Source organism: Cornus florida, unplaced genomic scaffold (genome assembly GCF_030987335.1).
Source record: "Cornus florida cultivar Cherokee Brave unplaced genomic scaffold, ASM3098733v1 CherokeeBrave_3.0.0_Hap2_Chr11, whole genome shotgun sequence".
NCBI classification, from domain to species: Eukaryota; Viridiplantae; Streptophyta; class Magnoliopsida; order Cornales; family Cornaceae; genus Cornus; species Cornus florida.
The window spans coordinates 52,511,409-52,580,866 of record NW_026775581.1 but is presented as its reverse complement, the minus strand read 5'-3'; the positions used below and the strand labels follow the sequence as shown (position 1 = coordinate 52,580,866).

General features: G+C 35.4%; 1 protein-coding gene, 2 long non-coding RNA genes and 1 other non-coding gene across 6 annotated transcripts; 2 read left to right on the top strand and 2 right to left on the bottom strand.

The window, feature by feature from the left end:
* Positions 1-21,975: 21,975 nt before the first annotated feature.
* Positions 21,976-22,082, top strand: LOC132287315 (small nucleolar RNA R71). The gene has a single exon (XR_009472993.1). It is a non-coding gene; the product is annotated as a small nucleolar RNA R71 (small nucleolar RNA).
* Positions 22,083-22,632: 550 nt separating this feature from the next.
* On the bottom strand, positions 22,633-25,436 carry LOC132280926 (uncharacterized). Its single transcript, XR_009471706.1, has 3 exons — positions 25,207-25,436; positions 24,344-24,435; positions 22,633-22,727 (listed from the first exon to the last, which is right to left on the bottom strand). It is a non-coding gene; the product is annotated as an uncharacterized LOC132280926 (long non-coding RNA).
* An 18,516-nt stretch (positions 25,437-43,952) lies between these two features.
* LOC132281072 (receptor kinase-like protein Xa21) lies at positions 43,953-46,733 on the top strand. The gene has a single exon (XM_059782810.1). The coding sequence runs from the start codon at positions 43,953-43,955 to the stop codon at positions 46,731-46,733; it is 2,781 nt and encodes a 926-aa protein (XP_059638793.1).
* Positions 46,734-47,664: 931 nt separating this feature from the next.
* On the bottom strand, positions 47,665-65,656 carry LOC132280732 (uncharacterized). 3 transcript variants are annotated; one of them, XR_009471684.1, is made up of 4 exons: positions 60,004-65,656; positions 58,803-58,882; positions 55,704-55,806; positions 47,665-47,950 (listed from the first exon to the last, which is right to left on the bottom strand). It is a non-coding gene; the product is annotated as an uncharacterized LOC132280732 (long non-coding RNA). The 3 variants fall into 3 exon arrangements; XR_009471682.1 differs by lacking the exon at positions 47,665-47,950 and adding an exon at positions 49,182-50,546 and having other exon boundaries at positions 60,004-65,493; XR_009471683.1 differs by lacking the exons at positions 47,665-47,950; positions 55,704-55,806 and adding an exon at positions 49,182-50,546 and having other exon boundaries at positions 60,004-65,470.
* Between the last annotated feature and the right edge of the window lie 3,802 nt (positions 65,657-69,458).

Sequence of the window (69,458 nt, the reverse complement as noted above, 5' to 3'; positions counted from 1 at the left end):
TATGACCCATAATTTAACAATATTATCATTATCATCAATACAACTAAAGAACAAGTATCCACCTCAACCCCCCAAAGTCATGTAATGATATCCCGACTAAATAAACTATTTTCAAACACTGTGTACAGAACTACACCAAAATGCAACAAACTTGTGACGAAAAAGCAATGCATCCTTTGTTAAGCATGCAAACAGCTTCATAAACCACAATAACATTTAAAGAACATTGGTTCGAAGATCACAGGGAAGTTTAACAAGGCTTGGGATGCAAATCTTTGCTCCACGTGAAAACAATGCCAAGATCTCATTAATTTGTGTTAAGAGTACTTCACTGCTGCTATTTGAATAAGCTAAAATTCTCACTTCCCAAATTATTTTTTCATATACTTGGTACAAGAAAGCTATAGAAAGTTTGGTCTAGGACTCCTGGACTAGGTAATCCTTCATGACCCATAATTCAATCATATCATCATCATTAATACAACTGTAGAACAAGCATCCATCCGAAACCCCCAAATCAATGTAATTACCTGAGATGTTTGGTGGTAGTTGAACTACCCGATAGTTTTCATCCACGAGATCAAAAGCAACAATAAATCTATCCACATGTGATTCGAGCTGGCGAGTAGCTACCCAATGCAAAGCACCATTTAAAAACACACCATAAAGTGTAAAGATACGAGGGAAATTGCAAATAATCATTTTCCAAATATTCGATCTCAAACTATAAACTATTATTTCATTGTGGAAGGGGAAAAGTTGATCATCCAAATATCTAGCAATCCTTACAATCTTGTAATCGTCATTCACAGGATCATTCCCAAATCCATAAAATTCTTGGAAACGACGGTATTTGAAAGAAGGTTGTCGCACTGGAGGTAGAAGTTGGTATTTCTTGGTGCAAGGGTTTAACAAAATGGGGGTTGCATACGTAAAAAGATACAAACAGATCAAGCCATTGCAACAACCTATTATGTTAAAGGAATTTAATTTCAGAGAGTGGAATTCTGGTGGAAGAAGATTACCATGTTTCAGGATATCTTCGAGAGAGTATCGCTACGGAAAAGATTGCACTTAGTTTTTCAAAAATCACAGTTAGGTTAGTGCTGGTACTGAGTGATTGATTGAGTTGCAAATTGATGAATTTAGGGGAGTCGATTAGGGCACACCATTGTTTAGAAACCAGTGTCGGCCCTGAGATTGAAAAATTCTTGAGAGGCCTAGGCAAACTTTAAATGTGAGGCCCCTATACATAAGTTTCACACGTGCAAATTTTTTCTATTTTATGAAAGTGCGAAATTTTCATTAAAGTAAATGTGATCGTTTTACATTTTGAGCTGCAAAATTATCAATCAAATCAACTTTCTCCAACATATCTTTTTCAATAGACAAGATAGCCAATCTATTCAATCTCAATAATACTTGCCTCGAATGTGTTTTTTTTTTTTTTTTTTTCATAATTGGTTTTTGTATAAAAAGAAAAAAGGAATATATACAGGCGCACAGAGGGCATACCCTCAGAATTTTACTGGAAAGAACAACATCTTAGAGAAGAACCAATCCCAGTAAAAAGAAAAAAAACAAAGTATGATAGCTATATAATGTCTCTAAGTGATACATTATAAACATCAAAAACCTTCAAACATAGTATGATTGCCTCCAATGTTCTCTATCTTTGTTGATTTTTTCTTCCACACTTTTATCGATTGTTGCATTTTTTTGTAATCTATTTCTAATTCAATCCAATTCCCCATGTTAACAATGCGTTCACAACTAGTCTCGTGACTTTTAAGTTTATCCCAAAGATTTTTCCAGTCATTCACTCCTTCATTTGCCAAATGAGTTTTTTGTTCATCACATTTAAACAACTTATAGCAAAAGCATTTTACCTAAAAAAAAAAAAAAACTTATAACAAAAGCAATAGAGTCTGTTTAAAGAACTCGAATAGATTAGCCATCTCCTATCATGTTTTTCACCGTTTGACAAGTGTCGAATGTAATATGTAGAAGAGAAATGTCTATTTTTTGAATTTTTAGGAAAATTTTCAAGTTTAGCATCTCTTGGAGGACCTCTTTCAACTAATAAATCTCTCATTTTTTTTATTTATCAATATTGATCTTTCCAATTTCCTGGATGATTAATGTTCAAAAGAAGATTATCATTCTCATTCATATTTTCTTCATTTGCCAGATCTTAAAGTTCATTCACATGTTCTTCATTTTGATTCTCTTTCCTATCTTCATTCATTAAATCTCCATGTTCATTAAGATTTTCTTCATTCCTATGTTCTTCCCTCACCAAATCATCAAGACTTCAACTAAACTCTCAGTTTGTGCATTGTTCCTAAAAAACTTATGCATAGCGCCATTTTGAGATTCAATAAATTCTTCTTCCTTTTTTTTTTCATACCCAGATTTAAATTTTCTTGTAAACATAATTGTTAAAAATCTTGCAATCTTAGAAATCTAAATAACAGGAAACACAATCAACATAAAACTAAACTTTAAAAAAAAAAAAAAAAATACTTTGCTGAAAGAAAATATAGATTGCCTCAATGTCAATGGCTCAATATGCAATCATATGATTTACAGAAAAATAAAAATAGCTCATGAGAAGTCTAAATGATAAGTCCTCAACTCCCTGTATTACAACAAATTCATTTGTCAAACAATAATTCCACTATTTCCATAAGAACAATTGATATAGATTTAAGTTCATCAAAATAATTTATTGGTTTAAGATTTAATTTAAGTTCATCAAAATAACTACTTGAAGACTTGAATTAGAGTTAGAACTTAGATGTAGAAAATAAAACTTACAGTGTTGTTGCCATTAATTGAGTGTGTTGATAGGGATCGATGATGCAGATGCAAAATTACGAACCCAGAAAAAAAGGAATAAAGAGAGACTGAGAGAGAGCTTAGGCTTAAGAGAGACTGAAAAAGCTTCTGCCTTCTGATTGTTACCGTTGGTTGCAGAGCAGAGAAAGAGAGAGGGAGTAAGCTTGAGACTTGAGAGGCGAGGTTAATTAATAATTGTTCTAAATTTGCCCTAAATCTGATTGTTGTTGCATTTGCCCTATTTTATTTTATTTTATTTTTCAATGGCCCATCATTCTTGCTGCATTTGGAGGTTGGCCCATCATTCTTGCTCCATTTTGATGGCCCTAAATTTGGAGGCGAGTTTCAATTGATACGGTTTGGTTATAATTTTTTTGTTTTTTTTTTTTTTTTGGTAAAGTACAGTCACAGGTTTAGCAAAATGACACTTAGAGGAAACTTACCTGTTTTTTGGATAAAAATACCCCCTGAAGGTTCAAAAATGAACAAAGACACCCCTTTACATGAGAAATTGACCAAATTACCCTTTGACAGTTTACGAGACCTTTTTAACTTTACAATTTAATAAATTGGACCAATCTACCCTCATGAACAATTTATGCATAAAAAAAAAAAAAAACTTTATATTGTTCACTTTTTTTATTTTTTATATATAAATGTCCCAACTTCTAAAAAATGTAAATGTCTAAAATGATTTTTTGATCCTATACATATATTTCAAATAAATTATATTTTGTTATTACTTCTTTTCTTTTTCTTTTTTATTTTTAAATTAAGATGCTTAATTCTTTTATCTAAAAAAATTAAACCAATCTCTTTTCCTTAAAAATAAAAAATATGATACCAGTATAACTTTATGCATCTTAAATTATATATCAAATATTATGCATTTCCCAACATAAAGGAAAATAGGTACTGACGAGGCCGCTTGATATACGCCAAAAAAATGCAGTGAATGTGCGGTTCAAGAAAAGCCTTTTGGGTCAAGTTTAAATTTATAAAAACCACTACTACTAATGTAGCAAGAGTGAGTAGGGATCGTCCCAAGAGATTATACGTATTGGAATTTAACTTTGACTCTAATGTATCACAAGATTGCAAAGAGATAGATTGGTTTGATTAAAGTAAGGTACAATAAAATTAAAATGCAAGTAAAGTAAACTAGTTAGAGATAGGGATTTAAGAGATATGAAGAGAGGACTTAGGGTGTTGGAATCACCACTAAGCTCATGTAATTAACCACTTGCTTTCCATTAATGGGGAATACATTGTTGTGAACAAAATGCGACTACCAATTGCAATATTAAGCATGAACCATCAAATTTATGTATGAATTGTCTACCTAACCAACAAATAAACTAAGTGTAAAACAACCCATCAAATCTAAGCATGACCAATCAAACTAGTCACAATTGTAGCATACATCAATCTAGAGAATCATGGAATTTGTAATAATAAGTCATGGAATATCAAACCAAGTATAAATTGTTTACCTACCTACAAGCATGAATTAAATTGTAGAACAACCCATCAAACATAAGAATAATCCATCAAATTAATCTACAAACCCATTCAATGAAAACCCATACTTAACCATCACTAAATCCTTAATTAATCACACATAGAAATGCAACCAACATAGAGAATCTAGTGTAGAGATTAATTCCCAAATAATCACACATAAGACAACATGTAATCAAATAGAGAATCAATAGAAAGAATTAATCCATATGAATCATGTAAGAAATAATTCCTAATTTAATCACACATAGACATGTAAATAAACTAGAGAATTAATAGGAAGAATTAAACCATAGAAATCATAGAAATATACCAAGATTCATTAAATTCACAAGGTTAGAATACTAATCACTACAATATATATAAATCCCCAAAAATAGAAATACAAGGGTTTAGATTACACAAGACTTAGGGCTCATCCAAGCCCTAAGTATAGATCTAGCCAATCATGGAAGAGGTAGATGTGGTCATAAAACCCTCAAAGGTGAGCTCCAAACATGGCTCCATCTTCTTCTTCCTCTTCTTTGAAGGTCTAGAGATAGAGAGACAGTGGATCTAGAGATGGGTTCTTGAGATGTGCCTCCACTTCCCTCTTTTCTTCTAACTCCAATCTCTAACTTTTCTAGAGAGAAAATTAAAATTACAATGTAAAAGTAAAATAATAAAAAGCTCCTTTTACAAAATGGGTCACTTCCATTTATATAGAAGGTTATTTTCTTAGCCATTAAGTCAGAAATATAGCCCCAAAAATATCTAATCCCGCAACTATGTGGTAGGTAGAAATCGGCGCGCTTGGGAATTAGACAGCTCACTGCCAACACATTTTCGATCGATCAGACTTTTCTTCGATCGATCAGAGTTTGTTCGATCGATCCAACTTTTGATCGATCTGGGTTCGATCGATCCAACTCTGATCGATCTCACTTTTCTCAGATCTATCCAACTTTTCTCAGATCTATCCAACTTGGTAGTTTTTCAGCATTAGCCTCATTTTGCTCCAAATCAACCTCCATTTGCTCCAAATTCTCACAAAGACTTAGTTTGACTCCAAAAAGGCCTTAAAAAGCCATTTTTAGCTCGTTTTAACTTTATTGACCTAAAATGAGAAATAACACGAAATTAATCTAAAACGGAAAAATAAGATAGATAAAGTTACTAGAATACTTAAGCTTAAGGGGTTTAAATGCGCACTTTTCAGCGCTCATCACACCCCCAAACTTAAATATTGCTAGTCCCTAGCAATGAACTACGAAGTAAAGGAATGAAATGAACAACTATACAATTATGAAACTAGAAAGCAATAAATGGATAACGCCACTTTCGTAGGGAACACGATTGCATTTAGTACATGCAACAAGCCTTTTAAATCCCTAGGTTACTCCTAGTGGACGAGTGAAGTCTCGTGAGGGTTTCTAGAAATGCTACCCACAAACATTAAGCTTATTCTCACAAAAACGACACCAATATTGCAAACAAGCATTGGGAGAAAACTACCTTAAGTATGCAATTTTTTAACCATTTTCATGCAATCTTCCAAAATTTCAACACTAAGCAAGCAAGTATGGTCCTCCGCACATCAAGAAAATAATCATGCAAATCAAAACAACTCTAGAATTTTTTTTGAGTGGACCTGCATCAAATATATTGCTATCTAAGCCAACTAAAGAAATGATCACATCCTTATCCTCAAACTAGCACACAAATCTAGTACCGATCATCAAAACAAAGAGTGGACTTTTTATTAAAACTTTATTATTCTAGGTGCGCTTATTCTTTTCACTCAATTTTTTTTTTTTTTTTAATTCCTAAGGATCAAAGATGGAAGCATAGTGGAATGTGTTGATCTATTAAGCTTTCTAGCGATCCATGAGGTCGAGTGTTAGGTCAATGACTCCCAAACCAGACGGCTTTAGGGCATTAGGTGTTCAAACACCCCTAAGGACTTACAAGCTTAAACCAAATAGGCTACAAATCAAAATAACCTCCATCTAATCATTTCTCACTTCTCACCTTTTGGGAGAAGTCCTCACTTTTTTATTATTTTTGCAACTTTTTTTTTTTTTTTTTTTTTAAACATTCAATTATTAATCTAGAGTTTGGGGCCTCCATCTTTCGGCGCGAGAAATTCAGTGCTTGATGAGGCTAGAATCCTGGCTACTCAATGAAAAGGATTTGTTATCCACCTTTATCAATAATGAAAGTTTTCAATGCACCACTAGCTCAATTGGGATATAACCAGTTCAATAATCAACAAAACCTGTACCCTACAAATGAATGCTAGTGTGCGCCTGTGCTAGTGTAAAATCTTAAAGTGAATCTCAAAACAATCACAAAATCAGGATGATGTGGATCACAAATGCAAGCAAGATATCAATTTTTTGAAAAATTTACTCCTAAATGGCATCCATAAGGCATACAAAGAGTATTGGACTCTCAAGTCAAGCAATTTTTAAATTTTAAGCAATATAGTCCTAAAAAGATTAAAATCATCGCTAGCATAGATCCCCAATCTCAATCATACATTTAAAGTTCAACTTTAAGTAGAATGCAACATGACACCTTACCCCCAAACTTAAACCGCACATTATCCTTAATGTGCAATGAGAACAATGAAAAAGATGGAAAGAGTATACCGTGGTGGCGAAAACATGAAGCCCGGCAATGATCCAATATTAAAAGGGTTTCCCCCAAACTTGGAATCAACAACCTATTTGAATAACCACACTAGCGAACTCACATCAAATATCAAATGGGATAAGAATAATCGAATCATGCATTCTAAAGCAATATAGCACAAGATGAAAGAGAGATATGAGGTCAAGCCCTAACTAAAGCATAAATCATGTATAACTACACATAAGGGCACAATGGTGAAAAGTTTTTATATATATTTTTTAATGAAAGCAAGTATATACAAAATGAAAGAAAAACAAAGAATAAAATGTATGAACAAAATACAAAAAGAAAAATAAAGAAAGCAAAATGCAATAAAAGAATATGTACAATGCAATAAATGAAAAACAAAAAGTAAGAAAGGATACAAGAACAAAATAATGAAAAATGAAAATAAAAACTTTTTTTTTTTTCAATTTTTTTTTATCACATAACAAGTATGTACACATACACAATAAAATGCAAAGAAATAAAAATGCAATAAATGAAAATGCAATGAAATAAAGAAATCAATTTTTAAAAATGAAATAAAATATATGCAATGAAACAAAATGCAAGAAAAATAAAGAAATAAAAATGAACATGAACATGTATGATACAAGAGATAAAAGACACAATGTGTCATGTGGGTGCTAAGTTTAACGTCTCTAACAAGACGGAATACTTCTTTAAAAAATCATTTTTTTTTTTTTTTTAGACAATACAAATATGTACACAAACAAACATAAAAAGACAAGTAAATAAAAATGCAAGAAAATAAAGAATGCAAAGAAATTTTTTATTTTTTTTATTTTTCGAAATTAAAAATTAAAAATTCAGAAAAATTAAAATTAAAGTTAAACAAAATATTTTTGGATTTTCAGAAATAAGATAAAAGGAAATAAAATAAAATAAAAGAAAAATATTTTTGGGATTCTTTTTTTTTTTTTTTTTAAAAAAATGTTTTTTTGAAATAAAAATAAATCTTGAAAATAAAAGTAAAAATGAAAATAAAATAAAATAAAATAAAATAAAAATCTTTTTGGAGTTTTCGAAAATAAAATAAAATAAAATAAACAAAAATATTTTTGTATTTTTAACAAATTTGAAAACTTTTTTTTTAATTTTTATTTTATTATTATTTTATTGAATTTGAAATTCAAAATTTAAAACAAAGTCAAAGTCAAAGTCAACAATGAACAAAAGAGTATAGATCGATCAATCTAAGATCGATCTCAGAAAGGCTCAGATCGATCGAGCATGCAAAAACCTGCATACATGTTCGAACGATGGGACAGAAAGGTCTTTTTCAGAGGGTTCAAAATTTTTCTAAGTGTTGAAAATGCAGATCGATCCAAGAATAAGTTGGATCGATCGAGGAACTTAAGATCGATCTAGGAATGAGTTCGCATGATAGGACAGAGAGCTGAAATATACAGGTTTCCTTCGCACGATTGGGCAGAGAGGTGATTTGGATGCAGGAATGAAGTTCGATCGATCGAACAGACACAAAATGCCTATTTTCAACATGAAAGTGCATGCAGTCCTAAATCACAGTTCCTAGCAGTATGAATGAACCCAAAACAAATATCTAGACTTCGCAAGAAATGAAATGTAAAACATAAATGAAGGAGGAATAGGGTTGTAAAACCCTACGAATATTAGTGTTTAACGTCTCTAACAAGACGTTAGTTCAACTCACTAATCAAAAGAATCAAAAACCGGATATGAAACATCCTTGTTGGCTCTCTTTTCCATTTTCTCATTTGATGCCTCACTTATAATAATGAAATCATCCTCCAAAATAATAACTTGAAAGGAAATGAAAGAGATGATATTGTTCCTTTCATCCACGGTCTTGAAAACAAAATCAATCATGGTTGGGCTTGCCTCTTTGTTGTGTTCTTGAAATATATTCAAATGATCATTCACTTTGGTAATTGGTAAGGCATTGTCTTTCAAAGACTCATTTGGAATATCAAGAAACATCTTCTCTTCATCCCTCTTCTCTTCCTCAAAAATAACCATCTCCTCACCTTCCAAGTTAGCTAAGGAGTCCATTAGAGAGTTTATTTCATTTTTTGAGCTTTCAAGGTCAAAACCACAATTTTTATACATTACAAAAAGGCAAGTCTCAAGAGGATCATTGGAGATAATAGAAGGAAGGCCCTCTTCAACAAGTTCCTCCTCCTTCTCTCCTACCTCAAGTGTGGTCAACATCTCCTCACTCTCTAGAGTAGCAATGTCCGAGATAAAATCATAATCAAAACAAGGAAAGTTCTCATTAATCATGTTATGCTCTATTGGATTAGCCACTAACTCACTTGCCACTTCCTCCTCTATACAAGATAGAGTGCTAGGTATTAGCTCACTTGCTACTTCTTCCTCTTTATTCTCATCATCCTTATCTATATACATTGAAGTTCTTGTCATTTTTTCATTTGCCTCTTCCTCCTCTTCTTGACGAGAAAGAGTACTTGCAATTTGATCAACTTGAGCTTCAAGCTTGGCTAAAATTTGAGAATGAGAATTAATAAGTGAAGTGTGTGAAATATGCGCATCAAGTAAAGCTAACATTTTATCTTCAAATCCGGGTGAGTACCTAGAAGATGGTGGAGTTGGTTCATTATAAAATGGTGGGGGGGGGGGGTAATAATCATAAGAATGATTAAATGAATGATTAAGTCCATAATAAGATGATGCATGTTGAAATGAAGTGGACTCAACCTCATAAGGATCAAAATATGGTGGAGGGACATAAGGCAAAGGGATATAATTCCCTCCAAAACTTGGATCAAACAATTCTTCCATTCACAATTAAAATCCAAATGCAAGAAAATATTGGCCTCAACAAGGGCCCATGCTTGGACTTAAAATAAAGCAATGAAATAAGCCTCAACAAGGGCTATCACAAGCATGTAAAGAAGTGCACAATTGAAATACAAGAGTTCCAAGAATTGCTCACAACGGTCCTTAAGCAACTTCAAATTTTAATGTTAGCTTTAAGCTCCAATGATTACTTCAAGTTCCAATGTTTGCCTTCCTTGTAGTCAAGTACCTAATTAAACAAATAATAATGAGAACAAGAGAAAAGAATATACAATGAAAAATAAAATAAAAATAGAAGCAATCAAATGAACACTATTGTCTAGTTTAATTCCAACAAAACCGTCAATCCCCGGCAACGGCACCAAAAACTTGACGAGGCCGCTCGATATACGCCAAAAAAATGTAGTGAATGTGCGGTTCAAGAAAAGCCTTTTGGGTCAAGTTTAAATTTATAAAAACCACTACCACCACTACTACTAACATAACAAGAGTGAGTAAGGATAGTCCCAAGGGGGGATTATACGTGTTGGAATTTAACTTTGACTCTAATGTATCACAAGATTGCAAAGGGAGAGATTGGTTTAATTAAACTAAGGTGCAATGAAATTAAAATGCAAGTAAAGTAAACTAGTTAGAGATAGGGATTTAAGAGATATAAAGAGAGGACTTAGGGTGTTGGAATCACCATTAAGCTCATGTAATTAACCACTTGCTTTCCATTAATGGGGAATACATTGTTGTGAATAAAATGCGACTACCAATTGCAATATTAAGCATGAACCATTAAATTCATGTATAAATTGTCTATTTAACCAACAAATAAACTAAGTATAGAACAACCCATCAAATTTAAGCATGACCCATCAAACTAGTCACAATTGTAGTACACATCAATCTAGAGAATCATGGAATTTGCAATAATAAGTCATGGAATATCAAACCAAGTATAGATTATCTACCTACCTACAAGCATGAATTAAATTGTAGAACAACCCATTAAACATAAGAATAATCCATCAAATTAATCTACAAACCCATTAAATGAAAACCCATGTTTAGCCATCACTAAATCCTTAATTAATCACACATAGACATGCAACAAACATTAAGAATCTAGTGTAGAGATCAATTATCAAATAATCACACATAAGACAACATGTAATCAAATAGAGAATTAATAGAAATAATTAATCCATATGAATCACGTAAGAAATAATTTCTAATTTAATCACACATAGACATGTAAATAAACTAGAGAATTAATAGGAAGAATTAAACCATAGAAATCATATAAATATACCAAGATTCATTAAATTCACAAGGCTAGAATACTAATTACAACAATATATATAAATCCCCAAAAATAAAAATACAAGGATTTAGATTATACAAGACTTAGGGCTCATCTAAGCCCTAAGTATAGATCTAGCCAATCAAGGAGGAGGTAGATGTGGTCATGAAACCCTCAAAGGTGAGCTCCAAACATGGCTCCATCTTCTTCTTCTTTGAAACTCTAGAGATAGAGAGAGAGTGGATTTAGAGATGGGTTCTTGAGATATGCCTCCACTTCCCTCTTTTTTTTTTAACCATAATCTCTAACTTTTCTAGAGAGAAAATTAAAATTACAATATAAAAGTAAAATAATAAAAAGCACTTTTTACAAAATGGGTCACTTCCCTTTATATAGAAGGTCATTTTCTTAGTCATTAAGTAAAAAATATAGCCAAAAAAATATCTAATCCCGTAACTATGTGGTAGGTAGAAATCGGTGCTCTTGGGAATTAGACAGCTCACTGCCAGCACATTTTCGATCGATTAGACTTTTGTTCGATTGATCAGAGTTTGTTTGATCGATCCAACTTTTGATCGATCTGGGTTTGATCGATCCAACTCTGATCGATCTCACTTTTCTCAGATCTATCAGACTTTTCTTAGATCTATCCAACTTTTGTCAGATCTATCCAACTTGGCAGTTTTTCAGCATTAGCCTCATTTTGCTCCAAATCAGCCTCCTTTTGCTCTAAATCTTACAAAGATTTAGTTTGACTCCAAAAATGCCTTAAAAAGCCATTTTTAGCTCGTTTTAACTTTATTGATTTAAAAAGAGAAATAACACGAAATTAGTCTAAAACGGGAAAATAAGATAGATAAAGGTCTTAGAATACCTAAGCTTAAGGAGTTTAAATGCGCACTTTTCAGCGCTCATCAGGTACCAATATAACTTTATGCATGCCTTTGTTTTTTTTTTTTTTCTCCCCTTTGTTTTATTATTATTTTTTTCCTTTTGTTTTATTATTATTATTTTCTCCTTTTATGTTGGGAAATGCATAATATTTGATATACTCTGTATAATTTAAGATGCTTAAAGTTATACTGGTACCATATTTTTTATTTTTAAGGAAAAGAGATTGGTTCAATTTTTTTAGATGAAAGAATTAAGCATCTTAATTTAAAAATAAAAAAGAATAAGAAAAGAAGTAATAACAAAATATAATTTATTTAAAATATATGTATTGGATCAAAAAATCACTTTAGACGTCTATATTTTTAAGAAGTTGGGACATTTATAAAGTAAATAACAAAAAAAAAAAAAAAAGTGAACAATATAAAGTTTTTTTTTTTTTTTTTTTTTTTTTTTTTTTTTTTTTTTTATGCATAAATTGTTCATGAGGGTAGATTGGTCTAATTTATTAAATTATAAAGTTAAAAAAGTCTCCTAAATGGTCAAAGAGTAATTTAGTCAATTTTTCATGTAAATGGGTGTCTTTGTCCATTTTTTAACTTTTAGAGGGAGTCTTTGTCTAAAAAATAGGTAAGTTTTCTCTGAGTGTACTTTTGTCAAATCTCAGGGGGTGTGACTGTACTTTACCCTTTTTTTTTAGTGGCCTATCATTCTTGAGGTCCCTTATTTGTTGCATTTTGGTTGTAAATTGTTGTTTTGGTTGCCCAACATGCCTCTAAAATTTAAGGCCCCTTAAATGATTTGATGCATTTAGTTACAAATTTTATTTTATTTTATTTTTTATTTTCTTTTGTAGCCCATCATACACGGGCCTATAAAATTTGAGGCCCCCAAAATTCTGAGGCCTGAGGCGACAGCCTTGGTCGCTTTAGGCCAGGGCCGGTTTTGTTAGAAACACACCTGAACCATAACAAACTCTCCACTGGAAGTCGGGAGAGAACGTCGGCAATCAAATCCTTCGGGATGTCCAATGGTGGTTCGTCGTCAACAACCCAAAGTTTGTGTAAAAGAGAGTGGTGTTGGACTATGGTGAGTGTGGCCAAGTTTTACATTTATAATATGCCACTACTACCATTCACTAAAAATATAGTTAGGGCAAGTAGGGATCGTCCCAAGGTATTGGTGGGTCGCATTAGGTTGTGGAATCGAGATTAGGGTTAGTAAGTCGAGTGATCAAAAGATTGGTTGGTGATTGAATTATACTAAGATGCAATTTAAACTGAACTAAACAATTAAATGTAATGGAGAGAAAATAAGAAAGAGAGATCTTGGGATTTAGAGATCACCACTAAGCATAGCTTTTTTACACCCTTAATGAATGATTAATGAGGGGGAAAACATGTATTACAACATTAGTGTGTGTGTGTGGTTGTTTCAACAAGCATGGATGATCAATTAAGTATATATTGTCTAAGTAACATGATGGATAGCACAATATATCAAACTAAGCTATTAATCATTTCTTTAAGCTCACAATCCAAACACATCACAAGGTTAGAGACATATGCTACTTATTTTCATAAGTATGGAATATCAAATAAAAAACATGGATTGTCCTCCCATTTAACATCTAAACTACAACTACACTACAATTTAAGCTAATGACATGAAATTAAACTAATTAAACTAAGGGAGAGGCACAATCCATCAAGAAATGAGTATGAACCATCAAATAAACCACAAGAGCATTCTATTAAGCATTATGTCTTGACAATCTCTAGATCTATAGTATCAACACACATAGACATGCATCAATAACACAAAATCTAGAAACAAACACATGAACATCTATTCTAGCATACATAGACATATGAATAGAATGAAATGATCAATTGGAAGCATTGAACGACACAAATCATTGAATAAACAAGATCTATGTATATAAATATGTCAAAACATATATCACAATACAAATCCTTTCAAAAATACATAAATCAAGATGTAGAAAGCATGCTTAGGGCTAACTCTAGCCCCAAGAGGATGTCTAGCTACTCATGGATGGTGTCCTCCAACCCTCAAGGGCTAACTCCATGGTAGAGATTGCTCTTCTTCTTGGTTGATGGAAGAACTCTAAGCTTGTGTCTCTAGCCTTCTCTCTTCTTTTCTTCCTCACTAAAAATATGGAAAATTTTGTGTCTCTAGTGTATCTCTCTATCTTATGTTAAGAATGACTCATATTCCTTATATAGGTAGGTTAAATGTCACCCCCAATAAGCTGGGCTCGTACACCAATATTCCCTCCAATGGATATGAGATAACTTTTAATGAGCTGGATATTGGATTTTCTCGAGCTTAAGGAAGTTCGACCGATCGAACTTGTGGTGAGATGATCGAACATGGCTGAGACCTATCAAATTTAAGCCGGATCGATACTCTATGGCGGCGCCTTTTTGGATAAAGACAAATCTGAGATATTTGGAAGATATTTTTGGGAAAGAGATAAGTATGGTAGGTAGGGTGGTATAACTAGATAAAATGGAATCTTTTCGATCGATCAGAAGAAAGTTGGATCAATCGAACTTTGTGGGATCTTTGGATAAGGACAAAAGAGCTTGGATCCATCTTGAAATGCTGAGATCGATGAACTTTTGATCGATCGAATATTTTCTAAGATCGATCGAACTTGCTGAATTTCCACCACTTGCTTCCTTTTGCTCCCACTTTACTCATTTTTTTGATTCATCTCAAGATTGCTTCAATTATGCTCTTATTTAGCTGAGTTAGCTTATTTTGGGGATAAGTATATGAAAATAGAAATAATACAAAATCAATCTAAAGTGGGAAAATAAGATAGATAAAGGTTCTAGAATACCTAAGCTTAAGGGGTTTAAATGGACACTTTTCAGTGCTCATCACACCCCCAAACTTAAATATTGTTAGTCTCTAGCAATGAACTAGAAAGTAAAGGAATGAAATAAATAACTATACAAGTATGAACTAGAAAGCAATAAATGGATAACGCCACTTTCGTAGGGAACACAAGTACATTTAGCATATGCAACAAGCCTTTTAAACCCCTAGGTTACCCCTAGTGGACGAGCGAAGTCTCGTGAGGGTTTCCAAAAATGATACCCACAAACATTAAGCTCATTCTCACAAAAGAGGCACCAATATTGTAAACATGTATTGGGAGAAAATTACCTCAAGTATGCAATTTTTCAAACATTTCCAAGTAATCTTCCAAAATTTCAACATCAAGCAAACAAGTATGGTCCTCCACATATCAAGAAAATGATCATGCAAATCAAAACAACTCTAGAATCCTTTTTGAGTGGACCGGCATCAAGTGTATTGCTATCTAAGCCAACTAAAGAAATGATCATATCCTTACCCTCAAACTAGCACACAAATCTAGTACCGATCATCAAAACAAAGAGTGGACCTTTTATTAAAACTTTATTCATCTTGGTGCATTTATTCTTTTCACTCGAATTTTCTTCTTTTTTTTATTTTTTTATTTTTATTTTTATTTTTTTAGGATCAAAGATGGAAGCATAGTACAATGTGTTGATCTATTAAACTTTCTAGCCAACCATGATGTCGAGCGTTAGGTCAATGACTCCCAAACCAGACGGCTTTAGGGCACTAGGCGTTCAAACACCCCTAAGGACTTACAAGCTCAAATCAACTAGGTTACAAATTAAAACAACCTCCATTTAATTATTTCCTACTTCTCACTTTTTTTTTATTGCTTTTTCAACTTCTTCTTCTTTTTTTTTTTTTTTTTTTTTTTTTTTTTACACATGTTCAATTATTAACCTAGAGTTTGGGACCTTCACCTTTCGGCGCGAGAAATTCAACGCTTGATGAGGCTAGAATCCTGGCTACTTAGTGAAAAGGGGTTATTATCCACCTTTATCAAAATGAAAACTTTTAATGCACTAGTAGCCCAATTGGGATATAACCAACTCAATAATCAACAAAGCATGTACCCCACAAATGAATGCTAGTGTGCGCCTGTGCTAGTGTAGAATACTAGAGTGAATCTCAAAATAATCAGAAAATCAAGATGATGTGGACCATAAGTGCAAGCAAGATATCAATTTTTCAAAAAATTTACTCCTAAATGGCATCCACAAGGCAAACAAGGAGTATTGGACTCTTAAGTCAAACAATTTTTAAATTTTAAATAATATAGTCCTCAAAAGATCAAAATCATACCTAGTTATAGAGCAATCATAGAAAATTCCTCAAATACACAAGTCATGCTCAAAATTTTGAATTGAAAGCAAATACTATAATTAATACTAGTACCCCCCCAAACTTAAATGGCACAATGTCCTCAATGTGCAAAGAGAACAAATGAAAGAGTATACCAGTGTAGCTAAGCAAAGAATGGCCGGGACACAAGTATCGAAAGTAGGTGGCATAGCCCCCCAACTTGGGATTAACTGTGGTCCTGAAAAGATGGCACTGGATAAAAGTTCATTAAACAACAAAGAGGATAATAACAGGTGCACAGTGGACATGCAAGTGTAAATGGGATAAGAAATTGAAGTACGGAGAGAGGAAAAAGGGTGGTCCTGAAAAATTCGGGCAGTACTCTCTCTCACTGAAGTCACTGGGATGCATCTGATGGAGTCAAGTACAAATAGATATATCAATACGCATATATGACATCCATAAACAAAGTATGCATAAAAGAGAAATAAAGAATAGTACAGTACATCCAGTGTCAAGGCCAACAGACTGGCCGCAAATATATAATAGTAGCAAAAATATGACAGATATCACAGATATATAATAGGAGAAGAAGATATGGAAATCATGAAGAGGAGGTAAGACGAGCAGGTCGTACTCCGCGGATGTCTCTGGATAGATCACGTAATGCAGCTATGACATCCGTACAGAGTGAAGCAATATCAGCCCGGATGGAAACCATGCCGTCCTCTAAAGTCTGAAGACGCTCTCCGAAGCTGGGTATCTGAAGTGGAGCCTCAAGTGCTGTTGGAGCGGGAGAATGATGATCCTGAGCCTGTTCCTCATTGTGAACGGGCGACCCAACTAGAGAGTGATGCTCTGGGTCCTCTACAGGCTGCTCCAAATCAATATCCATATGCATGGCAGTCGGATTGACTGGTACATCGTCCGCTGCCTGCTTTGCTATTACAGCCACTGCCTACTCTAACTCCTCTCTCTCTAGCTCCTCAGCTGCCTTTACAGCGTTATCCTGTAGACTCTTGATACGAGCCTTGTAGCTCTTATCCCAATCCTTCTTCTGAAATGTACAGGCCCCAAACTCAGTATGCTCCCGTGGCTGGAAGGGATAGCGCTGGTCTCTTAGAATCTGTATGATGAGCTGGCCGAATAGTAGATACTTAGCCCTTTTGGGCTTGGCCTTGCTAATGTGATCGACATATAGCTTCATCATAATGCTCCAGATGAATGCATGAATGGATAGCCAGTGCCCTGTATAGAAGGCGTATAAAGCTGTAAGATAGTCGCCGCGCCTCTGTATCTTATGGCCGGCCATAAAAACATTTCGGAATAGCACTGAATCAAAGAACCACAGGTTGTCTGGTAGATAAGTCCGAGTGGCGAAAGTTTCGCCACCTGCATAGTGACCTGTGAGTGCAACGGCCATGTCTGCATATGAGGGCCTCCATAGGGTAGGATATGTATCCTGGAGATCGGGAGGGTAGACGTGTGGACAGCAGTAAGATCTGGAAAGAATGTCCATAGTGATACTGATGGGGTGGCCGTCAATGGTAGTCCGCAGCTCCGCTAGGTTACTCGGGGCAGGTCGGAGGTTCTAGAAGAACATCCAAACCAACCTCGGGTACACTGGGTATGTGACAGGGGCTAGTATGGCTGAGATGGCCCTCCAGTCTATATCATCATATGCTGCTCTGGTAAGAATAGACCGGGAGAAGTAGTTAATATCAAAGACCGACTCATGCGCCACCTGAAAGCATGAGTATCTCGACAATGGCCAGTCTAAGTCCTGGGTTGGCTGAGCTGGTGGTGGTGATGGAAATGGTATGTGCTCATCCTCAGCATCAGCCTGTGAAACAGATGCCTCAGCCGAAGACTGTAATCTACTGTCAGCGGATGGAGACTAAGGTGGAGTAGGCTGTGTTGGCTCTTACTGAATATGAGAGGGCTCTGGCTCGGACTCATGAATGGGGTCCTGGACGTGAGATAGACCTGCCTGGTCGTCTAATCTCCGCCTGGCTATGCGGTGGTAATGTCCACGAGCAACAGTCTTGACCCTAGCTATGGCCTGCAAAATAAAAGGAAAACTTGCAAAAAGGAAGTCAGTGCCGGTATAAAGAATTAAAGAACAGTTTATAGAATCATGTATGTCAAATAAGATAGACAAAACAGATAAGGAACATGAATCTATGCAAATGACAAGGAATAAGTGACATGATGTGAAGCATGCTAGACAGTATAAGTATGGAATGCATCCAATGTAGAAAACACAGGCATTGGGCATATATGAGATAGCATGAAACATTAAAGATGGTGTGTGAAATGTGTGATGCATATCTGTGAAGTTCGATCGATCACAAAAATGTGAGATCGATGCAAGTTTGATCGATCTTGAATGAGTGAGATCGATCTGTTATAGATTGGTCTGAGAAAAAGTTCGATTGATCGAACTGTGAGGTAAAATTCGAAAAGTTACAGATCTGTGACGTGGATGGCACAGGGTCCTCACAAACAAGCTTGTGGGCCCCTTCTACACAATAAATCAACATTTTTGGTCACTTTCCTTAGCTCGTGACCCCCAAAATCAAGATTAAAATAAAAAAAATATAAAACCTATATATACATATATATACACATATATACATAGCTTCAAAGCTTCATCAATGGCAAGATTCATCATTAAAACATCATAGATTTAACATGGAAAGCATAGATTCATGAAAATAAAGCTTGAAATCAAAAGAGGGGTTTCAAATCTTACCTAAAACCGAGAGATGAGATGAAAGGGAGATGAGATCTGAGGTCCGAGATGAGGGAGAGAGATTCGAGATGAGGTAGACTCGCCAGAGGTGGGGAAGTGAGTTGCAGCGGCGAAGGACGATGGTGAGGTTGTTAGATCGATCTGTGGTATCGATCTAATAACCCTAGATTTGATTTTTTTTTAAAAAATCCCGTTACCAGTTCGATCGATCGAACTGTGATCAATCTCTCTTCACTAAAAGACAAAATTGTTGTTGTTTTTTTTTTTTAGATTTGAAATTCAAAACAAAAATCAAACATAAACAGTAAATCAAAGAATAGAGATCGATCTCAGATGAACTCCGATCGATCGAACATGTAAAAACCTGCAAACATGTTCGATCAATGGGACAGAGAGGCCTTTTGATACAGGTTCAAAAATTTTCTAAGTGTTTGGACTGCAAATCGATCCAAGATAAAGTTGGATCGATCGAAGAACTAAAGATCGATCTAGGAACAAGTTTGATTGATGGGACAGAGAGCTGAAATATGTAGGTTTCCTTCGAACGATTGGACAGAGAGGTGATTTGATGCAGGTTCGATCGATCGAACCTCCTTGGAGATCGATTGAACTTATGCAAAATGATCATTTTCAACATGAAAGTACATGCAATCCTAATCACAGTTCCTAGCAATGTATATGAACCTAAACCAAATATCTAGACCTCACAAGAAATTTAAAATAGAAATGAGGGAGGAATAGGGTTGTGACACCCTATGAAATGTACTAGTCTTTAACATCTCTAGCAAGACGTTGGGCTCTTTTAGCCCGGGTCAAACATCTTGTAGTGCATCCCCTCCTTGATGGGGTGATAAGTGCTTTGAACTCCACCCAACAAATGGTTCCCTAGAGAACTTGTTGGATTAGGCTTAAAAGAAATTTTTGGTCCTTGGTCAAAATGATCTTTGGGCTTCTATGCCCTTTCAAAACAAGATTTTGAAACTACTTTCTTGGAATTCAGGGTTGAAGATGAACTTTTTAGAATTTTGATTTCACACAAAGACTCTATTCCTTCACATTCAAGGTCATGATATTTCTCTATAACATTCACTTCTTCATGCTTATCAAATGAATTGGGGGTCGGATTGAAGATATTCAACTTCACCTTCATGTGGCCAAATGAGATCTTTATTATCCCCGTCCTACAATTAATGTTGGCATTCGCGGTTGCCAAGAAAGGACGGCCAAGGATAACGAGAATTTGGCTCTTAGGATTTGGGACCGGTTCCGTGTCAATGACAATGAAATCAACGGGGAAGAAGAATTTATCAATCTTAATCAATACATCCTCAGTGATACCCTTGGGCTTTTTGATGGATCAGTCGGCAAGTTACAAAACCACAGATGTCGGTTTTAAGTCTCCTAAACCTAATTTGACATATACCAAGTGTGGAAGAAGATTAACACTTGCTCCTAAGTCAAGAAGAGCCCGATTAATAATATGATCTCCAATTATGCATGAAGTGGTAGGTGAACCAGGGTCTTTGAACTTTGGAAGAGTGTTATGTTGCAAAATTGAGCTTACTTGCTCGGTTAAGACCACTTTCCTAGGTGCTTGGCTTTTGTTCTTCCTCTTTTGGGTGCATAAGTCTTTCAAAAACTTGGCATAAGCTGAAATTTGCTTGATTGCATCCAAAAGTGGAAGATTGACCTTCACTTGCCTAAACACATCCATAATTTCATTTGTTTTGGCCTTTTGCTTGTTAATTGAAATGGATCATTTTAAGGCATCTGGAAATGGAGCTCTTGGCTCAAAACGTTTTTCAGAAATTTTCTTTGAAGTCTCTTCAACATAAGAAGTTTTGAAATCATTTTGCAAATTTTTCTTTTCAAAATCACCTTTCAAATCACTTTTCAATACATTCTCATTTGAAAGATCAATCATATGCAATGAAGGAGGAATATGATAAGAAACGGGACAATTGTCAACTTTGTGTTGCACCAGTTCACTCTCTTCGTTGGACATGCCTATTTGGTTGTCCACAATCTTCCCACTTCTCAAGGTAGTCACCGCATTGACATGCTATATTGTGTGACCTTCTGATAAGGAATGAGTCTCCACAACACATTGTTACTTGGGTGGGGCATTCAAAGGCATTTTCCCTTTCTTTCTAGCATTTAAAGTACTAGCTATTTGCCCTACTTGGGTTTCTAGCTTAGCAATGAATTGAGAATGAGAATGAAGCAATTGAGTGTTCGCCTCTAGAGTGGAGCGGTCAAAACTTTCTCTTCAAAAGCGGGACTCCTAGAATTTCCTTGAGAATATGATAGTTGATTAGGAAAATGAGAATTAGCAAATTGATTTCCTTGTGATTGAAATGATGATTTAAAACCTTGGGAACCTTGGCTTTGTATCGGAAGTGGAACATACTTCCCTTGGAAACCACCTTGGGGAGGGTTTGAGCCTTCCCCTTGGTTTCTCCAAGAGAAGTTCGGGTGATTCCTCCAACTAGGATTATAATGATTGTCATAAGGATTGTTCCCTTGATTAACAAAAGTTGCATTGACTTGTTCATGATGCTCACTTTGCACATGTCCACGGGGACAATTGGAAGTAAAATGTAAAACACTTGAACAAGTCATACATGTCTCATTGGATGCATGATGGGAATGGCTAGGGATAGAAGATACTTGATTTGCTGAGTTTTGGTTGATCAAGAATTGATCAAACCTTTGAGATAAGGATTTCATCCCAGTGGCTATTTCATTGGTATGGTCAACTTGATGTAAGCCAACACCCTTCCTTCCACATGAATTCCTACCATTCTTAGAAGATAAAGTTCGATGCAAAGAATTTTCACTCATGCTCTCATAAAGACGCCACATGTCATCCTCATGCCTATCAATGTAAAAGCCACCCATGGAAGCATCAACCATGCCCTAATTATTGTCAGATAACCTCTCAAAGAAATATTGAACTAATTGCCATTTGGACATGTCATGATGTGGACACTTCCTAAGCAATTCATTAAATCTTTCCCATGCCTCATAGAACGCTTCCCCATCCCCGTGTGAAAACTCTCGAATTGAGGTTCTCATTGTAACGACCCGGATTTCTCAACCCGGTGCTTTAGTGATGAACTGGAAGTTGACCCGATAACGGACCCGAAATGCGGAAGCGAAAGAAACCAAATGACCTCAAGAGATGTACGTCATCCCTAAGGCCCCAAAATGACTCTCCATGAAGCCACGGAACTCAAATGAGTCAAGCAAATGAAGCAAGAATGCTTAACCCGAAAAGAGATGAACTAAGGGCAAAATGGTCATTTCTCACTTAAAAGGGTGCCACCGTGCACACCATTGTAAGGACAACGAAAAATGAACAAAATTAGACTCAAGAATCGTCTGATTCTGAGTCCAGGCAGAAAAGATATGAAATTCCAACACCCGATGCGAAAGTTTTAAAGTAATGACTTAACTTTTCCAATATTTTCATAATAAGCTTTGAAAACAAAAGTGCATAGAAAACGAGATACATGTCATTGGCCTCCGGCCTCATCTCATACATGTTAAATACATTGAAAAGAGCGCACTTACGTACACTTTACATATACGAATCAACGAATACAAGTTTAAACAAATAAGGCTATAAAGAGGCATCTTATGCTAACACTTGCAAAAAATAGAAACTTAGAAACTGTAAGCCATCCAAGGAGCAATGGAATCTTCAAATCCTGAGTCATGTACCTAAAATATGCCCCAGTATCGTAGGGGTGAATAATATAAAGCTACTCGTAGGAGATGAACATGCATCGACCTACCATTTTATAATTTTATCACCTTATGGTGAAACATGTTAAAGGGGCTCATGCCACCTAACGTCTATGTCAAGATGAGACCCAGGGAGCATCCTAAGCAACCTAGATCATTTATATCATAATCACATTATTCATGCAATTCAAACAACATGGAAACATATTATACAAGGCAATAAGATATAGATTCTCAAAGTCTTCAACTTGAAATCCAAAATACGAAAACAACAAGTGTGGGTCATGCCACCTAACGTCTATGTTCAAAATGAATCTATAAAGTCATTCCTAAACTACATTTGAACATCAAAACACAAATTATGATATCGATACAATTTAACCAACAATGGAACTTCCAATACAACGCATGAAGCATGCTTTCACAAAGCTACATCTTAAGCTCAAAATAGGAAATCAAATAAGGAACAACAAGTTACGATATCATCTAGTTATCAACTTGAAATGAAATACGAAATCAAACAAAGTGGATACTCGGACGTCACGTCGGATCAGACCGACAACATAGTTACTTTAGGGTTACTAACCCATGGGTAACCTCCCTATGTGCGCACTAGACTATATAGAGGGACAATCCCCCGTACTAGAACCAAATCCTAGCCGTAGCCAAACAACGACATCCCCAAGTTTCCAAAATCAACAAATTGTGTAATAACGTATATATATATCAACATGTATATACAAGATATCAACTATTTACCAAGCACAATCCAAATTTTGGAAACTTATACAATACATGCTCAAAATTCACAATTACTATGCCATGTAAGATGTCAAATACAAAGTGTGCAATTTCTTACACATAGCAACAATATATTCAATAAGGAAAAACATATTCTCATGATTATAAAAGTAACAACTATGTTATCCAATGCTCAAAAGTAATCAAGTGAACATACATCAAATCCAAATCCATGATTTAAATATAGAAACAATTTCCAAAATGCAATTAAATCCATGGAGTAATAAAGTAGAATTTAATTAAACATAAATAGTTAAATTCTCTAAATTCCAAGTTATTCCAAATAACCTCAATTTAATATATATTGAAAGACATGTCATGGTCATCATATATATAACATCAAATGACAAGTTAAGTGATTAAAACACTTAAAACAAAATTAATCAAGCTAATTAATTAATTTTCTCTAAATTTTTAAACAATTCTAAATGCCCTCAATTTAATCTATGTTAGAGAACATGCCAAGGCTTATTTAAATACCACATTACAACTTGATTTAATGATTGATACAACCATGTGAATAAAACTTTCACTAAAGATAAATATTAAATAAAAGTTGTAATTCTTAATCAAATAATCCAAATTTAATATATGTTAACCAACATATCTAAGTATAATTTCCTAGCATGTTACAATTCAAATCAAAGTTATACATCATCGTAAATTTTAAACCTTATACAAAGAAATAAAAATTACTAACTTTATAGATTTGATACAAGACATACATATATGTTGTATAATCATGGCAAATACACAATACAACACACAAATAATCCTAAAACATTCCCTACCTCAATTGGAATGAAAATCCCAATTACCACCGAAATGAAATCGCCCCAAATTTTCAGTCCGCAAAACAGATTTTTCAGCTTGCTACCTTCAACTTGTAAAATTCATAAAAAAATCAATTCTAACCCAAATTGAATGAATCCAAAGCCCAATGAAAGCTTAAACACTTTAATTTGATAATATCAATTTAGTTTAACAAAATATTTTCCCAATTGAAACAGTTTTGACCCACAACTTTGAAACAAATTCTGCCCAGAAAATACATTTTCAGCCTGTAGCTTCCAACTTTGAAAATTCATGAAAAATTCATTTGACATCCAAATTGGGCAAACCTAATTTATTTTAGAAGTAAACATATGAGAGTGTAAAAATGAAAATTTAAGCCATGATCCAATGTCAAAAGGTTAGTGAAATAAATCATCTAAAAAAATGTTTTCCAGCTGCGATAAAAACATGGACAGCAGATAGTTTCAGATTTTTTAAAAAACTTTAGAAATGCTCTAAAATAGTGAAAAAATTCTAAGTAGTGTAAAACCCATGGGGAAACTTCCAATAAAAATTTCAAGGCAATTAAAGCACCAAAACTCCATATAAAAATTCATTTCCGGACCAAAAAGGAAAAGCTTCAAATTTCCAGGAACTAGCTTGCAACTTCAAAAATTCATAACTAATTCATTTTAAATCCAAATTACATGAAACCAAAACTAAATGAAGGCTAATTGAGTATATTTTCATATTCTATATTTAATTTGACAAGATTAATTTCAAGTTAAAATAATTTAAGGGCAAAATACAAGTCCTTCTCTTCCATGCATGTAAAACACTCAATAATGACATAAAAATACTTCAAATAATAGATCAATACCTCACTAGAGAATTGAATCTCTAGATACCAAAGCAAAATTAGGAGTTAGGCTAGATCCTTCAAGGGTTTTGAAGAGGAGGATGAGGGGAACAAAAAGTATTTGAAGTTTTATGGTCTAAAGTAAGTGGAAGGGCCTCAAAGATCAAGGTCAATGCCTAAGGCTTCAAGCTCCATCCATGGAGGCTAGGGTTTTCTTGTAAGGAAGAGAATGAAATAATGTAGTTAAGTGTGAGTGGAGGAAATAGAAATCCTCCACTCACTATGTGCTCTTACACCATGGTCAACACACACATCTATGGTTAATTGCACAAAAACCCTTCTTTAAAACCATAATCCCAAAGTGGCCCAAAGATATTTGTAAGACTAAATTGTGAACCTACAATTATCACTAATCCATGGCTCCTTCCTAGGCTTAATCCCACACCTACACTTGTCAACCATCCAAGCCAACAAGTGCACCAATCCTAGGCCAACAAGTGGGTGAATCCTCACCCTCCAAATGTCATCATCCAATGCAGTAAAGCGTTTCCACACAAATGTCAACAAGTGGACCAATGAGAGTGTGACACTTGTCACACTTTTCAAAAATTGCAAAAAGGTCCTTTTTGAAAATATCCTCCAAATTTAATTACAAAATGGTCCCAAGATGAAAAATAATTACTTTATTTAATTACACTAAAACCCACAAGTTAAGAATAATTACACTAAAGTATGCATTAATGCCCCTTTATGAAAGAAGTAAGCAATCAACATGCTCTTCTAGAAAAGTAAAAATACCACTATCATGGAAATCAAATATTATGAATGCATGCAAAATCGGAATCAAATCCGAGCACAAAAAGTGAGGTTGTGCAAGGAAAAAGGATAAACGAGAAAAAGACAAAATGTGAATAGTGTTCGGAAAAATAAAATATAAAAATGACACAATCCCCAAAGGAAGTTGTCAATGCAAGGAAAAGAGTCTCGGAAATCAATCCAGAGCACTCGAGACGACATCAAGTGATGAAAAACCAAACCCAAAAAGAAAAAGACAACGGAAAAAAAAATATTAGTTAAAATCTGAGAAAAAGAAAAGGAAGAAAAATGACTGGGTCATTACAACCTTCCCACCTTAAAGGGATTTCGTCCCCGAAATCTAGCCCCAACAAAACAAAAAGGCGAAACTAGGATAACTACGGAGTATATCTCTGAGTATCCCTCACAACATGCTTCGAAAGCAATCCCAAAACTGAAGAAAACGTACAACCCCATGTCATTCGCACCCACGTGCTCACGACAGGACAACCCCTCAAAAGAAAAGTGATCATATGGCCACACCACAATTCGAAACTCACACACAGAACTTAAGGCCAGACGAGGGAATGGAAGACAACAATCAAAAGCACCCCTCCTGATGAGCCATCATAAGAAACCAAAAACAACCACCAACAGAACTCCAAGATATTTATGAATCAAATCAAAGTACTAAACAAAGACGACATGACAGTACGAATAGCGACCAGAACCCGCCCACGACGTACTCAAATGTGTGGTAGCAATGACAATTCCTAGTGTCCGCCCACACTTACTCGTCAGTAAGGTAGCATCGACGACAACTAGCACTCGCCCACAGCACACAACTTGTACGGTAGCATGACAGTATAAGACACCAATTCATAACCTGCCTCTACTAGGTCTACCCGTGAAACCTCTCGATACAAATGACTTCAATGTCAAAAATGATCATTACCAAAAGCATTACGGAAATCAACATTTTGTGAGAGTTGAGATATAGTCCAAAGATGTCCGGCCGGACCATCCTGGCTAATCTCAAAACTCTGACAACAATGCCATAGGTACTGCTACGCTTAAGGCCTTAAATCCTCAATACAAAAAGACCAACAATTTTAACATCTCAAAACACTATTATCAACAACATCAATTGCGAATCCAAAGTCTGACAAACAAAACATCATCTCCAAAATCCCAGATATCATCCTAAAATAGATCAACTATAAGACTACTCACCATAATCAAACATCGGATCAAAATCCCTATCACGGATAACTAGATCCTCGAAATACAAGTCCACGAAGTGGCACACACATCAAAATCTTGACAACCAAGGTCATAGAACGAGTCTCTCAAAATCGTACTTGACAACACCAAGCTAAATCAAAATTTCTCAATTTCGATCCATCTATAAACAACCACTGGAACTACGATTCCTCAAGGCCATGCCTAGTCATAACTAGGACGAGAAAACTCCACAAGTAAGCCATATCCAACATCGATCCTCCAAAACTCCTCCTAAGAGTCAACCACATCCAGGCCTTCAAAACTGGAACAAGTCTCCAAAAGACATTTTCAAAAGAGCATCAAGCTCACCTCACGAATCAAACAATCCTCAAAGATATGGACATAAGTCTCCGTAAAATGATTTCACACCAATCAACTCACTTGAGCACCACAACCGTCAACAACCATGGCAGGAACTCCCCAAGGGAAGACACGAAAGAAAGGGGACCACCGGTCCTAAAAAGGACAACACCATGACTCCGTCTTTGAAATGAAAGACAACAAAGTCAACGACTTCACCCCCTCCATGGAAGTAAGTCGACCAAAATCTATCAAATCCTCACCAAGGACTCAAGACAACAATGATGATCCTCATGGACCAACCAACCCTAAAACAGTGCACAACGCAACGGAGGGAAGAGACTCACTCCTTGTGAAGTCCCTAACACGAACCAACACAAAACCATTGTGGAAACCTGCATACAGACTACGTGCGACCAAGGGAAATGAATGGGAAAACCAAACCTGAAAGTCATGCATATGACAAGGAATGCAACTACCAGAAAAAAAATCTACTTACATAGATGAAAATCAAAAGCACATACTGCACGTCTCCATATAAACACAAAAGCATGTCATTAAAGCGCAGTAACAACATGGCATCTCGAAGCATATAAGAAAGGCATGTTATTGCCACACAACAAGAAGGCAAACATGGATAGACCTCCACCTACTCATGCATCACAATATCATAAATCAAACTACTAACATGGTAGTAAATGAAACTACAGAAGACAAAAGAGATGCAACAATGAACCCTATGGACATCGTGTCCTAGAGTGCCTAAGTAAAAAGGAAGGACCAGTCCTAGCCATACACTGACTCCAAAAACCAATGCAACAACAACCTGTCTCAAATCAAACGTGAGCCCTTACCACAATGGTAAGACTCTTACAATCCATCTCTGAATCTAAAGGTGACACTACAAGTGACACTAACAATGCAATGCTCTCTCTACCCCAAGCATCTATCAATCGACTTAACCCCAAAAGCATCATCGCGCAAGGAGAACTCAAAGAAAATGGTAACTCTAGCCATACAATCAGACAACCAAATCGATCACTACGACTGATCCCCAAAACAACCATCATCATTATCGATCAAAAGGACTACACATGTCGGAACAAAACCTAACGCTGATTCCATCCGAACTATACTCGTAGCTTGCCAGTATGGTAGCATGACAGTGCCATACACCCGCCCACAACGTACCCGCCTACGAAAATTGCAATCTCAGAGGAACCTTCCAAAACAACTAAGGATCCCAAAAGGTCCAAAACCTAACCATGGCCTAAAATCAACAAATCCAGTACTACGGTTGTGACTAATGGCTCACCCCATGAGAGCCTAAACAAAATGTGTCTCTCCACCTACCTTAAAACCAACTCTAAGTCAACAACAACCTAAACTACAATACAACCGTGACTACAATCACCATCAACCTCAACTCGAGCCTCAATGACTAATCTCGTGTCATGCCAAATATGCAACACAGTTATGCATATACAAATCTGAACTAGAATACATCATATGTTATACTCTTTACATAATAATTAAATCATGCTAAACAAACGGCATACCATATGTAGCACGTAAGCACATAAACATGTTATCAAACCAAAACATGTTATCAACAAGCATATAAACACATAGAGTATGGCAACATAAGCATGATATGCACCCAAAACCCGTCATCTAAGGTATTCAAACCTAGGAGCTCTGATACAACCTGTAACGACCCAGATTTCTCAACCCGGTGCTTTAGTGATGAACCGGAAGTTGACCCGATAACGGACCCGAAATGCGGTAGCGAAAGAAGCCAAATGACCTCAAGAGATGTACGTCATCCCTAAGGCCCCAAAATGACTCTCCATGAAGCCACGGAACTCAAATGAGCCAAGCAAATGAAACAAAAATGCCTAACCCGAAAAGAGATGAACTAAGGGCAAAATGGTCATTTCTCACTAAAAAGGGTGCCACCATGCACACCATTGGAAGGATAACAAAAAATGAACAAAATTAGACTCAAGAATCATCTAATTCTGAGTTCGGAGAGAAAATATATGAAATTCCAACACCCGATGCGAAAGTTATGAAGCAATGACTTAACATTTTCCAATATTTTCATAATAAACTTTGAAAACAAAAGTGCATAGAAAACGAGATACACGTCATTGGCCTCCGGCCTCATCTCATACATGTTAAATACATTGAAAAGAGTGCACTTACGTACACTTTACATATACGAATCAACGAATACAAGTTTAAACAAATAGGGTTACAAAGAGGCATCTTATGCTAACACTTGCATAAAATAGAAACTTAGAAACTGTAAGCCATTCAAGGAGCAATGGAATCTTCAAATCCTGAGTCCTGTACTTAAAATATGCCCCAGTATCGTAGGGGTGAGTAACATAAAGCTACTCGTAGGAAATGAGCATGCATCGACCTAGCATTTTACAATTTTATCACCTTATGGTGAAACATGTTAAAGAGGCTCATGCCACCTAACGTCTATATCAAGATGAGACCCATGGAGCATCCTAAGCTACCTAGATCATTTATATCACAATTACATTATTCATGCAATTCAAACAACATGGAAACATGTTATACAAGGCAACAAGATATAGATTCTCAAAGTCTTCAACTTGAAATCCAAAATACGAAAACAACAAATGTGGGTCATGCCACCTAACGTTTATGTTCAAAATGAATCTATAAGGTCATTCCTAAACTACATTTGAACATCAAAACACAAATTATGATATCGATGCAATTTAACCAACAATGGAACTTTCAATACAACGCATGAAGCATGCTTTCACAAAGTTACATCTTAAGCTCAAAATAGGAAATCAAATAAGGAACAACAAGTTACGATATCATCTAGTTATCAACTTGAAATGAAATACAAAATCAAACAAAGTGGATACTCGGACGTCACGCCGGATCAGACCGACAACATAGTTACTTTAGGGTTACTAACCCATGGGTAACCTCCTTATGTGCGCACTAGACTATATAGAGGGACAATCCCCCGTACTAGAACCAAGTCCTAGCCGTAGCCAAACAACGACATCCCCAAGTTTCCAAAATCAATAAATTGTGCAACAACGTATATATATCAACATGTATATACAAGATATCAACTATTTACCAAGCACAATCCAAATTTTGGAAACTTATACAATACATGCTCAAAATTCATAACTACTATGCCATGTAAGATGTCAAATACAAAGTGTGCAATTCCTTACACATAGCAACAATATATTCAATAAGGAAAAACATATTCTCATGATTATAAAAGTAACAATTATGTTATCCAATACTCAAAAGTAATCAAGTGAACATACATCAAATCCAAATCCATGATTTAAATATATAAACAATTTTCAAAATGCAATTAAATCCATGGAGTAATAAAGTAGAATTTAATTAAACATAAATAGTTAAATTCTCTAAATTTCAAGTTATTCCAAATAACCTCAATTTAATATATATTGAAAGACATGTCATGGTCATCATATATATAGCATCAAATGACAAGTTAAGTGATTAAAACACTTAAAACAAAATTAATCAAGCTAATTAATTAATTTTCTCTAAATTTTTAAACAATTCCAAATGCCCTCAATTTAATCTATGCTAGAGAACATGCCAAGGTTTATTTAAATACCACATTACAACTTGATTTAATGATTGATACAACCATGTGAATTAACCTTTCACTAAAGATAAATATTAAATAAAAGTTGTAATTCTTAATCAAATGATCAAAATTTAATATATGTTAACCAACATATCTAAGCATAATTTCCTAGCATGTTACAATTCAAATCAAAGTTATACATCATCGTAAATTTTAAATCTTATACAAAGAAATAAAAATTACTAACTTTCTAGATTTGATACAAGGCATACATATTTGTTGTATAATCATGGTAAATACACAATACAACACACAAATAATCCTAAAACATTCCCTACCTCAATTGGAATGAAAATCCCAATTACCACCGAAATGAAATAGCCCCAAATTTTCAGTCCGCAAAACAGAATTTTCAGCTTGCTACCTTTAACTTGTAAAATTCATAAAAAATTCAATTCTAACCCAAATTGAATGAATCCAAAACCCAATGAAAGCTTAAACACTTTAATTTGATAATATCAATTTAGTTTAACAAAATATTTTCCCAATTGAAACAGTTTTGACCCACAACTTTGAAACAAATTCTGTCCAGAAAACACATTTTCAGCCTGTAGCTTCCAACTTTGAAAATTCATGAAAAATTCATTTGACATCCAAATTGGGCAAACCTAATTTATTTTGGAAGTAAACATATGAGAGTGTAAAACTAAAAATTTAAGCCATGATCCAATGTCAAAAGGTTAGTGAAATAAATCATTTAAAAAAATATTTTCCAGTTGCGATAAAAACATGGACAGCAGATAGTTTCAGATTTTTTAAAAAACTTTAGAAATGCTCTAAAATAGTGAAAAAATTCTGAGTAGTGTAAAACCCATGGGGAAACTCCCAATAAAAATTTCAAGGCAATTAAAGCACCAAAACTCCATATAAAAATTCATTTCCGGACCAAAAAGGAAAAACTTCAAATTTCCAACGACTAGCTTGCAACTTCAAAAATTCATAACTAATTCATTTTAAATCCAAATTACATGAAACCAAAACTAAATGAAGGCTAATTGAGTATATTTTCATATTTTATATTTAATTTGACAAGATTAATTTCAAGTTAAAATAATTTAAGGGCAAAATACAAGTCCTTCTCTTCTATACATGTAAAACACTCAATAATGACATAAAAATACTTTAAATAATAGATCAATACCTCACTAGAGAATTGAATCTCTAGATACCAAAGCAAAATTAGGAGTTAGGCTAGATCCTTCAAGGGTTTTGAAGAGGAGGATGAGGGGAACAAAAAGTATTCGAAGTTTTATGGTCTAAAGTAAGTGGAAGGGCCTCAAAGATCAAGGTCAATGCCTAAGGCTTCAAGCTCCATCCATGGAGGCTAGGGTTTTCTTGTAAGGAAGAGAATGAAATAATGTGGTTAAGTGTGAGTGGAGGAAATAGAAATCCTCCACTCACTATGTGCTCTTACACCATGGTCAACACACACATCTATGGTCAATTGCACAAAAACCCTTCTTTAAAACCATAATTCCAAAGTGGCCCAAAGATATTTGCAAGACTAAATTGTGAACCTACAATTGTCACTAATCCATGGCTCCTTCCTAGGCTTAATCCCACACCTACACTTGTCAACCATCCAAGCCAACAAGTGCACCAATCCTAGGCCAACAAGTGGGTGAATCCTCACCCTCCAAATGTCATCATCCAATGCATTAAAGCGTTTCCACACAAATGTCAACAAGTGGATCAATGAGAGTGTGACACTTGTCACACTTTTCAAAAATTACAAAAAGGTCCTTTTTGAAAATATCCTCCAAATTCAATTGGAAAATGGTCCCCAAGATGAAAAATAATTACTTTATTTAATTACACTAAAACCCCACAAGTTAAGAATAATTACACTAAAGTATGCATTAATGCCCCTTTATGAAAAAGTAAGCAATCAACATGCTTTTCTAGAAAAGTAAAAATATCACTATCATGGAAATCAAATATCATGAATGCATGCAAAACCGGAATCAAATCCGAGCACAAAAATTGAGGTTGTGCAAGGAAAAAGGATAAACGAGAATAAGACAAAATGTGAATAGTGTTCGGAGAAATAAAATATGGAAATGATACAATCCCCAAAAGAAGTTGTCAATCCAAGGAAAAGCGTCTCGGAAATCATTCCAGAGCACTCGAGACGACATTAAGTGATGGAAAACCAAACCCAAAAAGGGAAAGACAATTGAAAAAAAATATCCGTTAAAATCTGAGAAAAAGAAAAGGAAGAAAAATGACCAGGTCATTACAACCTTCCCACCTTAAAGGGATTTCGTCCCCGAAATCTAGCCCCAACAAAACAAAAAGGCGAAACTAGGATAACTACGGAGTATATCTCTGAGTATCTCTCACAACATGCTACGAAAGCAATCCCAAAACTGAAGACAACGTACAACCCCATGTCATTCGCACCCACGTGCTCACGACAGGACAACCCCTCAAAAGAAAAGTGATCATATGGCCACTCCACAAGTCGAAACTCACACACAGAACTTAAGGCCAGACGAGGGAACGGAAGATAACAATCGAAAGCACCCTTCCTGACGAACCATCATAATGAACCAAAAACAACAACCAACAGAACTCCAAGATATCTATGAATTAAATCAAAGTACTAAACAAAGACGACATAGCAGTACGAATAGCGACCAGAACCCGCCCACGACGTACTCAAATGTGTGGTAGCAATGACAATTCCTAGCCCACACTTACTCGTCTGTAAGGTAGCATCGACGACAACTAGCACCCGCTCACAGCACACAACTTGTATAGTAGCATGACAGTATAAGGCACCAATTCATAACCTGCCCCTACGATTTCAAGATTGCTTCTATTATGCTCTTATTTAACTGAGTTAGCTTATTTTGGGGATAAGTCCCTGAAAATGGAAATAATATAAAATCAATCTAAAGTGAAAAAATAAGATAGATAAAGGTTTTAGAATACCTAAGCTTAAGGGGTTTAAATGCGCACTTTTCAGTGCTCATCATCCAACATTGCTGCTTCAATTGATAGCTTAGTCTCTCTTTCTCTCTCTTTCAGTCTCTTCTGTGCTCTTTCCTAGGGTTTGAGGTTTTCAAGCTCCGAATTGTTTCAGTTAAAGCACGTTTTGTTTAATTCGAGTCCTTGTTGGGTTGGGCTTGTTGCCTTGGCCTTCACTTCTTGTTAGGCTTAGGCCCAGTTTCTTTATATTTATACATTTGAATTTTAGCTTTTGAAAAAAAAAAAGTTTGGGTTTTTTCTTCTTCTTTTTTTTTTTTTTTTCAAAAATAATAATAATAATATTGATCTTTCATAAATAAAAAAATAAATATTAAAGGTCAAAAGTTAACAATGATAATAGTTTTTGCTGACTCTTTTACAAAAGAGTGATGGTCTTTGTGGAATTTACTACTTATTTTACAAGAGTCTATTTGGCTTACAATTTTATAATTTAAATAAGAAAATCAATTCGTGTAATTTTTTTTTTCTACGAATATGTGATGGACCCATTACATTGTTGTAAGATTAACCATTTGTGCTTTAATGGGTTCTTATAATCAATCCATTTAGTTGACTCTATATATTATAACTCAGAATAAAAATAAGATTAGAAGAATTTGATTAAAATACAACTTTAAGTTTTACCCACTCTATTTTTTTTGACAAGTGTGGCTTTAAAGAGTGCTGAGAACGGTCATGTTTGTGGGACTATAGCCAATTAACCAATTTTCACTCGATTTAGTCATCTCCGAAGACGATATCATTTTTGATATTGACGAATGACAGTAACTTAGGAAGCAATTTGTGAAAGTCACAGCTAATAATTAAGGTTTGATTTCTTAAACAAGGCTGATGATTATGAGAAATTTAAATTTTCTTCATTTCTAAATCCAATGCATCGATTTGATGTTCTTGAATGTAACATAAGAGTCATCTTACCTTTTTAAGGGCTTTTCAATAATTCAAAAGATATATAACAGTAATATATATTTACGCAAAAAAAAAAGAAAAAGAAAAGAAAAGAAGCAAGGTCAAGTGTGTTTGGGAGAGTTTATTAGATATTATAGGGAAAATATGCTTATGAATCAATAATGATTTGGTGATTTAGAAAAAAAAATAATAATAATGATTTGGTGTCCTTTTTTATGCTGCTTTTAGAGATAAAGAGCAATAAAGAACAGTGTTAATAAGGTTTTCAATTTCTAATTCAACTAAAAGAGTGAGAGAACTTAGAGAGAAGTCAATCCAATACTACCCTCTAAAATGATTGGTAGAAGGGAAAAAAAAAAATAAAGAAAGAAAAGAAAATGGAACAAGTTTTCACTCTTTGTACAAGGAAAAGTTCATGACCTACAATTTTTCATCGATTCAAAATTAGATGAAAATAGAGGAGGGAAAAACAAGTTATATAATATATAATCAATAATGTAAAGTGAGGGTATTATTTTTTTTCTCAAATAATGCAAGGTGTCAAATTCTTTTCTTATTGGTCAAATATAAAAAAAGGAGAGATTTTCATTTCTTAAGCATGTTTTATTTAGATATCTTTGGAATTGTTTTTTCTCAAATATAAAAACCTCATATTATCATCATGATGTTTTTGGTGTTGATTTATTGAATCTCCACTACTTCGGCTCTGTCCCATATAATACTTTAATGTTTAGAATGACCTAATTCCTCTAAAAATATAAAAAATTTCAGTTCAAGTATGACAAGAATTTTGAAGTCGAATTTGGGGGACTTGAATCGTTCAAGAAAGTGGAAATCAGTTCAAGTGTGGCCGAATAAGTTTTAAAGTGACTTTGAAAAGCATGAACCAATTCCAAGAAGTGTGAACCGGTTCAGGTCTGCCCAACTTGAATCCTAAGGTTCTAAACACTGTGTTTGGTAGGTTCGGAAAATATACCAATTACGAAACGTGTCATAACTTTTTTAGATTTTTTCCTAAAGTGTTGTTCTTCCTCTTTTTGAATGATCTTAGTTATGGCATCTTTGAACAACCTTCCAATTCTGCAATTGCTGTCAATCCTGATACAATAACTTAATTTACAACCCGACTAAGATTTATTTTGACATCGAAAATTACCAATTGCAGAATTTATATCTCACAAAAAATATATTAAATTATATGATAGTCTCTATGTACGACTCTTTTGAAGCACCGAGAAAAAAGGAAAACTAAAGTATTATGATCAAAGATGGCAAAAATGCCCATAACAATAATGGTATTATACATGCTAAAAATTATGTTCTGACTTGATAAATGACAAATTCTAAAGCTACTACTTGTATAAGTTATTAAAGACTTTTCTATTTTGTTTCTAATAAATTGTATTTTATTAAAGTTTTAGTTCAAATGGTAGTGACTCTGACTCATGCTCACACTCACTGCGCTCTACCTAGAAATAGTTGTTGAACGCCTCTGGCTTTGCAACTCCTCAGCTTGACTTCAAACTTAATCCTTGTAGAAAGGTTGCTGGTAGAATACAAAAACTCCTGTCAACTTGCTTTTGAATTATTAGTTGAAGATCAAATCCTGCTTCTGAATAGAATCTTTAAATCTTCAATATGAACTCCGATCAAATATAAAACATCAACCTAAATCGCTTTTCTATTTAAGTGTGTGCTCTCAAAAAAAATTGGTTTGATTTTCTGAAGAAAAATAACGTACTCTCAATTAAAGGCTCTCTAAATTGTATGAACATTTTCTCTTGAAAGCAGTCAAAATTAGGAGTAAAAATAGAGTTAACATAGATGTTAGAGAGACCTCTAAACCCTTGAAAAAATAAGTTATATTCACGCAAAAACGTCTCCCTAGAATATGATAAAAATGAATCCCAGTTGGACTAAAATAGAAATTTTCATATTGGTTCTAGGCTAATTGGACTAGTCCAAAGAAAGTTGGACTGATCCATTTTTGACCAAAGGTAAAATCTATGTCACTTAGTCTTTAGGACCGGTACAGAAAAGTTGGACCGGTTCATTTTTAACCAAACCAACATTCGTCAAACCAAGCCATGTTGGACCGTCCATTTTTGGCTGGATCTTAAAGATTTTGATCAAAACTTAATTTTTCTTAAATCTTTCCACGAAAATGAACTATAAAATGCCCTCACCTCATACCTTGACTAATATGATGTTGTCTTTAAACCGAATAATATGCACTTTGTCCAACTTTGCCATTCTGCTTCTAACATTAAGACTCAAGAATAAATCATATAAATACAACTTGATTAAACTAATTTTGACACCAAAATTTGTCGATTATAGCATAATATCTCAGGATTCTCACTTGATAAATGACAAATTCTATAGCTACTACTTGTATAAGTTATTAAAATACTTTTGTATTTTGTTTCTAATAATTGTGTTTTATGAAAGCTTAAGAAATTGTGTTTAGTTCAAATGATGCATATTTTTATTAATTTTTCATCACAGTCATAGTGATATATCTTTTCCAAATTGGAATCAAAGTATTCAAAAAAAAAAAATTCCCAAAAACTTGAATTTTTAAAAAATTGAAAAATTTTCTCTAGAAAAATTAATTTTAAATAATGTTTTTTCTTTACTTCTTTTCTTTGTATATATAACTTATCATTTCATCTTTTATGTCTTTCCTTTCTAGTCAATTTTCCATCCCTATTTATGTCAGTTGCATTTTTCTCATTTTTTGGATTATATTTTCCTTAATAAATATATTAAGACTAATATTAAAAAAAAATTAAATTACAATTGATTTATAAATTTTTCAAATTTTAATTACAAGTTCTATTTTGATTCCCCAAATCAAAATTTCGTGCTCCCCCACAAATTCAACCAATTAATTAATATTGTTCCGCCCTCTCCCTCCATTCCTTTTACGATTGTGATCTGCATTTTGATAAATTTGATTATGTTCAATGTCCAAAGTTTTTTATGACTCAAATGGCTACAAATTAATTAATATTTGTGGCATAAAGAAGTGTTCACTTTAATTATATACTATTTTTTATTTATTTTTGGTTAGGGAGGGGGTTGTAAGTAACATTTAATACCTTTTAACATGTGAAGTGTGAAAATATTTCAAAGACATTTTTACTTGGGTCCTAAAATGTGAATGTGAAGTTCCTAAGGGGTATAACAGTGTTGGCAAAAATTAAGAAGGCAAGTCCTTAAAGTTTTGTTTCTGAATCGTACTTTTAATCTAAATAGTGCGTTTATTATGAGATGGATACACGTACTTAAAAAGAAATAAATAAATAAATAAATTCATGAATGAAGGAAGCTGGTTGGTTTTTTGAAGTCCAATCTGTGTGAATGTGAGCTTTGAAGTTTTGTACCTTTTCTTTCTTTAAAGACTTGACGTTGAAGTAGAATATTTTTTCTTCTTTAAAGACTTGACAGCTGCCGTTTGTTTTGGTTTGTCAACTAAAACGCAGCATATGGTCTTCCGACCCATTGTTATTGTTTGTTTTTTTGTTTTTTCTGCTTTATTAAACAAAAACTATGTGTCATTTATTTATTAATTTGTTGTATTGCTGCATCACAGTACCTTCATTCTTCAAGCAGCACAAAAATAAATAAATAATAAAATAATTACAAATTATAGTAACTTCTATCCATTATTTCCTTTTAAAATAATAATAATAATAAAAGAATAAAAAGTTTTTGTAGATTTCATTTTAATAATTATTAAGCCATGGCAATACTGTTTGTTGTTATTAAGTAAGAGTTTGGGAGCATCTAATTGTTGTCTTGGATTTAAAATTAATGAAAATTTAATTTAAAATGAAAACTAGATTTTTCCAAATTGAACAACCATAGCTTTAATGAAGTTCACCTAAAGAAAAAATAAAAAATAAAAACTATTAGCTTATTATCCTATGGTCATCATTTGTTTTTATTATTATTATTTTTTTTCTCAGCATACTGTCACGCCCCGCCTATGGAGGTTGTGCCACGCAGACGCTGAGGAGGATGTTGCATGGCAACTGCATGGCAAGTGGAGTTTCTAGAGTCTTCCGGAGTAGTCTAGAGTTGTGTGGAAGATTCTAGATATGTGTAGAAATATGTAGAAGTGTGTGGAAGGTTCTAGAGTTCTCCAGAGTTGTGTGGAGTAGTATGGAGAGTTCTAGAATGTTGTAGATATTTATGGATAAGTATGGAAGTGTGAAGAAGGTGGGAGAAGATTCTAGAGAATCGATCTCCACCATCGGTTAAAATGCATCCTAGCCGTCCATTGGGGATGGGGATGCCTATAAATAGAGGTAGGACTTCATTTTGTGGACAACAAGTCCTAGAGTAAGTCTTGAGAGCCTTGTAGAGAGCTTGAGTGCTAGCCTTGTACAAAGCATTCTTTGAAGTAATAGAAGTGTTCTTTCCTTGCCAACTTAAGTGCCTTAGTGTGTGTGAGTGTGCAAGCCGAGTGAGGAGAGGGCGAGGGCAACTACAACACTAGTAAGCGCACGAGGGGAGTGTGTTGGCTAAGGTGTGCACGGGAGTTAGGCTGACCAAGTACTTGCGAGAGTGGAAGCAACGTCTTGGTGCCGCACGGGAGCAGCTAGAGTGGTACTGAAACTCTAAGCCCGTGACAGTTGGTATCAGAGCCAGGTTCGTCAAGGGAGCTTTGTTGGAGTAGACATGGCTAGCGGAGGAGACCACCAAGTCCACATCTTAGAGCAGAGCTTGGAGGAGAAGCTTGCCACACACTTGGTCTACACGGAGACTAAGTTTAATAGGCTCGAGAGAAGGATGGCGGAGCTCTACGAGCTGATTGATGGCATCGCCAACAAGGCGCAAGAGAAAGAAAGGGACTTGCATGATCGGGTAGACGACTTGCGCATGGAGATTGCCGAGTGCAAGAAGGAGTTCTCTCAGGCGCGCGAGGTCGTAGTGAAGCCAAGGAAGAAGAAGGCGCCGGAGCCCAAGGAGTACGATGGGGCAAGGAAAGCGCGCCAGATTGACAACTTCTTCTGGCACATGGAGCGGTACTTCGAGTGCATGGAGATCAAGGATGATGAGGAGAAGGTGCAGACAGGCACTATGTACCTCACGGACACTGCCGCTCTATGGTGGAGGCAGCGCTTCACCGGTAGAGGCGCAAGAGCAGTTGACACATGGGAGGAGTTTAAGAGGCAGCTCAAGAGGCAGTTCTATCCCGAGTGCGTTGAGGACCTCGCCATGATCAACCTAAGGCGCCTGAAGCAGAAGGGCAGCATAAGGGAGTATGTGAAGGAGTACTCCAACTTGATACTGGAGATCCCAGAGATGCCGGAGCGGCAACGTGTGTGCTTGTTCATTGATGGGCTGCAGTCTTGGGTGGCCACGGAGCTAAGGAGGAGGGAGCCTAGAGACTTGGCATCCGCAATGGCTATAGCGGAGCGCCTCGAAGACTTTAGGCGCGATGACAAGAGGGCCACGTCTCCCAAGAGGGACCACGGCAAAGGTGGGGGAGACCGGCGCTTCAAGAAACGGGGCTCGCCCAAGTCTAGCGATGATGAGCACAGCGATGAGGAGAGACGCCCACGCCATGATAAAGGTAAGGACCATGGAGAGAGGTCTAAGGCTAGTGGCAAAGGGGAGCGCCGCGATAAGGGCAAGTGGGAGCCGAAGTGCTACTTGTGCGAAGGGCCGCACATATTGCGACACTGCCCCAACAAGAAGACCATGAGCGCCCTTGTGAAGGATAAGGGCAAGGGCAGGGTGGACGATGCGGGCAGCGATGAAGATAGGTGCATGGGGGCTATGCAGATGCTGAGTAGCATGGCTCATGACACCAAGAAGAAGGGCAAGGCAAAGAAGGTAGCTGGGGTGCGCTATGTGGATGCGCAGGTTGGTGGCAAAGCCGTGCAAGCGTTGGTAGACACGGGTGCTACACACAACTTCATTACCCCGGAGGAGGCGCAACGACTTGGCTTGGAGATGCGCAATGACTTGGCTTGGAGATGCGCAAGACGGAGGGCTGGATCAAGGCCGTCAACTCCGAGGAGGCACGCGTGAGTAGAGTGTGCAAGGAGGTGGAGCTATGCATGCAAGGATGGAAGGGCAAGGCTGACTTCCAAGTTGCGGAGATGGACGACCACGACATGGTGCTGGGGCTGGAGTTCATGGACAGGAACAACGCCGCGCCACTACCATGCCTTGGTGCGTTGATGATACTTGGAGGCGAGGAAGGCAAGGCCGCATGCATGGTGCCGCTCGTGGGTAGGAAGGAGAGTCCAGAGGTGGCATTCAACACGATGGAGCTCGTGAGGACTTCACATCTCCCGAAGGGCATTCGTACGTTTGGGCCAAGGACATATGCGCAAGTGCTGATGACCTGCGAGAGGCTGGGTCAGTTGAAGAAACCGTGACGAGGGCGTCACGGAAATGGGTGGGGGAGAATGTCACGCCCCGCCTATGGAGGTTGTGCCACGCAGACGCTGAGGAGGATGTTGCATGGCAACTGCATGGCAAGTGGAGTTTCTAGAGTCTTCCGGAGTAGTCTAGAGTTGTGTGGAAGATTCTAGATATGTGTAGAAATATGTAGAAGTGTGTGGAAGGTTCTAGAGTTCTCCAGAGTTGTGTGGAGTAGTATGGAGAGTTCTAGAATGTTGTAGATATTTATGGATAAGTATGGAAGTGTGAAGAAGGTGGGAGAAGATTCTAGAGAATCGATCTCCACCATCGGTTAAAATGCATCCTAGCCGTCCATTGGGGATGGGGATGCCTATAAATAGAGGTAGGACTTCATTTTGTGGACAACAAGTCCTAGAGTAAGTCTTGAGAGCCTTGTAGAGAGCTTGAGTGCTAGCCTTGTACAAAGCATTCTTTGAAGTAATAGAAGTGTTCTTTCCTTGCCAACTTAAGTGCCTTAGTGTGTGTGAGTGTGCAAGCCGAGTGAGGAGAGGGCGAGGGCAACTACAACACTAGTAAGCGCACGAGGGGAGTGTGTTGGCTAAGGTGTGCACGGGAGTTAGGCTGACCAAGTACTTGCGAGAGTGGAAGCAACGTCTTGGTGCCGCACGGGAGCAGCTAGAGTGGTACTGAAACTCTAAGCCCGTGACAATACGGTATAGTTATCTTGATCTCTCTATCTCTCTCTCTCCTCCCTAAAGCACTCAGTGTGCTTGAAACTAGTGTTGTAAGTTGGGCTGGCCCAACCCAGCCCAGCCTCAACCCAACTTCAACCCGAATCGATTTGAGTTGGGCCAATTCAAATTGTACTCAGTATAAGTTGTGGTCAGAACCTGGACCGAATATTTTTGGGCGGGCTGGGTTGGGTTAACGGGTTGAGTTTTTTTTTTTTAATATATATATATATATATATATGTATATTACATATATTTAATTATATTATTATTAAAAATATATATATATTTTAGGGCAAATCATTTCAACCTCCCCAATCGCCTCCATCTCTATGTTACAAGGCAAATAAATGGAAGCTGGGAAGAAGGGGATAAAGCCTACGACTAGGTACCAAACACACTCTGTGCAATTGTTTGATGGAAGATTAGATGGTTGTCCGGAATTAGATCTGATTTATTCATCTTCAACAAATATTTCAAAGATTAGATCTGATTTAGTCATCTTCAACAAATATTTCAACAATGATTTATTCATTGTCTCGTTCGATCTCAACTCTGAAATTGCTCCCTCTCTCTCTCTGTGCGACTGCAAACTACAAAATCAACAAGAATTAGAAGTTTAAAACCCATATATTTCAGTTTATATATCTGTCTGCAAGAATCAAAAGTTCAAAACCTATTTACCTATATCAAAACCCATATCAGCATATCATTTCAGATTGTTCAAAAAATCAAAACCCATTTCTTTCAGTTTCCATCGCCCGCTATTCCAGTTCGGGTTCGCCGTTCGCAAGCTTCAGCTACTGTCTCTCAACTCTCAAGCATGTCCTCCTCTCAACTCTCAAGTTTCGCCGTTCGATTTAGGATGGCAGAGAAGTACATGGACAGCGGCAGAGAGAGAAAGAGAAAGAAGAGAGAGAGAGAGAGAGAGAGGAGGAGGAGGAAAAAAAAAAAATGGGTTTCAGGTTGGGTTCGGGTTGAGCCCGAGCCTTGGATTTTGACAAAAACATGAACCCGATTTGTGAATATAAGCCCCAATTTTAAAATTTTTGGGTTGGATTGAGTTAACAGCCCTACTTGAAACCTCCTTGAGTGAAGATGGGCAGGTTTTGCATTTCCTTTCAGCAAGTGGTCCAGTTACAGCAGTCATGCACATCGCACCAGCAGGACGGCAGTACCTTTTCTTTCTTGAAAGACTTGACAATAAAAAATATATATATATATGTAAAATCAACCAGCAGGTATTTTCTTTCATTAAAGAATTGAAAATATATATATATAAAATCAACCAGCACCTTTTCTTTCTTTAAAGACTTGACAATAAAAAATAAAAAAATGAACCAGCACCATTTCTTTCTTTAAAGACTTGACAAGAATACCTCCTGTAACAGCCGTTTGATTTGGTTTGCCATTTATGGTGAATCTTCTCTTTTTTGTCTTCTTCACTTTACTATGTGTATCCTACATTTCACGTTTTCTCTTTTTCTAGATTTCATTCATGCAACAGGTGTTGTGCAGTATATATATACTTCTGCTGCTGCTGTTTTAATGCAGTAGATCAAGATATATAATTTACTGAACCACTACTCATCACTGTGTAGCTCCCTTTCTTTCTTTCTTTCTAAAGCACTCATCACTGTGTGTTCGGAACTTTGGAACCTCCTTGAGGGACGATGGGGAGGTTTGGCATTGCCTTCCTGCTATTAGTGATTCACCTACTGTTTTTGTCATGCACGGTTTGTGGTGCCCTGTTTTCATCCAACTACACCGATGAATCGGCTCTTCTTTCGTTCAAGTCCGCAATCACCTTCGACCCCAACAACGTTTTGGGGAGTAACTGGACGGAAAACACCAACTTTTGCCAATGGGTTGGTGTCTCGTGTAGCCGCCGACACAGGCAAAGAGTCACAGCTTTGGATCTTTATGACATTGGACTCCATGGCACCATCTCCCCTCATGTGGGTAACCTCTCCTTTCTCAAGGTGCTAAGTCTTTGTCATAATAATTTTCATGGTCAACTTATTCACCAGATCAGTCATTTGCGTCGCTTGAAAGTACTCAATGTACAGGCTAACTACTTGGAAGGGGTGATCCCTGCAAGTATACACCATTGCCGACAGCTTCAAGTCATATGTCTGGTAATGAATGAATTTAGTGGCAGCATACCCAAGGAATTGAGTACCTTGTCCAGTCTCCGTGTGCTTTATCTAGAACAAAACAACCTCACAGGTACAATTCCATCTTTCTTTGCTAACATGTCAAGCTTAAAGTGGCTTGGTTTGAGAAAGAACAAGTTTCATGGAAATATTCCTAATGAGATATGTAATGTTCCAAGTTTGGAAATACTTAATTTCGGTAGAAATTATCTCACTGGGTCGATTCCTCCATTTATATTCAACATCTCCTCTTTACAACATGTTTCCTTACACTTTAATGACCTTTCCGGAAATCTTTCCTTGAGCAGTACTAATAGGCCTTCTAATCTTAAATATCTCAACCTTATAGTAAATCAACTCAGTGGAAACATCCCTTCCTATCTGTCCAATTTTTCTATGCTCAATGAATTATGGCCGTGTCACAACCAATTCACTGGAACAGTACCCGCAAGTCTTGGCCACTTAGAATCTCTCACAACACTTTGTCTCGAGCATAACCAGTTAACTATAGAGCCCAGAAGTCAGGAACTTGGTTTTCTCACTTCTTTGTCAAGCTTGAAATCGCTGGAAAGGTTGACCATACATGATAATCCATTTCACGGCATCTTACCAAATTCTTTTGGAAATCTTTCTAGTTCTCTTCTCAATTTTGATGCATCTAATTGCCAACTAATGGGTCGAATTCCTGAAAGAATAGGTTCCTTTACAAACTTGAATTATCTTATCTTGAGTGGCAACAATTTCAACGGGTCCATTCCGTCTACAATCGAGGGTATGAAAGAGCTTCAAAGGTTTTACCTTGATAGAAACAGGCTTGAAGGATCCATTCCAAAGGAGATTTGCAGTTTGCGCAACTTGGGAGATATTAGACTCCACAACAATAGCCTCTCTGGTTCAATCCCTGCATGCATCGGAAATGTTAGTGGGTTGCGGACGTTGTCATTGCATTCTAATTCATTGAACTCGTCAATACCATTGAGTTTATGGAGCTTGGATAATATGTGGTTCTTGAATTTGTCATTCAATTCATTAACTACTCTAGATCTCAACATTAGACCACTGAAAACACTTAGAACCATAGATTTGTCTTGGAACCAATTCTCAGGTAACATTCCAAGCACTTTGGGAGCCTTTCAAAGTCTAGGTTCTATCAACTTGTCAGGGAATTCATTTTCGGGACACATACCTGAATCATTTGGTAACTTGATAACGCTGGATTTCATGGACCTCTCCCACAACAACCTATCTGGTTCTATACCTAAGTCTCTAGAGGCACTTCCACATCTCAAATATTTGAATCTCTCTTACAATGAGCTATCTGGGGAGATCCCAAGTGGAGGTCCTTTCGAAAATTTTACAGCAGAATCTTTTATGAAGAATAAAGCACTTTGTGGGAAACCATCTTTACAGGTTCCGCCATGCTCAGGTTCAAGAACTAAACATTTTCCTTACAAATATGTTCTTCCAGCCATTGTTGCATCAGTGGCAATCTGCATTGCTCTATTGTATATGGTGCTCAAAAAATATAATGGAAATAAAGTAGAAGCACAAAGTTCTAATCCATTAGACGGAAGGGACCATAGGTTGTTTTCATATCAAGAGCTTTGTAATGCTACAAATAACTTCTGTGAAGCGAACTTGATTGGCATAGGAGGTTTTGGTGCAGTGTACAAAGGAATACTTTCTGACGGAACAAATGTGGCTGTGAAAATTCTAAACTTGCAACTTGAGGAAGCTTTCAAAAGTTTTGAAGCAGAATGCAAAGTGCTGCGAACTGTTAGGCATCGGAATCTTGTTAAGGTCATAAGTACATGTTCTAACATGGAGTTAAGAGCATTGGTTTTGCAATACATGCCTAATGGTAGTCTAGAGAAATGGTTATATTCTCACAACTACTGCTTGAATCTCCTTCAAAGAGTGAGCATTATGCTTGATGTGGCTTTAGCTTTGGAGTATCTTCATCAAGGTCAATTAGAGCCTGTTGTCCACTGTGATTTGAAGCCTAGCAATGTCCTTTTAGATGAAGACATGGTCGCGCATGTGAGTGATTTTGGCATTGCAAAGATATTAGCTGAAAATAAGACTGCAACACAAACGGAGACTTTAGGTACAGTCGGCTACATTGCACCAGGTAATTTTTTTTCAACCTTATTCACCATGTTTTCTGTGCATAACTTCCTTTTTAATTTTTATTTATTCAAAATTGTTAGAATATCCAATTTTATATGTATGGAAACTCAGACCCTTGCTACATTATTATTATTATTATTCAATATTTTTGAAAAAATTTATCCTTAGTATGATTGCATTCAAATGATCAGTTACAAAATCTATGTATTTTCTTTTTTGTTTAATTAATGATTAGGAATGGTAAACAATGACAATATGAATTTTTATCATGCTTGAATAAAATGAATGTTCGACAGAGTATGGTTCAGAAGGAAGAGTGTCCACTAAAGGTGATATCTATAGCTATGGAATAATGTTGTTGGAGACATTCACAAGAAAAAACCCCAGAAATGAAATATTCACTGAAGAATTAAGTCTGAGGCAATGGATGAGTGCATCACTTCCCCACAAAATAATAGAAGTCATTGATAAAGGTTTGTTGACAGCAGGAGGAGATGAAATGAGTTCCACACAAGGCATTTTTGTATCTATTATTGAATTAGGGTTGGAGTGTTCCAGAGACCTACCCGAAGAAAGAAATGACATAAAAGAAGTGGTGGCTAAACTGGATAAGATCAAATTGCAACTGCTTTGCAACTAAGGTTTCCTGATGTGTGTTTCCGTTTTTGCCGTGCACACGACATTAATGTTCTAAGATGCAAGTGCTCGTGTTTATTTCTTTAATTCCACAAATTGGTGTTGTGTATAGCTCTAGTGAAGATGTGTGGTTTGTTTTTGTTGTTTTCTCTTGTTGCCTAGCTAGCTAGCAGGCATTCTTGGTTCTTTTTCTCTGTTTCGGTTGTTGGGACATTTTACCTTGTAATGTACCTTGTGTTTTTCTTTCCTGTGTTGATTGAATCCATAATCTTTCCTCCTAAACAACAACTTAGGAGAAGTCATTAATTGGCATCCTCACTTCTTTGACAACCTAATTGACATCGTTAATTGGAAGAGTTGTTGATATATGATCTTAATCTATTAATTTTACGGCTTCTTAACGGATTGTGTTCGAAAATTGTAAGAGCTATTCAAATGAATTCTTATCTGAAAAACAGAAAGATAAATATTGAGTATTTATTATAGTTATACAAAATAAATAAATAATAAAAAGATGAAATTATATTTCTCAGTCCTTTTCACATCAAAATCCTTAAAAATAAGGATATTTTAACCATGCTGCAATTCAATCCAACAAGAAAAACCGCATATGGTTAGCAACCAAGAGCAGTATCTAGAACAATTTTGTGGGAGAGATGCAAGGTATTCATTGAGATGTCCCAAAAAGCGTGGGACAATGCAAGGTATTCATATCAATGGTGACTAGCCAAAGCTCCCATAAGAATTTCCTGTTACAACAGACTCGAAGTTACAACAATCTTATTCTGAGGCCTCAAGACCAAATAATATTTAGATAGTTCATTAACAAGAAGCGAAATTCACTTCCTTTAATTTTGATCTGTAAAATTTGACACAGAAAGGTATTCATTGGGATGTCCCAAAAAGTGTGGGACAATGGGATATTAGTTTCATTTACACAAGCAGCAAGCTGCAGAAGTAGCTGAATTGACCGTTGAAATAAGAACGCTCTGCAATATATTTCTTTTTCCTAGGTGATTGAGGCAAACAAGACATAAGGTTTCTTGCAAGATGATGCAATGAATAAAATTAAAGGGCTATACAATTATCCAAAACATTGATAGAAGAATAAGTATTTACTGAATCTGAAGATGCAAGTTAAGATCATTTTTAAACAAATGTATTTCATTACCTATTGAATTCATAGAAGATACAACTAGCAATTTTTGTCATATACATGCATAGAATGGATGTATAAATATTACCCTCTTATGTCTAGTAACTAAAATAATAATAATAATAATAATAATAAAAGTGATCGAATATCACCTATCAAATTTGTCTTTTAGAGAATAAAAATCATCTATTATCAAATCAACCAACCATCTTGAAAACTTGTCTATCAATTAGTATAATCACAACAAATATAAATAAATAAAATAGCATAAAACACACCAAATAAAAAACATCGAAGTCATCCAAAAGTTAACAAGCTCATAGCACCAAGATCTTAATAGATTTTAATAAAACACATGGAGAAACACATTGATACATACTCGATTTTAGCCAAAGTTATTCATCAACTGAGCTTGAACATTTGATGAATCTTAATCATAAAATGAACCAGTTTAACGATTACCAAACATAAAAAAGAAAATTTTATTACTTAAGCCAACATATGCACATCCCTCAATTTTGAGACTTTTCAAGAACTCAAAATTTGAGGTTTTGGAGATACAATTGTTTGCAACCAAGTTTAACGATTACCAAACTTAAGATACTAAAATTGTGTCTATGCTAGGTCCAATAAATCTACAAAATAATTAGGTTAATTTAATAGCAAGTCAAGTGACCAAGTGATTAAAGGATGGCTTTCAGGTTTTACTGCTTGAGGATTTGTGAATTCTTTAAAAGAGATTTCCTCCTAGAGGGTAGGTCAGAGGTCAGTGTGGAACTTTATAAAGAAGAAGATTAATCACATAAATATAGCTAAAATGGGAGGGAAGAACACCATCTATAAATGAATAAGTGGATATAGTCAATCTTCAAGGCCACCAACTACAAAAATTTGACGAGTAGAATGCATATATATTAAAAGAAGAGAAAAGCCATGTATGAGACTATAGAAAAAAAAAACACATGAGCTTGCTTTGCTTATGTCATTCTGTTGCGATATATGTTGGGCCGGTAGTGACCTCCATCCTCCATGCACCATATTTCAAGAAGTGGAAATTTTTTTATTACAAAACTGTGAAGGACTCCAGACATGGACAATAATGTATTGAAAAAAATTTGGGCCACGTAACAAATCTCCACCTTAGCTCGAATTACACCAAGTTCCACAATCTCCAGCTACTCATTTTGCATCCTTCACTTGCCCCTAAGAGCCTCAGCAACTGCAGACACCAATCAAGTCCACACGATGTCTAAACTTGATAGTAGGAACAACCTTAGTCATCATATCCTCCAAATTCTCTGTTGTTCTAATTTTTCTCACTGCAACAACAACCCGCACAATCACGTCTCTGATGAAGTGCAACCTGACATCAGTGTGCTTGCTCCTCTCATGGAACATATGAGTTTTAGTCAGAGTATGGTACTCTGGCTGTCGCAAAACACAATTAAATCATCATGCTGCAAGCCCAAATCACCAACCAAACCTTTCAGCCATATAGCTTCCTTCACTGCCTCTGTAATTGCCATGTACTCAACCACAATAGTAGACAGTGCAACTATGGACTGCAAAGTTGTCTTCCAACCGATCACATTCCCACAAAGAGTAAAGATATACCATGTCAAGGACGTGTTCCTATCAAAATCTCCAGCATAATCCGAATCAACATATCCAAAAACACTCTCAATCGTGTCACTGCCTTGTTCATAGTACTACGCCAACCTCTACAATGCCTTACAAGTACCGCAATATCCACTTTACACCTGCTAATGGACCTTCCCAATTCTATCCATATATCTGCTGACTACACTCACTGCATCTGAAATGATTGGCCTAGTGCATATGCTACCAACTACACTAGCATAAGGAACACGAGACATGTGATCCACCTCCTCCTCGGTCTATGGTGACAATCCTGCCAAAAGTCTAAATGGAGTACTCATAGGCTTTGATGCTTGTGTACCTCCGTTTTGCACATTCTCTGTCCTAGCTTGTTCAAGAGTTTTAACTTCTGGTTTATGAGTTAGTCACTGAAGAATTACTGCGGAAGCCTTATCTTTTATGATATTAATATGATTTTTTGTTTCTATATTGTCCAATAATTCAATCTTGCATATGGCTCGCGTACTAGATCACTTGAACGATACTTGAGTCTAGAGCAATTGAATCAATGAAAAATCTGTCACAGATCCCTACAAGATATAGAAATCACACAATATGAATACGGAGTATATATAAGATACAAAATCTGTAAGAATGCGAAAATATATACAATATATATATATAAAAAAGATACGTATACGGTAAGAATGAGAAAACATATAACATTAAATATATATAATAAAGATTGATGAAGGACTTTGTTGGTGTTTGGAGGAGTTCAGCAACTGGGGCAGATCGTTTGGTTTTTAACAGTAGTCTTGTGAGAAATGTGAAGTTTTATGATGGGGGTCAGTAATCAAGATGATTCCATCTTGTCTTAGAATTTAGAATTTATTTTGTTCCCTTAATTTTGTATCTGTTTGTCAATCTTTTTTAAAATGATCGCATCTTTGTTTTGGTGATTCTGTAGTTAATTACATTTTCATGATCAAATTGTATGCTCTGAGTTTAAGACTTGGCGGCAGTATGTTGGTAATTTCAGTGTTGAAGACTTAATCAAGTTGTAACATTCATTTTAAGTCTTGAGGTCTTTTGATAAACCAGTTTAACACTTAAAATTGAGCATATTAAGTGGATTTGTAATTAAGTGCATTTCACAAAGTAATTTTGGTGTCACTAAAAAATATATTTCACTTGAAATGAGTCAATTTTCAAGTGAATGAAACTTCATAATTGAATTTGCTCAATGATGATTTGTTTAAAGTTTTCAATAAACTAAACAAATTTCTCTTGAGAAAACGAGAAGAAAATGCAACTTCTTATAATCTTCAGCACCTAAATTTCAATTTTATAAAACAGAACTTAAATACTGTCCTTGATTGAGTTGATAGAAAACATTTTCAATAATATATATATATATATATAGAAGACTCTGAATCGATGAATGCACACATTATGATAATTAAATTGTTAGATTGGTTGATGTGTTTTTGAAAAGGACATCGATTTCTGATCCGGTTTTTCTCACATCATGCTTAATATTGAGTTGTACAATGGTATATGTGGTTTATTCATTGACACGTTATATACAGGGTTTTTCACAATTAAAGTAATTTTAAACAATATTGTTTATAGCACTTCTATTACTAATTTTACAACACTACTTTTTTGATGGAGTGTTACTATATTTGATAATAAGAAGACTTTAAAAAGGAGGAGCAAATTGTCTTCACAGAAAATAAAAAGATAAAATTGTCTAAAAGAAACTTATAGAAACATTACTCAGAACTTTGTAAAAAAAAAAAAATCAAAACTTTTGTTTATACTGTTTAAAAATACTTATTTTGTAAATAAGCTCAAAGAGAGGAAAAAAAAATATATAAAAAATAAAATAAAATAAAATAAAATAAGAAAAGAAGAAATTATACTAACATCCCCTCATCTTCAATAAATATACAAGACCTTTATCACCACACATTTTTGTTATATAGTGATTACCAAAAAAATATGTTTAATTATATGCTAATCTCTATGTGCGAGTCTTTCGAGCTATGGGAAGAAAGGGAAACTAAAGTGTTATGATACCAAGATGGCAAAAATGCCAATAACAACAATAGTATCATACAAGCTAATTTTTTTAGTTCTCAGTTGATAAATGACAAATTTTACATCCAATACTTGTATAAGTTATTAAAGTACTTCTCAATTTTGTTCCTAATAATCGTATTTTATTAAAGCTTGCAAGATTTAATTTAGTTGAAATAGTACATTTACGTTTTTGGGATGACATTTAGTGTGGGGATCGGTCCCTTGCTATCACATTCCTTAAACTTTATAGGATTGCTATTGATAGGCACGCCATGGCGGTTGACTTCTATCGCATTGATAGTGGAAGAACGTTATGGGATGTACGTTTCATGAGATTGTTTCAGGATTGGGAGATGGAGGATGCATTTGGTATTTTGGAGCTATTGGTACCATCAGGAGATAGCTGAGGAGGATTCTGATTTTTGTTTTTGGGTTTCATCTGCACATTGACGTTTCGATGCTCTATCGTTTTGTTGTTGTCTTATGGATGCTCTTGGACAGTCCTCCTGATGGAGGGCAATTTGGCATACAAGTGCTCCTCTCAAAGTAGCATTTTTAGGACAATCTTTAGGGAGAAGACAGATCGTGGTCAACTGGTGCTTTATGTGCAAAAATGATGAGGAAACGGTCGATCACCTTCTTTTACATTGCCTAGTCGCCCGAAATTGTTGGCTTTTGTTTGTGGGTTTGTTTGGGATTCATTGGGTTATGTCACGGTCTGCTAGAGCCTTGATTGAGGTTTGGAGAGGTTGTATTGTGGGGACTCAAGTTCGAGATTCTTGGAGGGCTACTCCATTGTGCATTTGGTGGTGTCTATGGCTTGAAAGAAATAGGAGATCCTTTGAAGGAAAGGAAAACAATATCGAGTCGTTGAAGTTCTCCATTCTTAGCACTCTTTTTTTGGTTGGGTTCTAGGAAGAAATTGTAAATCCTTGAATGACCTTGTAGAGTTTTTGGATTTATTGAGAGTTTAGAGGTCCTATTTAGCCTTGTGATTCTTTTGAAGGACGTGAATTCTTACTTATCAAAAAAATATATATGTGGTACATTTTTTTATTAATTTTTATCAAGGTAATAATGATATATCTTTCTCAAGGTGGAATAAAGGTATTCAATATTTATAATAAAAAAAAAATTAAAAGAATTGCTCAAGGAAAATTAATTTTTCAATAACTTTTTTTTACCACTTTTCTTTTTATATGTAACTCATCATTTCCTATTCTCCATGTCTTTTCTTTGTCATATCAATTTTTCATTTCTATTTATTTCAGTTGCATTTTAATCATTTTTTGGATTATATTTTCCTCAATAAATATATTAAGACTAATATTAAAAAAAAATACTACAATTGATTTATAATTTATTCAAATTTTAATTACACAGTTCTATTTTAGTCCCCATATCAAAATATCTAGCTCTGCTTCAACCAATCTTGCAATAAGCTATCTGGAAAAATATCCCATATGCTTAATTCTTAGGTTCTAGACAAACCCATGGTGGGTAATTTCAAAAATTCTAGACAATCATAAGCAATGGAAAATGAAGGACCTTTGGCCTGATAGTATAACCTCATATCCTCAAATAAAACGTTTGTTATTTGTTGTTACGTTAAACCATTTTATTTCAAGTAAAACGCGCTGTTTCTTTTGATTTTTCAACTAAAACGCAGCATAAGGTCTTCCGACCCATTGAAATTTATTTTTTCTTGTTTGATTGAATAAAAAGCTTTATGTCATTTACTTATTAATTTGCCATCTTGCTGCATCATAGTACGTTCCTTCTTTAAGTAACACTTAAAAAAATAAAAAATGGATTTCAGATGGCCATCTTAGTAACTTTTATCCATTATTTTTATATAAAAAATAATAATAAAATAAAGGAAAAAAAGAAAAAGAATCCAAAGTTTAATAGATTTAATTTTCATAATTATTGCTATCACAATACTGTTTGTTATTTGTAGTTACATTGCATTTGAAAGCACCGAATTGACGCTTTAGATTTATAACTGGTGAAAATTTAATTAAAACTTGAAACTAAATTTTCCCAATTCTAAATTTTAAACACCAATTCATTGCTCTCAAATATAGCTTTAATGAAGTTCACTTAAATATATATATATATATATATATAGTATTAGCCATGGCACTGTCAACCCCAAATTTGTACATTACTCATTTTCTATTTTTCTAGGATAGATCTCACTCAAAGACGACTTGAATTGCGGCTTCATTCTAACCAAAGCCGGTCAAGATTTGTACACTTCTCGTTTTCCCTTTTTCTAGATTTCTTTTATGCAGGGTGTGTTGTGCAGTTCAAGTGATGCACTCATCAGTGTGTGTGTGTGTGTAACCTTGAGGGAAGATATTTGATATATGGAGAGGTTTGGCAGCGCCTTGCTACTATTAGTGCTTCAGCTACTGCAGTCTTGCACGGTTTGTCGTGCCATGTTTTCGTCGAACTACACCAATGAGTCTGCTCTTCTTGCTTTCAAGTCCGCAATCACGTTCGACCCCAACAACGTTTTGGGGAGTAACTGGACTGAAACAACCAACTTTTGCCAATGGGTTGGGGTCTCATGTAGCTGCCGACACAGGCAGAGAGTCACAGCTTTGTAGCTTTATGGCATTGGACTCAATGGCACCATCTCCCCTCGTGGGTAACCTCCCCTTCCTCGGGGAGCTGCGTCTTGTTGCTAACAATTTTCGTGGTCCACTTATTCACAAGATCAGCCATTTCCGTCGCTTGAAGGTACTCATATTGGATCATAACTACTTAGAAGGGGATGATCCCTACAAGTTTACACCACTGCGGACAGCTTCAAGTCATATCAATGGCAGGGAATGAATTTACTGGCAGCATACCCAAAGAATTGAGTACCTTGTCTAGGAGGAAACAACCTCACAGGTACAATTCCATCTTTCTTTGCAAACATATCAAGCTTAAAGCGGCTTGGTTTGGAAGAAAACAAGTTTCATGGCAATATTCCTAATGTGATACGTAATGTTCCAAGTTTCGAAGGAATTAATGTCGGTAGAAATTATCTCACTGGGTCAGTTCCTCCATTTTTATTCAACATCTCCTCTATCCAACGAGTTCATTTAGATTATAATGACCTTTCCGGAAATCTTCCCTTGAGCAGTACTTCTTGGCTTTCTAATCTTGAATTTCTTACCCTTGGAGAAAATCAACTGAGTGGAAACATCCTTTCCTATCTGTCCAATTTTTCAATGCTCACTATTTTAGATTTTAGTGGCAACCAGTTCACTGGAACAGTACCCGCCAGTCTAGGCTACTTAGAATCACTGACAACACTTAATCTAGAGAGTAACCAGTTAAATATAGAACCGAGAAGTCAGGAACTTAGTTTTATCACTTCTTTGACAAGCTTGAAATCCTTGAAAAGGTTGTTTATACGTGATAATCCATTCCACGGTGTCTTACCAGATTCTTTTGGAAATATTTCTAGTTCCCTCCTCATGTTTGATGCATATAATTGCCAACTAATGGGTCGAATTCCTAAGGGAATTGGTTCCTTTAAAAACTTGACTTATCTTGAGTGGCAACAATTTCAACGGATCCATTCCGTCTACAATCTTTTTTTGATAAGTGGATCCATTCCGTCTACAATTGAGGGTATGAAAGAGCAACAAAAATTGTACCTTGATGATAACAAGCTTGAAGGATCCATTCCAAAGGAGATTTGTAGTTTGCGCAACTTGGGAGAAATTAGTCTCCATAACAATAACCTCTCCGGATCAGTCCCTGCATGCATCGGAAATGTTAGTAGGTTGCAGAGGTTATTCTTGGATTCTAATTCATTGAACTCGTCAATACCATTGAGTTTATGGAACTTGGATGATCTCTTGTTCTTGAATTTATCATTCAATTCGTTAACCCTAGATCCCAACATTCGAGCACTAAAGTCACTTGAAGCCATAGATTTGTCTTGGAACCAAATCTCAGGTAACATTCCAAGCACTTTGGGAGACTTTCAGAGTCTAAATTCTATCAACTTGCCAGGGAATTCATTTTCAGGACCCATACCTGATTCATTTGCCAACTTGATAACACTAGCTTTCATGGACCTCTCCCACAACAACCTATCTGGTTCTATACCCAAGTCTCTAGAGGCACTTTCACATCTCAAATATTTGAATCTCTCTTACAATAAGCTATCAGGGGAGATTCCAAGTGGAGGTCCTTTTGCAAATTTTACAGTGGAATCTTTTATAAAGAATGAAGCACTTTGTGGGCAACCAACTTTACAAGTTCCGCCATGCTCAAGTTCAAGAACTAAACATTTTCCTTACAAATATGTCCTTCCAGCCATTGTTGCATCAGTGGCAATCTTCATTGCTCTATTGTATATGATGCTCAGAAAATATTTTTTGATAAGTGTGATGCTCAGAAAATATTTCCGAGCCGGAAGAACAAACTATTGCTTGTTTCCTTGGGGGTCTTCGGTCCAAAATTGGTGACATTGTCTAATTGCAACCTTATTGGCTTATTAATGATGTTTGTAAGCTTGCACTCAAGGTGGAACGCCAACATAAGAAGAAAGGACATGGTTATCGATCATCTTCAAGACAAGGAGGCTCTTCTAGCAGTGGAAGTTCTTCTAGTACGTTCAAGGTCCTCTTCTGTGTCTAGAACACCAATCCAAAAATCAGTCCCTAAACATGATAGTGTGACTAGTTCAGCACGTCCTAGTTCCCGTCAAAACATTTAAGGCCAAGGATTTGGTCACATAGCCTCCGAGTGTCCTAACAGCAAGATAGTTGCCTTAGTTGAAGAGGTGGTGGAAGAGGAGTCCGAAAAAGAATTTTTCCATAATGAAGATTCGGAAAATGAAGATGAAATCACCTATGCAGACCAAGGAGTGTGTTTAGTCAACCTTAGAAGTATGAATGCAACCCATATAGAAGAGGTGCCAAAGGAAGATTCATCCAGCTCTATTGAAGAATTTAAAGAAGGTGAAATAATTTTTGGAGATCAAGAACAGCCCCGAGTCATTCCTCAAAAAGAGTGCAATGTGATTTTTGATGAAATAATTTGTGAAAATGTTGTGACCACAAAAACAATGAAAGAGTGAGAGAAGCTTGAAGTCTAACCTTTGATGCATTCATTTTTATGTGAGTTTCATGATGACATTCCTACGTTGGCATGCAAGGAGTTGAAAGACCATCAATTTCACTTTATTGACATAATTTGGGAAGAGTTCTTGAGCGTGATACAATTAAGCGGAGTACATTGAAAGCAAAAATAAAGATTCAAATATTAATTAATGGTAAGTGCTCAACCAAGTTTGCCAAATCTGTTGAACTTCAAATGAGAGCATTGACAACTCATTTTCATTATGCAAGGGTAATATTTGTTGGTACAAAAAGATTAATATCTTTTACTCTAGTGCGGAAACGAAGAAAGAAGATAAGGAAAATTATTATCGGGATTTATGATGATTTTTTTCTTTCCAAACTCGAGGACGAGTTTTCATCAACCAGGGGAGTATGACACCGGAGCATCCTTTGCCAAAGCCCAACCAACTCAAGGTTACTCTTGGACTATATTTTTCAGAAAACATAGAATGCAGATTTGGATCAACTTTGAAGCCCAGCCAAGAACACTCCCGAAAGAATTTGTTGCAGAGCCAGCTATGGTTGGAAAGATCTAGAAGTCTACTTTCCAATGCAAAAAAACAGTGCACAATTTGGACATTCCTAGAAGGAGATATGGCTTTTTTGGTTAAAGGCATTTTTGCTGACTGAAAATTCTGCACTTGGAAATTAGACACTTGTTGTTTTAGACTCTCTTCTCGGTTCCAGCTCCTTTTGATTTGTTTCCAAGTTTATTATTCTGATTTTTAGAACTTCTTTTGATCGAGTTTCAAGTCCTTAAGTCTTTAATTAAGTCTAGTAAGTTGTGAGTCAAAGAAGTCTCATGTCTTTTCATTTTCTTTGCTTGGTTTTTTGAGTAATTTGTTTTGGAAATCTACCGATTGCTGGAGGGTTGTTCCATACTTCTATTTAAGCTGCTATTGGTGTATTAGAAGGGAGTTTTTAATGAATTTGAATGATATTTGAGCCTTTGGCTTTTAAGGAGTTCTTGTTATCCTTACTCTGTATCCCTTTGGTGGATTCCATTGGGTGGTGAGTAATTCTATCTTTCTTGTTCACTTGTGTTACCTCGTATTTCTCCACAATTTTCCGACGTCAAATTGGTATCAGAGTATGACACCGGAGCGTCCCTTGCCAAAACCGAACCAACTCAAGGTTACTTGGACTATATTTTCAGAAAAAGCAGAATGCAGATTTGGGTCAACTTTGAAGAACACCTCTCCCTTTACACTTGATCAAATAAAAATAGAAGTCACATTCCCCAGTCCCCACTCTTTCTCTATTACTTGTAAGATAGCAAGACTAAATACTAACAAAGATTTGAAATACAGACAAATTTCAGCATAAGATGAAGACTGCTGAGGCCAAATTTTCATCATTCAGTGATGAAATTTTCAATTAACAATAAAAATCAAACCTTAAATCCTCAACAACTGAAATTCCAAATGGAATTTTAACGTGATATAGTCATTCCAAATCCTAAATAGACGATGTTTTAACACAAATTATAACTATCGCTCCTAAAAAATAGAGAAGTCATCGTAGTAGGGCTTCAAAAACCGAAATCATTTTATTATGGTATGAAAGACAAAAAGAAAATTACCTTTCAAAAAAAAAAAAAAAAAGGCAAGAAGAAAATTTTACCTGAGATTGAGTACCAAATTGGGATTGGCTTATTGAAATCAATCTATAGATGCTTTTGCATTGCTCAAAAACTGCGAACCCTGTAAATAAAAGCAATTAGTCAAGAGATTCTACATAGGAGACAAACCACAATCAATGAAATAAACAACAAAACCTTCTTTGTATTAAATTTTTTTTCTGCAAACTTATTTAGAAACAAAAGACAGAAATTAGACACACAAAAACCACATGAAATCATCTATGAGGTTTAGGCAGTGATAATATTCCGTATGGAATTGTCACCATGTGAAAACAATTGCAGAAAGAAAAATTAGGCAATAAGCACACTAGTCACAATTTATACTGATTTGATTCAGAACTACACAAAATCTATGAAAATATGCATGCTTAGGAACTTCAACTCTTCTCGACCTCTGGTTGCCAAATTTAATAGTAAATTGTCATTGAGATGATAAAAAGACCCCTGTATAAAAAAAAATCATGCATTTCTTATGCCTTACTAAATCTGTATCCAAAACAATTTTAAGAAGGAAAACAAATCTTACAGAAACATAGTATATATGTGCATAATATAAAGGCATCTATATATGATCAATCTGACAAGAAAACATAACAAAAACTCTAACAAAATTACTCAATCCTATATTGAGATTATTTGGAGCTAATGTTGCTAACCCTAACTTTGTAGGCTAGATATACAAAAATGCTTACAAAATAAATAGATTTAATCTGAACAAAATAACAATATTGAAGGACCAAGAAAGGGGGAATTGTTCTAAACTGATTTTTAATGACTTCTAAAATTAAAATATGACTTGTGTGTAAACTTGAATTGACAAAACTAGGGTCTATGTACACATGCAATGTGTGGTTGTTTGATGAAAGTCCTAAATGAAACCCTAGTTGTCACCAACTGTTTGTTAAAAATTAAAATGCCAATGAAGAATGAAGAGCAATCACAAGGCCAGATTTATGAGGTAAAACCCCTAGAATACGGGAAACATCCTCGAGGCATTAAAGCCTAGCTCAAAATTCCACTGTGAGTAAAATTGAGCACCACACATACACTTTCACTCACGGCACCCCAGTGATTAAATTTTCACTCACAATATCAACTAAGAAAGATAAATGAAGCACTCAAGCAGATTGAGATAAGATTCACAATACAACTAGCTTGAAGGGTTAGAGCAGTAACACTTACTGAAGCTGCTGTTACCACAGTCTGACGTTTGAGTAGTGAGAACATGAGACAGCCTCAGTTGCTTCTTGATGATGGCTTGAACAGCTATGCATTGATGATTTACACATGCTCACATCAAGATGGGACTCAGATTTGTATGTGGAACACTTGACAGCTTCATCGGAGACTTAATAGCAGAAAATAGACACTAATGGCTAGGTTTACTAGGTGAGATTTTGATGCAGCCTTACCATTTACTGGTGTAGCCCCGGACTAGGCTTAGAATGAGATTTGTGACTTGCTTAGCCCAGAAATTGACTCAAAAGACCAGATATGAAGAAAGAGTTCACCTCATGATCTTGATAGCAGCTGTGACTAAAATCTGCAGCTTAGCATGCTAAATATATGCAGTTTAGACACTAGCAGACATTCTATTCTGACAAATGAAGATAACAGTTTTTCAAAACCAGAACTGATGTAAAGACACTAGCAGCATACACTATGGTCATAAATACTGATATGATGCATATTGAGCTCACAGCTTAAAATGAGATAGCTCAAATTGGATTTTGACATTAAATGTGCATACCCTAGTAGTACATAGACCAACAAATATGTAGTTAATAGATCATAGCTATACTTATTGTTAGATAGTTAGAGAGTTTGGGTCTTATTGTACTGTAGGCTTTACTGTAGGCTTAAGGGCTATTTTGTAATCATGCTATTTCAATATAATATTGGAGTGGTGTAGAATCTCAAGTTGAGCTTTCTATTCCACGATTATATTATTTCTCTTCTCTTCTTCTTCTCCACTTCTGCTCTCACTAACCCTAGAAACACCATCTCACCATCTTTAACTTGGAATCAGAGCCAAATCAAACTCTCCAACTATCTAACACTTATAATGGTGGATCCGAGGATGGTTGTTATGGCATGTGATTGTTGGAACCCTATCAAACCAATATCAAAGCAGTCACTTCACCATCCCACTTTAATCATATTTAATCAAACCAAACTGCAAAACATGAGACTCGCTATCAGAGGCTAAAACTCCATCGCTTCACGCCAAGAGAAAGAACACATCTTTCCTTCAACTTTTCAAATAGTTAAAAAGAAACTGAATACTCCAATCCAAATTTTATTTTGAATATGTAAAACATAGGGAATGTCTTTCAAAGTTTCCCAATCTACATTTTAGGTTAATTTGTCATTTTAACGAGTAACTCTATTGTCCAAAATACAAAATCCATTCAACTGTATAAGCCCCAACCCAATTCCCCAATAGGTAAATTCAATCCAACAAAAATACAAGTAAAAAAGAAAGTAAGAAAAATCGAACTCCAACAAATATCAGACTCACTCCAAAGAGAAATCTCAATTTCTTCACCCAAATCATGTAATGATCAGTAATAATTCAAATTCATGCTCTGATTCAAAGCATTTGATTCAAAACATAGAATTTCAAACTCAAACTTAACTCAAACCTAAAATAGTACAAGAGATGAAGATAGAGACTCAGATAAGTTCAATTTTGTCACCCAATTTGTGCAATTTTCAGTAAAAACCCAAAATTCAGGCCGTAAGTCCAAAGTTTTGAATCAATACACATAATGGAAGGCAAGAATCCTAGTAGGACTGGGTACGTGGAAACTTATCCTAAGGGGTTGGGACGAGTTCTGCAAACACATTAGTTTCAAAGTTAGGAGCGGAAGGCATGTCAGGTTTTGGGAGGACAAATGGTGTGGGGACTTTGCTTTGGCTCGTAGGTTTCCTCGTCTCTTCAGGAATTCTATGAACAAACATGTGAGAGGGTGACTTAGAATGTGCAGTTTTGTTTAGAGTTCCGTGATTGGGAATGTTTCGAATTACAGATTTCTGTTAGAATATCACTAGGACACTTGAAATTAGTTCCCACAGGGGTGTTAGTTCCCACAGGGGTGTTATAGTCTTTTCATTATTTCTGTACTCTTGTATATATATATAAGATATTACCGTGAGAAAGGAGTGGGCTTTTCTTCTAAAATAAAGTTCCCCAAACCATGTCTATTGTATTGCCAGGTGGTGGATGGTGTGGGCATGGACAAGATCGTGTGGGTGGATGGGTACCTCGAGAGGGTGGTTTGAGGTTCAAAGTCTTATGGATCTTCCTGTCCCCACTTTTCCTTGGAAAGCTATTTGGAGGATGAAAGCTCCCTTGAACGTGGCATTTTTCTCTTATTCTGTTACCCTGGGGATTAACCTCACCCTTGACAACCTTAGAAGGAGACGTCATATTGTGGTAAACTGGTGTTGCATGTGTAAGAAGTTGGATGAATCTGTAAATCATCTTCTGCTTCATTACCTAGGGGAGAGGAAAGTTTGGTCTATGTTTTTGGTTGCTTTTGGTCTAGCTTTAGTTTTTCAAGAATGCATGGTGGACACGTTAGAATCTTGGAAAATGTATATAGTGGAGAGCTAAGTCAGAGATGCTTGGAGGGCCACTCCCTTTTGTTTATGGTGGGGTTTGTGGTGTGAGATGAATAGAGATCCTTCGAGTGAGAGGAGTCTCCTATTTGGTCTCGAATACAATATAGAAATTTTATTTTTTAAAAAATAAATAATTAAATAAAACACATAATTTAAAAAATAAAATAAAATAAAATAAAAACTCAAATCAAACCTAAAAAGTATAGTAGAGGAAAAGAAAGACGTTTCATTTTTTTTTTTGATAAGTGAAAAAATGGATACTCACACACAGCTAGTTTTCTCACCTGATGGATAAAACCGATGAGACCTGCCATAGCCACCCACACCTACAAGTAGAGCTTCCAAATCATCTTTATTAGCTGCCCTATATAGTTCTGGATCAGCCAACGAAACAACTTCTTTGGTAGACAAGTCTCAAGTTTATGGCAGAAAAATGACAAAGAGGCTATACTTCAATTGTTGTTGAGGCCCTGAGGGATGAAACTAATATTGACAAAGTTTCTATCATTCCCATTGTGGGCATGGGAGGTGTTGTTAAGACAACTCTCGCTTTGATGGTTTATGATAACGAACGTCTGGAAGGTCGTTTGATCTCAAGGAGTGGGTCTGTGTTTCTAATGATTATGATGTTATTAAGAGTAGCAAATACAATTCTTGAGGCGGGCACTTCAAAAACTCATAATTTCGAGACTCAAAATATGCTTCAAGTGAAAATAAAGGAGTGCATGCCAGGGAAAAGATTTCTTCAAGATTTGGATGATGTTTGGAATGAGAAGTATGCATTGCGAGAGTTCCGACAACATCCTTTTACGTTTGGAGCACATGGGAAAAAAAATTATTATCACAACTAGCCATGGAAACGTTGCATCAACCATTAGTCTGTCTCCGAGTTACCCTCTGAATGAGCGTTCGAAAGATGAGTGTCTTTCTTTATTTGCTCAACTTTCACTCCGGAGACGAAACTTTAATGCACATCCAGATCTCAAAGTTATAAGTGAGGAAATAGTGAGTAAATGTATTGAATAGCGAGATATGGGATTTACTTGAACAAAAAAGTCATATTCTTCGAACTCTTAGACTAAGTTATCATCATCTCCCATCTCAGTTGAAGAAATGCAAGCTTATTGTGTGAGATCGTTGAGCTATTTTTGTCGTGGATGGCGGTAGGTCTTGATGATGAATGGTTTGATGATATATTATCAAGGTCATTTTTCCAAAAATCACATGATTTGTTTATGATGCATGATGCCATGACCTTCTAAATGATCTAGCTCTGTATGTTGCTGAGGATATGTGCTCTTTAGGCTGGAAAAGTTGGAAGGTGATAAGCAATTTGAAATTCCTAAACGAACTAGACCCTTTTCATTTATTCATGAAGAATATGAAGTCCTTCAAAAGTTCAAGCCTCTTTATAAAGTGTTGTCTAGTTATGCCATAACTGGGCTACCCGACTCAGTTGGTGATTTTAAACATATGACATATCTTAATTTATCAATCAAACAGTTAACACGCAACTTTGAAGAACTTTGTGTGTTGCCATCAAAAATTGGAAATTTAATTAACCTACACTATCTTGACATTACTGGTAGTATATCCTGGAAGAGGCTACTTTTTACATCCTGGAAGAGGCTACTTTTTACATCCTGGAAGAGGCTACTTATCAAACAAGATTTTGCTTGATTTATTTCTAAAGTTACAATGTGTAAGGGTGCTGTCTTTGTCTAGTTATGCCATAACTGAGCTACCGGACTCGGTTGGTGATTTGAAACATCTAAGGTATCTTAATTTATCAGGGACTTCAATCAAATGGTTAACTGAATCGGTGAGTACTCTCTAAACTTTAGAAACACTATTATTGCAAAGAGCTTTGTATGTTGCCATCAAAAATTGGAAATTTAATTAACCTACACAATCTTGACATTGCTGGTAGTCTGCAATTATGAGAGAGGTGCTCAGAGATTGGTAGATTGATGAATTTGCAAGAACTGTCAGAATTCCTTGTTTGCAAACATAATGGGCCAGGACTAAAAGACTTGAGAAATCTAAGTCTTTTATGGGGAAGTATTTATACTACAGAATTGCAAAATGTATAAAGTTCGAGATGCAAATGAGACGAATTTAAGGGCTAAGCAGGACCTCGAAGAATTAGAGTTAGCATGGTGTAGTGAGTTCAACTATTTTCGAAATGAAACTTGAAATGGATGTACTTGACAAGCTACAATCTCACAGGAATTGTGAAACAAATCATTTCAAGCGTAACAGCAGGAGTTGTGCAGCGTGTGAAACAAGTTGGGAAGAGTTTTCTTACTAGGAGGAGTGGTGCTACCTTGAAATTCTGCCTCGCGTCACAAAATTTGAGTAACCAAATCGTGAAGCAAATCATCCAAATCGTAAACAAGTCGATGAGATCCTCCATTAACACCACGAGCATCTCAAGGATCGGCCGTAGAAAGATCCCTACAACCTCCATCGATCATTTGTGAAACCAATTAGCAATCAACAAAGGAAGAGATCGTCGGTGGCCACTGCAAGAGACTTCTTTTTAGAAGGAGGCGGTGGTTTAGTGGTGAGTTTAGCCTTCTCAGGAGGGTTCTTGACGGAATACGAAATCTAGGCTTAGAGTTAGGGTAGGGTTTAAGGGATGAAGGAATGAGGAATGGAGAAGAAGAGAGAGGAGAGTAGCGTCATTGGAGAAGAAGTGCAGGGGTTTCGGTTGGATTGCTGAGGTAACGGGCGAAAATCCTCTGAAGTGAATTCCGATGCGGTCCCATTGCGCGATTTAAGGCCTTGTTTGACTTGGCCCAAAAAAATAGGGCAACTAACTGAACAGTGAACTTAACGCTTGGCCAAAAAAAAAAAAAATCTGAAAAAATTGAAAACCTCTTTATTTTTTTTGTAAGAATACAATAAAGGATTATTTTAGAACAGAAGGTATATTTCATTTCGAATTAAGCCATAAGAAACTTCGGAATTCTGAAATGAATCAATTAAAAAATTAGTTAAGAGGTCATTACCAATATGATTTCTCTCGGATTAAATGGTCTAGATAAATACCACAAAGGGCAAATTGGCGCCTTGTTCTCTTTCATTGTTGTTCCAATTTCTTTGGCAACTTCTCTTCACCCCTTTCATTACTTTTCTCCTTCCCTTTTCGTTTTCTTTCATTATTTCTTTTTTAACTTCTTGAATCAAAACCCTAATTCCTCTCTCCTTTACTTCTGGTTCCATCAAAAGCATGGTGTATTATTGCTTTTTAATTTCTTTTTTATTCAAAACCCTAATTCCTCCCTCCTTTCCTTTTCATTCTATGAAAATCTTATATTTTTTTATTTTTTTCTTTCCTTTTTTGAATCAAAATCCATATTGTAGTCTTTGCTTGCATTTTTATTTTGCAATTCCTTCTTTGAATCAAATCCCGACGGTCATTAGATTCAGTTAACAATACCTATTACCAAATTGGAGATATATTTTAGAATTTGAGATTTATAACCTTCAAAATTTGGCAATGATTTCCTTCCACAAATAGTTGATTCTTCAAGAAGATTCTCCTCTACATCTATAGGAAATAAAACTACACGTAGCTGGTAAGGCTTAATAAATGTTATTAATGTTGTGTATTTAATAGTATGTTCATTTATTGTTCAAAATACGGTGAACATTGTAGATTTAGAACTGAAATTATGAGATTTAGAACTGAAATTATGATTCTTTGATTTGTCATTTGTTACTGTAAATTATGATATTTTCACTTGAAATTGACATTGATTAAGGGGTTTATTTGTAGGGTTTTGTTCTATAATCTTCAATAAACCATTCTAGCAGATCTGAAATCTTCCATAATTGATTATTCGAACAAAGTTGGCTTCATTAGGTACCAATGTGTTATCGAAAAATTTTGGTATTAAATGTACGTGGCAATTACAAATTTCACATGTTATTATTTGATATTTATGAAAGAAAAAAAAAAATGGCAAAGTTTAATATTAATTGCCACATTCATCACCTTCACTATCAAAAGAATGTATTCACATAGTGCTGAATAACTAATGTCACACATAAATGTAGCCTAAAAAATCAGTCGATGCTAAGGACGAGACGTCGACCATCCCCCAATCGGTCGACGTGTAGCCATTTCATGTCGATCGAGAGCCTATATACATTTAAAAAAAAAAAAAAAAATCACACTCACCACCTTCACCATCGAAATTAGGTATTCACATAATGCTAACTAACTAATGTCACACATAAATCTAGCCCAAAAAATTGGAGGTACCTCACTAAGATACAAATGCTCTCTGTTCCCTGCACGTATTCCACGTTGCTTTGAAGGATATCATACCGTGCTTCCATTGTATTAAATTTTTTGACTAACTAATGGCAAGGTATAAAAGAATTGATGAATTTCCTCAAGTCAGTTTATAAATAACAACATAATAATATGTTGAAATGAGTTATACTTATATGCGACATTAATTTTTCAGTACTATGTGAATATATTATTTTGAGGGTGAAAGTGGTGATCGAACAAATGACAAACAATACCAAACTTTGTCAAGTCTTTTAAAGTTAGCCTAAATGACTTCAACCTTGGGATGAAACTCTTTAAATTAACATATGAAACTGTGTTTTTGAAAGTAACAGACTGTTTTATTTTTAACTTAAATTTTTTAACTACAACAGAGCTATTTCTAGTTAAAAAAAAAAAAATGGATACTCTATTTTTGTTGGGCACTATTTTTTGGCCCTTTTCATTATTTTGGTAAATATCTAGTATTTTGTTTGTTGTCACAAGTTATACTAACTGACTCTAACCTTCTGATGGAACTTTTGTTTGTTGTAGGATTCATATTTAAGTTATACTGATAGACAATGACTTAACTGCCAATAATGTGAGAACAAGCATTCCAATCGTTGTCGAAATCTGTGTGTGTGTGTGAGCTTTAAGCCATTAATAATTTAACATGAGCATTTTTTCATCCTTTTATGTGAAATACTTTTTGAAATGGAGATATTTTATAGGGGCATAATTTTAATGAAAATTTCATATAATATGTGTATTATATTGTTTTGTTCCTGCCTTTAAAATTTCTAATAATTTGAAAATATTAGTAATGATGTATGATGAGATTGCATATTCATTTACATGCCTTTTTTTATATATTCTTTAATGTGATGTTAGATAAAGCTCCACAAACGATTATTACCGACCAAGATGCAGCAATGGCAAAAGCGTTGGCACAAGTTATGCCGAGGACGAGACATCTACTTTGCACGTGGCATATCATGGCAAATGCATAGAAGCATGTAGGCACCTATTTTTAGGAATGATAAAAGGATTAAAAGTGTGCTGAGTCAATTCATGTATTGTTATGATGATGAGGATGATTTTTGTATACAATGGGATGTAATATTAAGGGACTACAATGTTGTTGGTAATACATGGTTGAACAATTTGTTTAGTTTGAGAGAAAAATGAGACTATCCAATTGTTAAACATTGGTTCATCACTGGAATGTGGATAACACAGCTGAGTGAAAGTCTAAATAGTTGCTTGAAAAAGTACTTAACCAGGAAAATGATTATTCTGGATTTCTTCATATACCTTGACAGGCTATTGTCTGACAAACGCCACAAAGAATATCAAGCTAAGTATGGTTTACTCAGTAAGCTACCTAGACTTAAACAAATTTATCCAATTCTAAAGCAAGTGGGCAACATGTACACATTGAAGATATTTAAACTTTTCCAGGACCAATTCATAGAAGCTTGTGTGGTTACTACCGTGGTAGGAACAACTTTAGATGAAAATGTATCTGTTCATGGCGGTAATATGGATTGGAGTATGACAAGGTGGGATGATGGCTTTCTAAGTTGTTGGTGCTGGAAATATGCAATGGATGGTATTTTATGCAGCCATGTATTTAAAGTTTTTAAAGACGATACTCATTATTTTAATGAATTACCTTCTATGTATATGCTAAAAAGTTGGATGAGAAAAGCTACAGATGGCAGCGTACAAGACATCCGTGGATGTGAAGTTATTGTTAATCCTAAACTTAAAGTACGCAAAAGGTATAGGATCTTATGTCATTTTTTATAGAAATCAACTCATTTACATCCGAGAAAGAAGATGTATTCAATAATTTGATGGTAAAAAGGATGAAATGGAAAAGGAAACACATTAGTATTGAAGGACAATGTTCCGATGTGTAAGAAGAGGCAACCAATTCATCTTTATCCACTGAAAGAATTAATAATCATGAACATAATGAAACTATCAATCGGCAAGCCACAATCGGAAGTAATGCCAAGGGTATAAAGAATAAAGAAATAGGTGGTAAGGAACCAAGGCACAGAGCGAAGAATAACTTTGAAGAATCCATGCAGAGAAAAAAAAAAAAAAAAAAAAAAAAAAAAAAAAAAAAGACTATTCGAGACGAAAGGTTAATTTATTTTATTTATTATTATTTGATAATTTAATTGTTCACTATATGTCATTAACATTTTGATATTGGCAATATCCTAATTATGTTTTTACAATGAATAAATCTATTGTTTTCTATAAATCAAATGGCAACAAGAGTGTCTGTGCAGAGGTAGGTGACAGTGGTACCGTACAACCTATTACATATGTTCTTTATGTTAAATCAAAACCTTAATTTTTAATTTTTTTTATATTATTAAATTTTTCAGTACGATAAACTCTTAACTAACAATGTTCATATTAAAATAAGGGTTATGACATTCCTAGCGACGCCACTTCGATTCACGAAGATTGTCACCCATCTGCAACTTTACAATCTGAAACAAATATCGACCAAATGGCATACTGTCCTAGCACTAACTTCAGTCATCCCAGGACTCCATCAACTGAACAGGTATAAACAAACTTTTATTCTCAACTAGCTACATAAAAATTAAGTTGAACATTATTTCATACTTTTGAAATCCACCCGCTAATGAACATTGACAATATATTAGCAGGGGACTTCATCTATTTCGTATCATGA

Bases quoted from the DNA above. Each gene is read 5' to 3' on its own strand.
- LOC132281072 (XM_059782810.1), top strand. From the start codon at position 43,953: ATGGGGAGGTTTGGCATTGCCTTCCTGCTATTAGTGATTCACCTACTG.